The sequence below is a fragment of the Musca vetustissima genome, unplaced genomic scaffold, assembly GCF_032173495.1.
Source record: "Musca vetustissima isolate MV318-11 ecotype Yass unplaced genomic scaffold, APGP_CSIRO_Mvet_v1 utg10292, whole genome shotgun sequence".
NCBI lineage: Eukaryota > Metazoa > Arthropoda > Insecta > Diptera > Muscidae > Musca > Musca vetustissima.
Window position 1 is genome coordinate 107,850 of NW_026880106.1, and position 72,089 is coordinate 179,938.

The 72,089-nt window shown below is 33.8% G+C and overlaps 5 protein-coding genes across 5 annotated transcripts; 3 read left to right on the forward strand and 2 right to left on the reverse strand.

The window, feature by feature from the left end:
• Positions 1–9,947: 9,947 nt before the first annotated feature.
• On the forward strand, positions 9,948–13,606 carry LOC133325487 (ragulator complex protein LAMTOR2 homolog). The gene is made up of 3 exons (XM_061534230.1): positions 9,948–10,015; positions 13,138–13,336; positions 13,481–13,606. Exons 1-3 carry the CDS (start codon positions 9,948–9,950, stop codon positions 13,604–13,606), a joined length of 393 nt encoding a protein of 130 aa, XP_061390214.1.
• A 190-nt stretch (positions 13,607–13,796) lies between these two features.
• LOC133325488 (pre-mRNA-processing factor 19) lies at positions 13,797–28,874 on the reverse strand. Its single transcript, XM_061534231.1, has 4 exons — positions 28,856–28,874; positions 27,760–28,778; positions 27,357–27,697; positions 13,797–13,965 (listed from the first exon to the last, which is right to left on the reverse strand). The coding sequence occupies exons 1-4, from the start codon at positions 28,872–28,874 to the stop codon at positions 13,821–13,823; spliced, it is 1,524 nt and encodes a 507-aa protein (XP_061390215.1). The 3' UTR covers positions 13,797–13,820.
• On the forward strand, positions 15,255–25,674 carry LOC133325491 (uncharacterized). Its single transcript, XM_061534234.1, has 10 exons — positions 15,255–15,300; positions 22,603–22,679; positions 22,757–22,866; positions 22,987–23,119; positions 23,175–23,366; positions 23,432–23,644; positions 23,697–23,795; positions 23,870–24,003; positions 24,070–24,217; positions 25,498–25,674. The coding sequence occupies exons 1-10, from the start codon at positions 15,255–15,257 to the stop codon at positions 25,672–25,674; spliced, it is 1,329 nt and encodes a 442-aa protein (XP_061390218.1).
• A 9,519-nt stretch (positions 28,875–38,393) lies between the features above and the next one.
• Positions 38,394–39,845, forward strand: LOC133325489 (mitochondrial ribonuclease P protein 1 homolog). The gene is made up of 3 exons (XM_061534232.1): positions 38,394–38,959; positions 39,021–39,387; positions 39,450–39,845. Exons 1-3 carry the CDS (start codon positions 38,394–38,396, stop codon positions 39,843–39,845), a joined length of 1,329 nt encoding a protein of 442 aa, XP_061390216.1.
• Positions 39,846–40,200: 355 nt separating this feature from the next.
• On the reverse strand, positions 40,201–41,911 carry LOC133325493 (dynein axonemal assembly factor 3 homolog). Its single transcript, XM_061534235.1, has 2 exons — positions 41,228–41,911; positions 40,201–40,935 (listed from the first exon to the last, which is right to left on the reverse strand). The coding sequence occupies exons 1-2, from the start codon at positions 41,909–41,911 to the stop codon at positions 40,201–40,203; spliced, it is 1,419 nt and encodes a 472-aa protein (XP_061390219.1).
• Between the last annotated feature and the right edge of the window lie 30,178 nt (positions 41,912–72,089).

The window sequence follows — 72,089 nt, forward strand, 5'->3', positions numbered from 1 at the left end:
GTATGTGTGTTCTTGTTATTGTAAGTTTGTTTACTCAAGTTTGTTGTTGTTATTGTTCACTCAGTAAGTTTGTTGTTGTTATTGTTACTCAATGTGTTTGTTGCATTGGTAGATTGTTCGTGATCTAGGTGTTACCAGATCGTCTAGAAACTTCTGTAGCGACAGGCAGGGCTCATATAAATAGAGGGAATGGAAAGGCAGTGAGTCAGTTGTGAATCAGATCGCGAATTGAAACCGTCGTGTAAAGTAAAGTGCAAAGTAAAGTTGTGTGAATAAAGTCATTGTAATAATCGTAATCTGAACGAACCCGCGTTTTATTTGGTACGAACTGTATCGGGAAATAAAACAACGTCTACACGGGATTTAGTAAAAATCCAAGAACGTAACAATATTATTAATTATGGATTGTATTCCTAATATATGCTGATTATAAATATATATGCTGATTATAAAATTTACCCAATTCAATGGATATGCCGAGAAATTCTATATCAGTTAAATGATTTAATTGAATTACATTAGGGGAATATTTGGCGTCGACTGCTATAAGGACACCACAACCCCTTTTATTTATCCGATCTTTTCTAAAAATTTGATATTTTGAACTTAGAGTTTCACTATTAAGCACAGATGTTTTAAGCCAAGATTCAGAAAATACTATAATATTATAATCAAAACCATGGCTATCAGTATATAAACGAGTTAACTTTCTATGTAACTCTCTCACATTCTGGTAGCAAATATTAAGGAAATTATTTAGTTTTTTGAAGTCGTTTCTGGTTTACGAGGCAATCGAGCCAAATTTTCTGTCATTTCTAGAAATTATTTTACGAATGATCTAGCAGGCCAAAAATCTCCCGAGATCAATTTTGTAAATATATCTTCATGTATTAATATTTTAAATGAAGACCTACTCTCTGAATAAACTGATCGAAGCTTAAAGCATCGTAAAAAGTAACTTCCCTCAATTTTTGATTTAATATAATAATTTATATCATCAGCCGTAGTATCTGGTGCAAGCCTAGATACAAATACCATTTTCATGGCTGGAACCGTTACTAATGGTCTTTGGGAAGTTTGTGGGATTATACCAGTTGAAGCCACGGGATCAGCCACTAAAGACGCATCAGATAAAGGAAGTGATAACTCCTTTATTCCATGAGTAGTTGTCTCCAATCTGGGGATAGCAACACTCATGGTTTTAGGGGTTATTGTTCCTTCCGATGTATCCTTTCTTCTGTAGCTGCATCCGTCACAACACTAACATACGACTGGCCACGAACAGATTCAGTTGTATCTATGACACTTTCAGAAACTGTTCGTGATACAGTACTCCCAGCAGAAACCAAGGCTTTACGACTAGGCAAAGTTTTACCTGGTGCCTTTTTCGTAGATCTTTTGCGTTTTTGTCCAGAAACTGATGGCGATGACACAAACTCATCAAGATCTTGGTACTTCTCGAACATTGAAGAAAATTTTTCAAATCAAACTTTACTTTTTACTAATTAATGATGTTGGAAATAAAAAACATCTGGGATTTCTATTCCTTAAATTTTTTACAAAAGCCAAGTGTTGGCAACTCTGTAATGACAACTAAACAAAAAGAAAGAAGAGAAAAAAAAATTATGTTACAACAACTAAAAAAGTAATGTAACAAGAGGAACACACAGGCAATGAAACAAAAAAAAGATGACTATTATAATTAGACTGAAAAAATACAATTATTTTAGCACTACAATTATATTTATTTTAGCACTGACTATTATAATTAGACTGAAAAAATACAATTATTTTAGCACTAATCAAAAATGATTTAACACACCAATTAGTACAATATGCACAAAATTACACTTTCAAACACTTTTTAATACACAGACTCTTATTTTATCACAAAATATTAATATTTTTTTAAAAAGGTTACGGAGCACAATAAAATTGATCAACAATCACGACAGGGTTGCCAATTTTATTTTGCAGAGGTATGTCAAAACAGTTGGGCAGCAGTTTTACTTTTTTGCTTGGCTGTAAATTGTTATTTGAAATATATTTCTTTATAATTACAAATCACATACCAACTCCTTTCACGTAAAGGTGTTCATTTTTGTTACTTTGAAATTAATTGTTATGTCGCTTTTTGATGTATGTAGTAAAACACCATGAATCGTTTTCGGCGTTAAAAGTTCGCCATTAATAATTAGCCCTGTATCAAGATAGTGATTTGTATAAGTTTCAATAAGTGTTGTACGTCGTAGAATACAAAAAAGTGTTCGGTGGGATTTGCAGGATTTGAAAACCAAGGTTTTTCTATATTGAAATACAATAAAATGTATTTATGTTGTAGGATAATGCAATATCAGCCATATCAGATACAATACCAACTACGGGGTACTCTGCGTTATACAATTCCGTTATTATATAGGGAAGGATGGTTCGTCACCTGAAAATCAAATTTGTAAAACACAGATTGCTTCCATGATTTTTAATCATGTCATGTATAGCAAGGACGCATATTTTTTCATCTTCCGTCATTTCTATTGATTGTTTCATTAGATCAACGGACGCTTGTATAATTCCTTCCTTTAATTTGTTTGCTCCAGCGATATAAAGTAGTTTCGTGAGTAACTTTTGTAAATAAACTTTGTTATACAAATGCCTGTATCCTCGAGGTCCAGCTGCATGCAAGCATAAGCTACTTAAAATAACTTCCCATTTCCAGTTATATCTTCGAGGAAACAGTTTTTTATTTGATTTTTAGTAAATATCCATGGCATAATTATACAAGGTAGTTTCACGCAGTCGTATGTTTCCAACTTTTTCATAAATTTGCCTTTGACAGTATTTAGCTTTCAAAATTTAAATGAAAATATCTTCCTTCGAAATGTACACATATCATGTGTTCAGTGGCAACAAATTCTAAATAATTCATATTTAAAAATATTTTAAAGTTACCTGCCACTAAAACTTATAAATATAGGTTGTAACAACCATGGTTAAATATTGAGATCAATGTTCAGGTTTAGAAAATATATTTTCTTTAATTTATTGAAAATATGCCAATCGACATCCATAAAATGTAAGGAATTTTCCATATTATTTCAAAAAATGTTTTTCTTTAAATTTTGTGTTTCATAACAGTCTTACCTAAAATTCAACTAGCTCGTTCGACGTTTTTCACCACAAAAGTAGAAAACATGTATTTATATGAATGTTACCGAAATACGTCGACGTACGAATTTTTAAACTTGAAAAAATTCTATGACAGAACATAGTTTTGTTTTTTTTTTTTCTTTTGTTGAAAAAAGAAACAATATATAAGGAAATATAATTTTTTCAAAAATAGGTATATGAAATATTGGAACACATTTTATAATTTCTTAAATTTATTTCGCGATTTTGTGTAGTTCCCTAAGATAAATGGATTCGACGTATTTGGGTAATACGCCGTACAAAACATTTTGCCATAGTGGGGAAGTAGAATATTTTTGTACACTTCGATGAATTTTAGGTAACGTTGTATGAAATTCAAGGGATAGAAATTCCAGAAAGTTCATAAATTAAATTTAAAAATAATAATAATATTTAAAATGGTTTGTCCTTATGAATTATGTAACATTTCTGTAGATGATGAGTTGTGTGTTACTTGCTGGTTTTGCCTTAATCAATGGCACGTTAAATGTGCTCGAATTAATGCAAAAGTAGTAAACACAATTAGGGATAATGTTGGTGTCCGTTGGTGCTGTGTCCACTGTCGAAAACTCTCAGCCGATTTTTATAACATTGTAAAAGACTTGCAGTCGGAGCTTGGTTCGATAAAAATGGAATTCACATCGTTATCAAAACGTTTCGAGAATTATTCCAATTTGTTCGAAAAGTACCAAGAGCTTGATGAATTTGTATCATCACCGTCTGTGCCTAGAGAGCTGAAATATTGCCAAAAAGCTAAATATGTTTCTTAATGTTTGCTATCAGAATGTAAGAGGGCTAAACACAAAATTACCGATTATTCTGATAGCCTTGGTTTTAATTATGATGTTATAGTATTTTCTGAAACTTGGTTTAAAGCATCCGTGTTAAATAGTGAAATTTTGTGTTCTAAATATCAAATATTTAGAAAAGATAGAGTTGTTATAAAAAGGTGGTGGCGGTGGTGTTTTAATATCGAATTTATTTGCATATTGAATTAGAGAATTTTAAATTATTTGTGACCTGCTCATATAATAAAATGAACTTCCAAAAGCTAAATGCACTTATCTCAACCTAATTATTTACTTGTTAGAGTCATAGTGATCTAGAATTATCAGTAAATTCCTAAATAAATTATCAGTGAAATCCTAAATAAATTTATTCTAGAATGTGTTGCCACTGTTAGAGTTAGAATCTCGGAAAGATATCCATGGGTCACATCTGGGCTTTGAAGTATTAAAAATTATAAAAATAATATTTTTAAAAAATATAAAAAATTAAGTTACTCTATAGATTATGCTAAATATGATGTTGCAACGTCTAAATACACGACAGAGTCCCGAAAACTTTACAATCTTTATTTAAACAAGATTAAACATAACTTCAAATCCAATCCTAAATCTTTTTATGACTTTGTTAATATAAAAAGAATAGCTACGTCAAAGCCCACAATTTTGAAATTCAATAATCAGACATTTGAGAAAAACTCTGAAATTTCAGAGTGCTTTGCAAATTTTTTCGCTACAACATATTCATATTCAACTGTCCAAATAAAGACACAAATAGTTATAAATTATCGACGATAGATCAAATATCTATGCTAGGGTAAAGTAAATCGACTTTCGACTTTTTATATTGAAAAGTCTAAAAGTCGACATTTGATCTATGAGAAAATCGTAAAGTCGACTTTTCAAGATCGACTTTCGATTTTCTTCATAAATACTTTTTATCACAAAGCACAAATTGCCTAAAAATTTCACTTTCCGGAACTTTACTTTATTTGTTCACAATAATTCATATAAAAAATCAAATTTTTAGTCGATTTTGCAGAAGTCAGTAAAAGTCGAAAATCGATTTTGAGCAGTTTTGACAAAATCGAAAGATCGAAAAGTCGACTTTTTAGTCAAAGGCAAAAATCGAAAAGTCTAAAAGTCGACTTTTGCGCTCGACTACGCATCCCTAATCTATGCCTTTTTTACAAAGACAATATGTTTCTAAAAATCTACGTTCTCTAAGAATAATTAAAACTAGCATAATTATGAAGTACTGTTCAGATACATTAGCTATCCCTATTGTAACGCTATTGTATAATTATTCCCTGAAATATAGTCATTTTCCTACCTTCTGGAAGAAATCCTATATAGTTCCTTTACACAAATCTGGTAGCTTAACTAATGTCTCAAATTATAGAGGAATTGCTAAATTAAGTGCAATTCCAAAATTATTCGAAAAATTAATTACTGATGTCATTTCTCATAAAGTTCAGCCAATCTTAAGTCCATATCAACATAGTTTTCGTAGTGGCCTCTCAACCATTACCAATCTTATTCAATTTTCCTCAACCATCATTAAACCGATACAATTTACACTGACTGACTGAAATTTAGTTAAATTGATATCATCTTATTTGCAAAATAGATCACAGGTAGTTTTGTTTGATGATTGACTCTCCAAATCCATTAATGTTTCTTCCGCTGTTCCCCAAGGAAGTCATTTAGGCCCACTCCCTTTTCTTCAATTTATAAATGATTTTCCAAATGCAATAATCCATTCCAAGTTGCTAATGTATGCAGACGATGTCAAATTGTTTATCACCAATAACTCTATGAAGCAAGCTGATTTACTTCAAAATGATTTAAATAGACTTTTTCAATGGTGCGAATTAAACTGTATGGATTTAAACCTAAACAAATGTAAGCATATGTGTTTTTCCAGATTAACAAGGCAATACAATATTAATGGTACTGTTTTATCAACTGTAGATTCATTTGTTGATCTTGGTATTTTAATGGATCCAAAATTAAATTTTAATAATCATGTAATTTCTATGGTAAACAAAGCCCACGGTGTCTTAGGTTTTATAAAACGATGGGCTTTCTCTGATCCTTACATTTCAAAACAACTTTTTACATCTATTGTACGACCTGTTGTATGGGATCCCCAATATACAATATATTCCGATAAAATTGAATCAGTGCAGAAACAATTTTTACTTTTTGCACTGAGAGGTTTAAATTGGAATAGTGACTTTGTATTGCCTTCTTACACTAGCAGGTTAAAATTAATTCAATTGCCTACATTAAAAAGTAGACGTATTATGTTGAACACTATGATGGTAATTAAAATACTAAACGGTAATATACCCTCAGATTCCTAATTTCGTCCATTATAATAAATGTTCCTTTTCGATCCAGTAGATATTATCAACCATTATACGTAGATTTTCATCGCACAAATTATTCTATGGGAGATCCACTGAGTAAAATGTGTATTGACTTCAATTCTGTGTATTCTAAAGTAGACTTTTGCATGCGATCCCTACGAATGGGGAGGTCGCCCCCTCGGTCGGCAGGGGTGGGAACGTTCGATAAAAAAACTGTAGGCAGGTCCTCCTCCAGCTAGTTCGCAAGTTAAGCGAATGCTTAACAAAGCGCCATTTTGTATTTTTTAAGCCCGTAGGCGTGAATAACTCTTTAAATGCTCCTTTAAATTAATTAAAAAGGTTGCCATCATAAAATTCTCAAATGAGACTACCTTTTGTAATTATGCCATGGTAAATATCGGATGTAAAAATTTGATTATATTATTTAATTCTTTTTTTTTTTGTCAATCAGGCTTTCTTTATGTTTCTTATTTGCTAAGGTTCATAGTTGGTTATCGTTTCTCAAATTTTCAATTTCTATTTGCATGGTGCACAACAAAAGTATTGGCCTATAAGAAAGTATTATTACGTTCTTGGATTTTACTTAATCCCGTGTAGACTTTGTTTTATTTCCCAATACAGTTCGTACTAAATAAAACGCGGGTTCTTTCTGATTACGATTATTACAATGATTTTATTGACACAACTTTACTTTGCACTTTTCTTTACTTAACATTTTCAATTCGCGATCTGATTCACAACTGACCAACTGCCTTGCCATTTCCCCTATTTATATGAGCCTTGCCTCGCTACAGAAGTTTCTAGACGATCTGGTAACACCTAGATTACGAGCAATCTACCAATGCAACAAACACATACAAACTTACATTAAGTGAACAATAACAACAACACATATACAGGCGAGGGAGTAACAAAGAAAGAGGAATTAAGCGATCATCAATGATGACGTTTACCAAGAATTGTACGTCAATAACAAAATAGACAATGAAAGAGGAAATGGAAGGATGTAGAAAAATCTATACAGTGGTTGTTGTTGTGAAGTTATTTGAATAAACTGCGTAGTAGAAATTTACGTTACAATTCAAATTCTTAAATTAACGGAATTCATCTAAATTAATTTAAATCTAAAGTTATATTCGTAACAGTATAAAATGAGTTTTTAAAAATGTAGAAGATCGTATACAACCTAGTAAAGGCGAATGATTGACACATACATATACTCCGTTAGATTGACACATGCCTGTCTGGAAGGTCGAAAGAGTTACCGATATAATAGTACGTTTACATTGTACCAGATTTAGTTAACCCAGTGGGTTTTAATTGTCAATTCCTTTGCATATTTGTCAAATAAATCCTCACAAAGTAGGTTAACCCTGCAAAAAGTTCTAATGTAAATGCCGTTTAAGTCTAACTTTCCGAATAATCATTTTAAATCAAGTTGAAAAACATCGGATAAACAACATCGCACAAAAGTAATATTTTTCGAAATCCAGACCACATCGGAAGATGTACATGCACCTAAGAGTTTCCCCTCCCCCAGGTACCACCTCCTTGAATGTTGCTTATGGTGTTTTTACACGATATGTATTTTACATATGTGCTGTCACTTTTTTTACATATGGAAATCGAACTCGTCATGTGAAACATACGGAAATTTCAATGTGTCAAAACGATATGGAATTACATATGTATTTTTTTCGAATAGGACGCGCTCTATTTTCGTATGTGAAACATAAGGAAATCAGCTGTTTGAATGACACACATTTGGTCTGTTCCCGTACTGCAAGAATCTACTCGATTTTACTATTTTCTTCGATATCATAAAGGAAAAAAGTGTTATCGGAGTAAAAAATAGTAGATTCTTGCAGTACGGGAACAGACCAAATGTGTGTCATTCAAACAGCTGATTTCCTTATGTTTCACATACGAAAACAGAGCGCGTCATATTCGGAAAAAAATACATATGTAATTCCATATCGTTTTGACACATTGAAATTTCCATTGAAATTTAATTTAGACACACATAAGGAATTACATATGGATGAAAAAGTGACAGCACATATGTATTTTACATATGTGCTGTCACTTTTTTGCATATGGAAATCGAACTCGTCATGTGAAACATACGGAAATTTCAATGTGTCAAAACGATATGGAATTACATATGTATTTTTTTCAGTACGGGAACATACCAATTGTTGGAAGAAAATATTTCAATTGCAAGTCAAAGAAAATGATGAAAAGGCAACAATTACAAATTTTTATTTCGTTCGTAGGTGTTTAAAAAATATGTTGATTTAAGAAAAATAAAAGTGATTTTTTTGTAAATGTTTAAATGTTTTGACACACATAAGGAATTACATATGGATGAAATAAGTGACAGCACATATGTAAAATACATATCGTGTAAAAACACCATAAGATTTCAATATCTCATGATTGTCAATGTTGCCAACCATGAGAAATATAGAGATAAAATTTGACAGATGGTAGGATAAAAAACAAATGTTTTTGTTTTGATACAGAACCCTATTACTGCATCAAAGTGTTCAAATTTGACATTTTTCGGGCAAACAAAAGAATACAGAAATATTTGCCTAGTTTGACCTTAGTCCTGATTTATATTAGGCGAATTTACTTGCGGCAATTTTTATCGTTCTCTTTTGAACTTGCTTCATTCGTCTATACAAGACAATTCGATTTCAAAAATATTTTTTTTGAAAATGTTATGGATTGGTATTTTAAATTACTGACACTTCAAACAAAATTCACAAAACGAATTACCAGAAAATTACCGGTACGAGCAATTTTTTTCACTTTCTATTCCCCTTGCCCCTCTCTCCTTCAAACAAAAACTTGCCACAATTAAACTAGCCTAATATAAATTGGGGCTTAGCTTTAGTTATTCGAAAACAATTTTTATTATCGATATTGCTAAGTCTGCTTTTCCACAGGCAGATTTTTATTTGGCAAATTTTTTGTTTTCTCTTTTGAAATTTTCGCTTGCTTTTCCAATAGCAAATTTTTCTTTGCCAAATTTGCGAATCAAAATACAAAAGAAAGAAAATAAAAGTCAAAAGTGTTTGCATTTTTAAAGATTTTTTTTTAATATTTTATTTATTTTTTATATATTTTATTATATAAATTGCAAAAATTAAAAATTAAATTTCACAAATTAAAGCAACAGGTTTGTAAACAAAAGCCGGCTGTGTGTTAGTAAAGCGAATAGGTTCAAAAGGAAATGTCAACAAAATTGCCTCGCACCCCTCTCGCCTACAAACTCAGTATTTGCAAAATAAAAATTTGCCTGTGGAAAAGCAGACTAATGCTGCTATTATCGCCGACTTGCGGTATCCCTAATCGGCAATTGTCCATGCACCTTTCTCAACAATACGCTTCTTAAGCGGTGTCCGTTACATCTCATTCGTAAATTTATCATTTTTCACTTTGAGTTCCTTCTTTATTGGTATTTTTTTCTTCTCCCTCATTCAGGGCAGTTGGAACGTCTTTAATTTTTTTTATCAGTCGGTGAAAGAGAATCATCACGGGAGGTTTATTTTTTATTTTATTTCCGAGATCTCAGAATTTTGACCTTTCAAATATGCTAAAACCAAAAGCCCTGACACAAGTTCTGAGTCAAGCATGTTCGGGTGGTGTCCAGAATACCTTGTAAGTGCATTAATTATTAAAATGGGTCGCATTGCTTTTGCGTCTGTTTACTTATAAATTTTCTTTGTTGTTATTTCATTACGATAGAGGCAACACTCTACATTGCCGGAGTGTTTGAAGTATCTGACTTCCTGAATATGGGCGTATTATATTCAAAACTTTGGAATTCTAAGGTCAAAACAATATAGGATATGGTATAACACTTGTCGTCAGATATCAAGAAATCAAATCAAGATATGTCTGCTCCACAACACAGGAGAATGTAAATTGTTTACTACGATAACAATATTTCCTTTGGTCTGTTCCAGAACCTGCAGATATCGAAAAGAAAGTAAAAAACAGTAAATGCTTTCACTACGGGAACAGACCAATTACCGAACAAAAAATAGTTCTATCTGTTTACACCAAATACTTTTAAATGCGAACTTAAAGATGTCTACTAGATTTTTCTTATGGTAGTCTGAGCGATAACTTTCCTATACTCAGTAGATTCTACTTTTTTAATAAATTGTGTTTAGGGGCTGAATTTTTCTGAAATCACAGGTAGTTATGAGCATATGAATTCCGGGAAGTATGGATTTCTCCCATGAAAGTCATATATTTTCGTGATCAGGGAGACAAGATCTACCTGTGAAATCGGAGATGAGTCCCTAAACTCAACGTAAGCCAAATGTTGTATATGTATTACAGCCTTACCTAAAATTCAACTAGCTCGTTCGACGTTTTTAACCACAAAATTAGAACTAATGTATTTATATGAATGTTACCGACATACATACGTCGAACGTACAAAATTTCAAGTTGAACAATTTCAACTTTGACAACGTATTTTTCATTTTTTTTTTCATTTGTTGAAAATTCAGGAAATTTGAAATTTCGAATGAAAACTATAAATATTGGATTAATTTAATAAATTTTCAATTTTGTGTTGCGGTTTGTTTTATTTGCTTGAAGATATGGATTCGACGTATTTGGGTAATACGGCCGTACACAACATTTTGTCATAGTGGGGAAGTTGAATATTTTTGTACGCCCCGTCGGATTTTAGGTAACGTTGTTATTATAATAAAAATATGTATTGCTATGTTCACGAACCTGCAAGAATCTTGAAATAATCAAAATTGTTTTAGATTTTCCACTTTTTGAGTTCGGAAAGAGAAACCGACCAGTAGTATCAAGAAACTCAAAATCTACATGTTTTCAATTTAACAACCACGTAGTCATAAGTAGTCATAAAGTTGTCTATAAGGCTACGTTAAGACTACTAAATCCATTCGATCTCAAATGTCAATTCCATTGCATATACAGTATCGGACAAAACATATTGGAATAAATTTAAAATATCATTAAACTTCATAAACATATACAATTATTCAATTTTTTTAAAAAAAAAATGCATTGAAATTCAAAACATAACTTTAATACTTTAAAAACAAATAGGATTTATTCTACATTTTATAAAAATTCAACTTTGTAATGAATAAAACTAAAATATGTTAAAAATTCACGCGACAAAACATATTGAACCAAACAATGCAATCAAAATTTTGGAGAAATCCCTTGTTTTGAGGACGGCTGCACATCTTCTGGGCATGGAAGTAATAAGGTTGTCTATCGTTGTTTTGTCTATAGCAATCCAAGCATCTTGCAAGGCTCCAAAAAGTTTTTTCTTATCTCCTCCCACACCTTCTCTATATATCTTGTTTTTAACTATTTCCCATAAAATTTCAATCGGATTTAGGTCCGGAGATTGTGCTGGCCACTTCATTAGTTGAATATCTTCTTTTTCAACCCAATGTCTTGAGGTGTGTTTCGGATCATTGTCCTGCTGAAATTGCCATGCCAGTGGCATATTCCATTCTGCATGGGGAAGCATAACACTTTGCAAGATTTCTTCGTACATTAATCTATCCATAATCCCATTTATTTCGTGTATGAGTCCTAGTCCATTACCAGAAAAACAACCTCAGACCATCACAATAGCTCCCCCATGTTTTACTGTGCCTTGGTAATATCGTGGATCTAACCTCTTATTTATTGGTCTCCGTACTCTCTTCATTCCATCAGAACATTTTAATTTTGATTCATCCGAAAACAAAACTGAATTCCACTTCTGCATAGACCAACTGATGTGTTCTTCGGCAAATTATATTCGAGCTTTTCTATTTTTTCCGATATGAATGGCTTTTTGCAGTCCGATAACTTTTAAGTCCAGCAGCACGTGTTCTTTGTACAATTCGACTGCTTAAACTTAAGTTTAGAGTTTCTATCAAACTCGTAGCTGATTTATCCGGATATTTTTTTAATTCTCTAACTATTCTTGCTTCGTCTTTCGATGTTATGGTCCTTGGACGGCCACCGCAGTGAACAGTTTCGAGTATTCTGGCAAATATATTTTTGTGATAATCCGTTTCGAAAATCTTTAATTAATATTTCTTTGAACTGTATGTTGTATTTATTTCGCACCATTTTTACTTTATAAACGGCATGTACATTAGAACTTTTTACCGGGTACATACACTGGCGGCACACACGTAGAAACTAAGTAATTTTAATGCAGTTTTGTCGGAATTTTTTTAACATTGTAGTAAATACAATGCTAATAATAAAGATATCCAGCATTGTCTACAATGGCCATCAGCTAAATTTATTGACAATTCTTAATGATTTTATATTAAATATTAATTTTAAGATGACGTATATAGTTAAATATCATATTAATATTGACTTGTTGTGGTAGTTGAGGCGGGCTCTGTCGAACGCGTTGCAGTTTCTAAGATATGTTGAGCTGTATCCACATATAGGACACTTTTTGTCTAAACTTGTGTTAACCAGATATTGGTGTGTGGCAATAGTATGTGCAACTTATAAAAATCCGCTTTTCCATTCCGATAAAAAAAAATGTTCTATTTTTTTTTTTGTGCCGACACTGTATACGCATGCAATGGGATTGACAATTTAACCCCACTGGGCTAATGAAATCCAGTACAATGTAAATGTTCAATTTCATTTCTTCTATTTCACATTTTTGCATACATAATTAAGTAAATCATCCTAAACGATCTTTCTATGAATACATAATCAGAAATAATTGCAACATAATCGTACCCATTTCATATTTATTATAGGCTGCTTAGCCAGGAAGGTGCGCTACTTGCTTATTCCGGCTACGGAGATAAGGACAAAGATGCTCGAGTGACTGCAGCAATTGCGAGTAATATATGGGCTGCATATGAAAAACATGGACGTAATGCATTCCGAGAAGATCGACTACAGTTTGTTCTGCTTGATTGTGAATGTGGACATGTTGCAATCACCAAGGTAAGTTGTGTTTTTTCCTGTTATTATTTTGTAACACATAAATGTTTGTTCCCAGTTGTGTTTAAACAACATTTAAATTTTAAATGTTCTGGAACAGAAAATTTTTAAACGAGAATAATCACTATACAAATTGTGTTATTGCAGGTGGCTAGTATATTGTTATGTCTGTATGCAAAAGAACATGTTGGCCTAGGATTACTGAAGCAGAAAGCAATGGCACTGGCGTCTTACCTTGAAGGTCCCTTGAAGCAAATAGCTGCGGCATCATAAGAGCAACATATTAATGAGAGTTTACTTATTAGAAACGTGTATAGAATAAAATGTTTATTAAATTTGTATCTTTTTGTTTATTATGAATATATATGTAAGTTAATCTTATGTTTAGGTTTTACTTTTTGGGAAAAGTGTAGAATCCATTTGATAATCAAAACTAGAGGATGACATTTACTACTAAATATAAAAACACTTAATTGAAAATCAAAGTTTATTCTATGGCGTACAACTTCAATGTACGGTCCATACTCGTCGATGCAATGTATTGAGCATGTTTTCCAAATCGAACTCCTGTGGCAAGTGCTGTATGATCGTTAAATATTTTCAAGTCTTGCCATTGTTTACACAAGTATATTCTGAAAGGAAAAACATATAGATTTAGTACAATAATAATAACATTAAATTATATGTGATTTATATTTGAACTTCTCTCAATGTAATCTCAAACATCCTTATATGAACACGAACAATCGTAAAAAAGAAATTAAAAATACTCCCAGACTCACTTGGCCGACGATAATAATAATAAACATTAAATTAAATGTGACATATTTGAACTTCTCTCAATGTAATCTCGAAAATCCTTCTATGAACACAAACAATCGTAAAAAAAATTAAAAATACTCCAGACTCATTTGACCGATGATTGTCACCACCGTAGTGAATCGCGTTAAAATCTTTACACAATCAATTTTTGTATGCAACTTTGCTGAGTTTTTGGGAGAGGGGGGGGGTGAGGTAAGAAGTATGGAAACGGTTAAGAAATTTAAACGAGAATCGTAAGGAACAGCAGAAGAGTTGCGTAAAAAAGTGACATATGTAATAAAAATTTGTCTACGTTTTTCAACTCTCTGATCAACAAAGAAATTCGTCTCATTCTTAAAACATGAGAGAATTTATCGACAATTTAATTTTTACAGAAAGAAATAATTGATAAATTTTTAAATTGTTGATTGATTTATCGATTGAAATACTATTAAGGAGAATGGACGAGAAATATATTTGGCGAAACCAAGAGGTCCCAACATTCAGTTTTCTTTTATTTTATTTCGATTAAATCTTGATATAATCATATCTAGCGTCATCTAAAAGAAAATTTTTGCTAAACAAAAAGTGAAACAGGCTTTATTTCGAAAATGTTTTGATGTGAACAACCACATGGGAATTTGTTGTTGTAAGTTCTACTAGTGTCTACTCATTTGACAGAAAAATGTAAACAAACAAACAAATTATCATCAAATTATTTTTATTTTGAAAATGAAATATTTTCGAATCCTCAAAATAAAAATTGAAAAACATGAATGAAAATCTATCAAATTTATATATCTATCTATTCCACATCTTTCCTATAATTGTAAATTGAATACAGGAGCACATTTAATAAAGAACAATTTTAAATTGTATGCGTTCCCAATTTTCCTGTTGGGTTATTTTTAAAAACATAATTTGTCAAATTCATATTGACACTAGTATTACGTTGGAATCAAATCAGCTGGGATTTGCTGTTACCTTTTATAATTGTACCATGGTTACACATATAACTTTTACGCATAGCTACAAAAAGTTTATATTGCATCCATGGCAACCTTTTAACATCACTTAGTGTATACAATTCACTAGTTCAACTTTCATACTGTGAGTCAAAATGTTAAAATTTAAACGGAAAAATAAAATTTATTCAAAATATGAAGGTAATTCCACATATTCTTTTACATTCAACAATTGTGTGAAGTGAAGTCATATATATATATATATATATATATATGGGAAATTACAAAAATGTTTTAAATTCCTTGAAACTGAGGTTTGCAAGCTTATAACTCGCCAAATATGAATATATTGCATATAGTTTATATTCATTTCTATAAAATGAAGTGTTCTTCTCAGAATTATAAAATAATGGTAATAAATAACAAGTTGGGAGGAAGGAAAGGGTTGAAGCCAACGAGTTTTTTATGTTCGTTCCTGATTTGTGGCTAAACTACACAACGCACGTATATGTGATCAGTGACTAAGTTGCAGAATATCCCATTTATCGATATAATCACTGCATCCACCCAAAACGGATGCTGACATTTTGAAGCCGAATTTTCGGTGTTTTTTGAATTGTTCTTATAATTAGGACGCGCAACCAGATAATGGACTAAACTGATTATAGGATTGTAGAACTCGTGATTTTGCTTCGTTTAGTGTGCTCACCGTATCTTCTTTGCAATTAGATTCCAAAGACGAAAATTTGGTGCGTAAATTTTTATAAAAAACCTATTTTTTGAGTCTAAATTTAACAAGGTCTAATCAAATGCCATTGAACCCCGCGTGATTTTAGTTTTTTACGTGCCGAATCTAATAAGTTCAGCCATGTTCAATTCCGACCAATAAAACGGTGGATATAGATATCTTGAATGTAGGAAAAATTGCAAAAACTTATATTGTTCGAATTGATTTTACCTATATTCATGTTTGTATTATCATAATCGCGAATCTGTGTGAAAATAGGCCAAAAATACATCGATACGCGAATAATATGTGCATTTAATCCAAAATTGATTGTGGCGGCACATCCGCGGTTCTTAACCAATCTTTTTAAAATTGGTGTACCTGTGTATATTTTCATAGGAGATTACTGAAATCTGATGCGCATAAAAATCTAATGCACGTTGCGTCATTTTTAGCCATTTTGCATCGAGCGGCACACTTTGGCCGCTAAATGAAACATCGAAAAATTCATAATTATTGGAAGAGATTGATTCCGTTTATACGAAAACCGCATGCGCAACAACTGAATTCAACGAATCCGCGAATTGCATGCTTTTCAATATTGATCATTTTTATGTATTGTAAGTGCAATATATTAGTCATTTTTACATTCGAAACTGTTATTAGATGAATATACCGATATTTAACAATCATCTAAAAGAATTTGAAGAAGAAAGCGTCGTATATTTTAGAAGATCAAAGCAAAACCGTATCCCCTTAACCATACTAAAAATCGAAAAGACAAAAAACGTATTTATTTATTTTATTTTCAGATATCCTTATGCTTCTATTTGTTTTTCGCGACAATTTAACCGTAATTCAATGTGATTTAACAAGTATGCAAAGAAAACAAATGTGTTTAACCATTTGTGAAGAAATTCGCGAATTACAACAAATAGGAATTCATTGAATTTATATTTGAAATACAAGTTTAAAATCGCTATAACTTCTGGGTGCAGCATCCGAATTTGTGAACGCGAACAGATTTGGAATCAGCATATTTTTCTTAACCTATGTATCAAAAATCATAAATGTGATCACAAAAAATTTGTTTAAATTTTATTTCATAGAATTTTAAAAGAAATTTGTAATTTCCCATACTGTGAGTGTAATAAGTATTTTGTCTCAATACAAATTTGACAAAGTTCTAATATATACGTCTAAAGCCAGCATACCAAAGATGTAAAATGAATGATGTATGATAGGATATGTTTGTGGACATATTTAGATCTTATTTCTGCAAGAATCACTGCGAAAGACCTATTGGTCTCGAAGATATCGGCCAAAATCTATACCAACCCAAAAATGATTATCACAAAAAAGTATTTTGCTTTTCATCATTATTTTTGCAAAAATCATTATATAACACACGCTTTGCCTTTTTATAGTTACCATGGCGGTTAACCACATACTATAAGCGATTTGGCGACGATTTCAATAAACCACGACATTTTTTTCGCGAATGTTTTCTCACATTTGCGTTCATATCTTTGAACCTGACCTCCTTATTGCTATTTTCATCGCATATATTGGTTCCTAGATCAATATTAATGGACCTTAAAGTTTTCAAAGTCAGAAAAATGGGATTTCGCGATATTTTTTAAATAATTTGTTTATCGGATTTTGGTTTTAATAGTTTTTAAGGTCCTGTCCTCGCGAAATATTTTGCAAAATCTCCTTTTTATTATTCTAAACTTATTTGGGATGTTTTGAAGCCGCGACGACTATATTTAATACTCTCATTTTGAGATTCGCGAAAAAAATGCCGTGGTTTATTGGAATCGTCGCCAAATCGCTTATAGTATGTGGTTAACCGCCATGGTAACTATAAAAAGGCAAAGCGTGTGTTATAGAATATTTTTTTCAATAATAATAATAAAAAGCAAAATACTTTTTTGTGATAATCATTTTTGGGTTGGTATAGATTTTGGCCGATATCTTCGAGACCAATAGCACTTTCGCAGTGATTCTTGCAAAAATATGATCTAAATATGTCCACAAACACATGCTATCATACATAATTCATTTTACATCTTTAGTATGCTGGCTTTAGGCGTATATATTGGAATTTTGTCAAATTTGTATTGAGGCAAAATACTTATTACACACACTGTATATGCTTTCTCATATATGCATGTCATGGTATAATAATAAAAGGTAACAGCAAGTGTTGTTGTACAAAAAACGATACAACAACCACATGGAAATTTGTTGTTGTAAGTTCTACTAGTGTCAACTCATTTGACAGAAAAATGTAAACAAACAAACAAATTATCATCAAATTATTTTTATTTTGAAAATGAAATATTTTCGAATCCTCAAAATAAAAATTGAAAAACATGAATGAAAATCTATCAAATTTATATTTCTATCGCTTCCACATCTTTCCTTTAATTGAGCCATTGCCATATATATGTGTAACACATATGACAATGCTGGGAATAGCGAGTAATTCCTTCAAGAAAGATTTGCTTCCTCAAACTTTCCCAGCAGGCAGATTGAGTAAATTGAATACGGGAGCACATTAATAAAGAACAATTTCAAATTGTATGCGTTCCCAATTTTCCTGTTGGGTGATTTTTAAAAACATAATTTGTCAAATTCATATTGACACTAGTATTACGTTGGAATCAAATCAGCTGGGACTTGCTGTTACCTTTTATAATTGTACCATGTATGCATGTATACAAGGTGTATTTAATAAGGTGTAAGTGACAATCATATGGTTTCAAACTTTTTTCTTTATTGTTTGTAAACTAAAATGTCAAAAACATTTTCAATATTATATCGACGCCTCCGAAGAATAGTATACTAAGTCTGAAAAGTGAGTTTTTCAGGAGAAGCTCTCAAAGTTTACGGACGTTATCTCAGGAGTGGTGTGAGATAGAACATGGAGTGTTTTACTGATTTTAACGAAATTTAAATATAACATTGGAAGCACGTCTAAATTTAACATTTTTCAAGCAGATTATAGCTAAAAAGAAGCGAAATCAGATTAATAACATAATATAAAACTAAATATAAATAACTATTACCTTTTGACATATTTTGTGCCAATTTCAGCTTTTTCCGCGCAATCGAACTCATATTATTTGTAAAAATGTGAAAATTTTCTTTAATTAAATGTCGACTATTTTTTCCAAACTATCCCAGTTGTTCAAAAAATATCAATTATCCTCTATTACATAGTTATATAGCTAGTTACTTAGTGATCTAGTTACTTTATATCCAAAAATGGAACATAAAATATACAATTGACTTCATTTGTTGATTGAAAAAGCTATCTAATTCTGTAGTTACTGGTAATGTAAAAAGTAGTGAATCGACAAACAAGACAAAAAAAGGAATTGTCATTTTCTTCAGGTTTTTTTTTTATAATTTTCAGAATTCTGAAAGCAATTTTTTAAAAAAATATCTTTTTAAGCATGTCGTAAAAGGCATGTACATATATCCACGATATACAAGATGAAGTGCTGTTGAATTAAAAATCCGGGAAAAATACATAAGATAAATCTGGGGTAAGTTTTATTAATGCAACACAATAAATATATATATACATATGTACGTAATATTTCAACATTATTATCTAACAGATTTTCAATAGATGTCACTTCAGAAGCATCTAACAGATTGAGAAATCAACTTTAGTTTTTGAATAGGTAAATATTCTCCAAAATGACCCATACCTTTATTTGTATTTTGTAATTTTCTGTTTCAGATGCTTCAATATTTCGTAGAGAACGGGTGTTAAAACGGTCAAGACACAAAAAAAATGCAAATGTCAATATGACGGCGTTAAAATTCTGATAAAATGAAACATAAACTATGTGCAATATAAATTTTGAAATAAATAAAAAAATACACATTCCGTATAACATTTATATATTTAATTTTCCAAACTGTTATAATAGCCAATTTGCTACATATTTGTAACTAGGAATAATACTTAACAATGGTATCTACCCAAATGACTGGTTACTTGTAATGCAGGCAGGGGACAATTGACTTCCCCAATGACATACACATGTTAAATTCACCAGTCTAGGGTATGATGTGGTAACTAGTGGTAGTTACAGGTAATTAGTAAAATAACTAGTTCATACCCAGTTACTCGAACTACTGGGATAGTATGCTATGTATACTTACACACACAAACTACTTTTTGAAGTTCGGTGAAAATCATGCTAAGTGAACTTAGAAACACTAAAAATAAAATAACGACAATGCCAAGTATACATAGCGAACTCGTCATAAAAAAGTCCGTGCTGTAATATACTAAGTCTACTTAGCATTCGATATAATTCAAAAAGTTCTAAGCCGAAATATGCTAAGTGTACTTACCACATTATGGTATGGAAGTTTCTTAAATCTTACGTGCCATGCTAAGTACATTTTTGCTTATAACTTTGGTTTGGATTGGCCGATGATTACCAAAATTGCAGAGAATCTAAATTAAGGACCGTAGTATCTAAAAACGTAAAGAACTTTAAAACATGCTAAGTCGACTTATCGTAATGAATTAGGTCTAGAATGATGTGTGTTAAGTTTTGTGAAAATCGGTTCAGATTTAGATATAGCTTCCATATATATCTTCGTCCGATTTAAGGTAAATGGTGTACCAAAGTCCCTATATCTCTTTCGATTTGCACGAAATTTGCATATATATCTATATATCTTTCGATTTGAACAAAATTGGCATAGCGTAATGAATTATGTCTAGAATGATGTGTGTTAAGTTTCGTGAAAATCGGTTCAGATTTAGATATAGCTCCCATATATATTTTCGTCCGATTTAAGGTAAATGGCGTACCAAAGTCCCTATATATTTTTCGATTTGCACCAAATTTGGCACAGCATGCTGAATTAAGTCTAGAATGATGTTGTTAAGTTTCGTGAAAATCGGTTCAGATTTAGATATAGCTGCCATATTTCTTTTCTTCCGATTTAATGTAAATTGTGCACTAAAGACCCAAAGCTATGCCGATAGACAAAACGTACTAAAATTAATATAAATTAATCACTGCCAAGTTTCCTTGAAATCGGTTCAGATTTAAACAGTGAAGCATACCAAATAGCGTGTCTAAAGTTTGCTTTAAATCTATTTAAAAAATATGGAATAGGTTGCAGAATGGCATGTGTTGGAATTGAAGTTAGTCGGTTTAATTATAGATAAAGATCGCATATTTTAGTTCGTTCAATCATGTCAATGTTCCTTCGAAATGACAACATCTGTTAGGATACATATATGCAATATACCCGAAGTGGTGAAGGGTATCATATAGTCGGCCCAGTCCGACTTTACACTTTCCTTACTGGTTTATATTAAAATAGTTATATGATTTGTTCCGTGTTTGGGTTTGTTTCTAAGACTCTGTTGTAATCATTTCATCTGCGGAAGATACAAAAAAAAAAAAAAAAACTAAAACATAAGGTTCGATAGTTAACCTTATATATATATTCATATATATGAACTGTAACCCACATTTAGGCATAGCCCATGTGTGGGAGGTAACAGAAGGAGTGGACCTATATTCCCTATGTTCGAAATTGAACTAATTTTGGAAGAAATAATAAGATGGGCAAAGTCTGGATGAAATCAAAAAATTTTTGAAACAAATTTGGTCCAATATTTAGAACCATAATCGGTTTGTATAAAAGTCGGTATAGGTACACTTTTTGGTATATTCCCTATATTTTTATTTCAAGTACCTGTCAGTATATCTATGGTGGAGGGTATCCAAAGTTCGGCCCGGCCGAACTTAACGCTTTTTCACTTGTTAAATACTAAAAATTCAAGAAAACTACATCCAAAGAGTGGGACAGAAAGGAAACCTAGGCTCAGTTATAACCGTTCGCCGATTGGTCCACATATTTTATGTTATGTGTGGAAATCTGTCCAGAAATCTCAGCTACTCATAAAATCGAGGAGATTATGTTAGCCTATATTGAAATCGACCCCTTGGTGCTTGTCACAATTCACGGCGGAAGTTAAATACGCCTATGGAAAGATTTTATACGGTCAACACAATTTCCATCTATGTCGTTCAATTTTCTTTAAGAAGACAAGATTTGAAGCTAGCTACTCCATAGAAAAAATAGATTGTAATCCACAATATAAACAACGTCACAAAGAGCCATGGACTAATTGTGGGAAACTTTAAATTAATCGCGACCAGGTCTTAAACTTTATTTTTCACTGACCTAAAACCGTCAATAACACAAATTCATTATCCCTCAAAGAATAGTTCTTGACAAAATTAATTTATAATTGTTTTTGTTTATTTTTGTCAAAAACTTATTGTCAGCATGACAATTTTATTTCTATAACAACAATGTTGTTTTTGTAAAATATTTGTTGTTGTTGTTGTAGCAGCCCTATTGCTTTTACACAATGGGCTGAGGTGACAGACGTTGGCCGAGTAAGACTCGGGTCGTTTCGGATCGTAGACCCCTCTGTCGTGGAAACGTAAAATATTTGTTGTTGTATCTGATGCATACACCTTATTAAATACACCTTGCATGTATATTTATATGCAATTATGAAAAGAATTGTCCATCTTAAAAATACATACTTAAAATCTTTGGAGAGTGTACATTTTTAATTTTTTAAAAAATGCCAATTGACATGCATACAATTTTATGGAATTTATTTTTCAAACAATGAATTCCAAATTAAAAAGTGTTGCCATTATTAAGTAAAAAATATATTGCCTGTTAAAATCCTTTTATTTTCACAGATTTTTTTGCGGCTTCGGATTTGAAAGATCCTGACCAACCTCAAAGAATAAATTTGACCATTGAGGACTTTGATGCCGTAAGTATTCGTTACAATAAAGACATGAACATTCAATACGATGAGTCATATTCGAATTAAAATCTTTTGTCTTACAGAAAGGAAAAGTGGCAAATCCCCGAGCACCTTGCGTTGTAACTACAATAGATCCGAATTATACAAAGGACGCTGCATTACAAAGAATAACTAAAAAGTTTCGAATGAAAACGTAAGTAGTGCTTTTCCATTTGAATGCAGCACAATTTTCTCTTTTTTCATGTTGTTTGTTATTTATTCACTATTTTGAGTTCTTAATTCTCACAATAACAATAAGAAATGTTCTCACTAGAGATATATTAAGACTGCGAGAAATAACACGAAAGAAATTCGTTATCTATGCTACACAGCAAAAGTACTTAGAAAAGCAAAGGGAAAGGGCTTTCCAAGATAATGCATATCAACATATTACCGACTTTCAAGAGGTAAAATTTATACAAAAAGAATATACCGACAATTTCACATAATTATGTAAATCAGTTTGCTTTTAATGCCCTTCGCAAAATGGAATCAAGTGCCTTTAAGGAAATGCAACAAGTACAAAAACAGTGGCTGGATTTGCAAAAGTTAAAAATAAGTGAGGAACTAAGAAATATAGCCGCAGATCATCAGCGAATCCTAATGGAAGTGCAAGAAGTGTACGCCAGGTTTTTGTTTCTTTTGAAATTAATTGTAAGTAGTAAAAATGAATAAATATAAATATATTTGTGAATTTGACTATATGGTATTTCTTACAGAGCTATTTCGACGAAATAATATCACCTGAAGACATAGACAATGACCAAGTGAAGGGGAATCTCCCACTTCCAAAAAATGTTGTTGAATTGGAAATAAACGAAAAAAATCCAGTAGGCCAAAGTGAAGTTTCCAACATCATTATATATATGGATAAGGTCGTAAGACCATACCTAGTCAAGAGAAACCATCTTAACGCCGATATATGGATCAAGGTATTACGAATACTTGCAATAAATGTGTATTTAAAAGTATTTTTTGTTTCAGGGTTACGAACGCACAAGACAAAAAATTTTCAATTATAATCGACGATTTGCTCAGGTGGCTTTACTAAACCACCTGGTGTCTGTTGTTCATGACAAATCGGTAATAATTGATACATAGTTCTTCTCTTTTTTTGGAAAATAAGCTAAAAGCAATAAATTATTTTACTGAATTAGGAAAAAACATTTACAAGAAGAGTGACGCAGCCTATATTTTTAGTAGATACCGAATTTCTCCAAAACCGTATAAATTCTTTAATGAAGCACTCACTGGCAATTTTATGTGATTTTGAAAGGCGCCAAAAGAAAGAGTATATATTTCTTACTTTAGATGCCATAATTATTATTCATGCCCTGTTAATGTTGTGTTCTTTCAGTAAACTTCAATTGTTGATTAATTCAATTGTTCCAGTAATACTTCATCGCATTGAATACAAAATTTCAAAACCTAATGATTTTCCAAGAAGTGCAATAACAGCAAAATCTCAAAATACTTCTGCGGAGAAGAGTCAATCATCATCACCGGTAGGTGTACCACTTTCAACCACTGAACGAGATGTTGATACTTTAGAAAACATTGGAAAGCTCCATTGGTACTTACAGGTAATTAAATATGAACAAACACATATAATACTTGAAATTTGGCCGACGGAATGTAAATATACAAACAATTTCTGTTAATACAGAATATTATCTAGAGGATCGACAGTACATTTTTATTTGAAATAAATCGATTATACACGATTGAGCAAAATAATAATAATAACACTGTGCGACACGAAAATTTTTCAGGGGTTCTAATGTACCAAATATATTTAGTTGGAGTCTCTGGACCACGAAAATACCTTTGGTTTTTCTGGGCCACTTCGAAAATTTATTTTATAACGGTAAATATAGAGACAAACGTGGTTTCATGGATTTTCAATTTGAAACATAAATAACTTATTTACTTTATAACGGATTTATATTATTCTTCTTTTCTTTCGAAGAGTACAATTATTGATTCTATGCATATTCTCTAAAGGAACTATGGGTCTATCTCGTTTCCTTTTGCCTGTTGCAAACATAACGGTTTGTAACATGAAAAGATACAGACCCATATTTCCTTTAGAGAATATGCATAGAATCAATACAAAAATGTGTATAAGTCATCCATTTTTTAACCGATTTTTTAGATTTTTACATTTTCGAAAGCTAATTTAATTTTCTTCCCCGTAATATAATAAAACTTATATGGCTTGATGTCATAATTTCATTGTACAGCCCGAAGAAAAGTAAATTTTGTCATTTTATACGTATTTTTTCACATTTCAACCGCTGTAACTCAGTCAATCCTCAACCGATTTACCAAATATATATCTTGTTTGAAAGGAAAAATTGTACTCTTCGAAAGAAAAAAGAATAATATAAATCTGTTAAAAAGTAAATAAGTTATTCGAGTTTTAAATTGAAAATCCATGAAACCACGTTTTTCTCTATATTTACCGTTATATAATAAATTTTCGAAGTGACCCAGAAAAACCAAAGGTATTTTCGTGGTCCAGAGACTCCAACTAAACAGAATTGGTACATTAGAACCCCTGAAAAAAAATTTTTTGTTATTTTGTAGCACAGTGTAATTAATAATAATTTGAAACTCATATTATAAGCTAAATTACTATGATTGTTTTTACCATTTAAACATTATTTTTCATATACATTTATTTTGAGAACTTACATCTCGTAAAAATAGCTCATTTAAATTCTGTTCGTGCAAAATAACCTGTTGCTGTGATTTAAATTTTTGATTTCGTTTTTAATTGCAGAATCTTTTACATGATTTGGAAAGATATACTCCAGATAAATGCAAACAAGTTGAAATGGGTGTAAGAAAACGTTTAGAAATGCAGAAGGACTTTTCACGGCGTGCACTGATAAAACAAAATCGTCTACACAATTGGATGAAGCATTATAAAAAACACGATATTTTACGAGAAAAATGATTCTGCGAATTTCAACAAATAAATAATTTTAAAAACAATACTTTGCTAGTAGTCTACCTCCTTTTCTTTATCAAGTTTCCTAAACTTATTGTATTTTTTCGAATAAATAAACTAATTGCTGTTTTGTGAATTTCTATTACCAATTGACAACTATTTTTTATTGAACAGTTAATTGTATGCAAATCATAATTTCAATTTCACTTCAAGGTACACAAAACTTTATTTGTGTCTTATTACATCTGTGGCCCTATTCTGCGACTTTTAACAAATATATAATTTTAAAAACAATACTTTACTAGTAGTCTACCTCCTTTTCATTATCAAGTTTCCTAAACGTATTGTATTTTTTAGAATAACTAAATCGATCTTTAAATTAAATTAACATACAGCTCATTTTCTGCAAGAGAGGCATAACTCATAAAAACGTGATTTTCGAGTTAATGATGCACGACTGTTTGCTGTAATAGACCTCATGTTGTGTAAAACACACTGTCCCATATAAAGTGTGAGCAAATTGAAAACTTAAAACGCATTTTCTGAAAATCGCTTTTTTAAGTTATGCCTGCCTTGCAGCAAATGAGCGATATATTAAAAATAAGCACTTTTATATTTTTTCCTAAATATTTTTAATTGAATATATAAGATTATTTTTCTGGGAGAAGAACAAAGAAACTAGACAGTAAGGAAAATAAAGTCAAACGGCAATAAGATATTACCAAAGATATGTCGACCAAGATGCCACAAAATCTTTGACAATGAATGAATTCTGATTAGGGAACACCAAAAGGTAGAGGAGAAGTACACACATGGCTAACCTAAAAAAGTTAGTAGTGAACTCCTCGTTTCCACGACAGAGGGGTCTATGATCTGAAACGACCCGAGTCTCACTCGGCCAACGTGTGCCACCTCAGCTCATTTGTAAAAGCAGTAGGGCTGCTACAACAACAAATAAAGAACTTCTAAATCGCGTAGATGTTTAGTAGGCATAATTCTTTCCAATATATACTATTGGTCATGTACCAAAAAATATTACTCTGTATTTAAAAACGGCAGCAAACGAACTTGTTGTAGCAGGTGTACTGTACTACCGTATAGATTATATTAGACATAATCTTTAATTGTATTCATCGTATGTGCAAAAATATTATCTTTGATGCATGGACTACATTGAATAAGAAGAAATTAATTATTAGAGAAATCGCTTATAACGAGGATCAAGGGACCGGCGAATTTACAATTAATAAAATGTGGGTGATATACAGTGGTATTCACATAATTAAATCATGAACTATGGTAAAATTTGAACAGCCCTTGGTTCGTAAATTATGCACTGATAAAATCATTTACAGAAAAAAAATCTGTAAAATTTATAAAAATTGGCAACAATATGTACAGTACACATAACATGGGGAAATCACCATTCGTTACAAGCGACATTCTTTTGTGTGTGCTATAAAGGGCATAAATTCGACAGTATGGAGTATGGATTGAGGGAGTTTGCGAATTGTACTTTTATTACAAATACATTGAGAACAGCCGAACACTGCCTATTTTGTTTATTCGTGTTAGGAACAAAACATGTATTGTAACATTAAATGGTTTGGCTAAGAAACCGCATTTCATTTACTGTTTGCGATTATTTTTTCTCTAGTTTTCCAAATATTTTATTTTCGATTACTTACCTAACATCGGAACCTGCTATGGCCAAGTAAGTACCACTCTGATCGAAGCATAAATCTTTGACAGTGTAAAAGTCGTCTAGTTGAATTGTTTTAAAATTTTTTAATTTTCGCAAATCCCACAATTTTACACAAGCGTCATCAGCAGCCGTTGCCAAGTAGTAGCCGTTTTCTGAAAAAGATATAGCGGAAATGGGTCCAGTGTGACCTGGGAAATTTGCCACGTTGCTTTGTTCTTTTAGATCCCAAATTTTGACTTGGGAATCATCAGTGCCAGTTCCAAAAATTAAACCATCAGGATGGAATTGGGCAGTCGTTAGACCAACTTCGGCTGTATCTATAACCTATTCAAAGTAATAAAATTTGTATGAGTTTCCTAAAAATATGAGTAAAAAATGGGGCAAACCTTCGTCAGTAAACGTCCTGTTCTTATATCAGAGAAAGCCCAATGTTTGTCGGATGACGTAGATAGTACATAGTCTCCAGTGGGATGTAGAGATAAACCAGTAACTGGTCCATCGTGGCATCTTAACAGCAACTGCGTTTGGGACGATGGTACATTCCAAATGCGTATAGTCATGTCAGGAGAACCAGTAATAACAGTGTCCTCATCAGGGTGATATATTACTTTAGTAATTTTCTTTGTGTGTCCCTTTAAAATTGCGACAACTTGTTCTGTGTCTTTGTTAAAAACTGTTGCATTTTTGTCGTTTCCTCCTGTTAATATTTTGCTGTGGTCCGCTGAATTAATGTCCAGTGCTAAGATACCAGGAATAGAGGCAGAGTGTAAGCCCGGGTGAGAAGCAGTTGTTAAAAATGTTTTAATCTGCTCTTGAGTAACCAGCTCCTCTGGAACTGTGCGACCACGCTTCTTTCTTTCTTGTGTCAAAATTGTGGCTTTATCTTGCAACTTTTGAATTACGTCGGCGCTCATACCCGCCTGTTCAATCGGTTGTGTGGCAACTCCTGCAGCTTCGGAAGCAATTGCAGGTTGTGGGATAGAAGTAGGAGCAGCAGAAGATCCTATTCCAGCCTGGGGCTTTAGAGTGGCTAAGGCTTCTCGTGCCGCGGCTACTTCTTTGTTGAGACGAGCAATTACACGACATGCTGCGTCGTGCTGATATAAAGCGTGTGACAACTCCTGACGTGTAGTCTGCAACTGTTGTCTTTGGGTAAATGAATGCAACATTAAGGCGTCCCATTCGTCCTGAAGGGTTTTCAACGTGGCCGGTATACTTGTGGCGCTCGGCGGCTTGGGTTTCACAATTGGTGGCGTCTTAATTTCGATAAGTTCTTCGGCTTTCATCTCCTGTCCAGTGATGGGATCGCATCCATTTTCCAATAGATATTTCTCTATTATACGCTTTTCGAAGATGGCTCCAGAATGAGGAGAAATCACTGGGGTGTCTGGAACTTCATTTGTAACTAAAAGTGATAAATAGGGTAAGCATAAACGTTTACCGGTAAAAACATTGGTCTTTAATCAAAAAACCATTACATACTTGCACAAATTAACGACATTTTGCCCGATTCTGCTTTACAAAATAATGCTAATGTCTTCACAATGCAACTATTTTATTTTTTATTATTTTAATTATTTTAGGAGTTTTAATACAAACGCTACAAACGCTCCGCGCTACCTCGTTATTTCGAGTAGGGATAAGTAAATCGACTTTCGACTAATCGTTTAATCGATTTTCTGTATTGAAGAGTCCAGGCTCCAATAAACAGGTCGTGTCAGAAGCATTCATTATCGACAATTTGGGATTAAATCCCCAATCTGCAAATATTTTGTTTACGTTTTCACACAACTAATTCAAAATTGAAAGCATTTTGACAGCTCGAGTGAAATCATCGGACGAACTTTTTATTGGAGCCTAAGGGGCTAATCAGAATGCTCGCGTTGAACCATCCGTCGCGTTATGTGTTATCGAAAATACAACAACCACAAAGAAACGATAACACAAACGCTCGAAGTTGATGTGCGCTGCGCTTCGGAGTTAAATATATTTTAACTTTTTGCGTGCGTTAAAATAACGCACGTTAACGCGATAACAAAAAACGCTCAACGCGAACATTCTGTTTGGCCCTTAAAGGGCTAAGCAGAGCCATCCGTCGCGTTATGTGTTATCGAAAATACAGCAACCTCATGGCCTATAAATAAGGTCACCAAGGGAGACCAGCTGATTATCGATACCTCTCAAGTATGCTGTCAAAATGCATTATTGTGAATTGACTTCCATTATGAAAACGTAAACAAAGTCGAAATTTTTGACATTAGACTTGAGAAAAAACAGCTGTTTTCCGATTTCGATTGCTATCTTGGTGACCTTATTAATAGATCTTGAGCAACCTCAAGGAAACGATAACATTAACGATTGAAGTTGATGTGCGTTGCACTACGTAGTGATCTACATATCCCTTTTGGATTGGACGTAATTTTTTTGAGCGGAAAAATAATTAAATTTTTATTTTAAATTTTACTGGAAGATTCAAATTGGTAGGCATCAGAAGTGCATCAGCTTGCATTAATGATGCCTGCATCTTTGCCAGATATGGATTTTGACGTTGCGGAAGTAGTAGCTACAACTGCAAACAAAAATGATTGTGTAGATTCTTTATACAAGACATCATCAAAAACTAACAATGCAAATGAACGCAAGAGGCTGCGCATTGATAGTGCAATCTCACCATTAAACATCGACATTTCCGAGCTAAAAGAAAAACTAGCTAATCATGATCCTCAGGATAACAACAGATTTGGAATTCTCAGCGTTCTAGCTGACGTTAATATTCAATGTCCAAAAGCTGCGATTGAATCACAAACACTGAAAAAGAACAAAAAGGAACAATCGAAACCAAAAACAAAATGGTGCCCCCCCATTTTTGTGTTCAACGTTAACATCAAGGCACTTGTTGACACTCTCAGAGAATCTATTCCAGACTTTGGGTTCAAAATTAAAAATGTTAGCAAGAACAAAAGCAAATTGTACTTTGCAGACCCCAAGGTGCATACATCTATGATGGCCATTTTGAGAGCGAAAGGCATTCACTCGTATTCATTTACTCCAAAAGAAATGAAACAGGTTGGACTAGTTTTAAGAGGCCTGCATTCATACAATGATGCTGACGAAATTAAAACTGAGCTAGATCATATAGTGCCAGACACAGTCGCATCGGTGACAAAATTCAATACGCCTATGTCACTAAAAAACGGACTTAGCACAGGATTGTTTCTGGTTTCTTTGCTACCGGGCAAGAGCCTAGGGGATGTCTCCCATATCCGTAATATATGGTATCAAGACGTCAGTTGAGAAAAACCCAAGAAAAAAGAAGGCGAAATTCAATGCCATAGATGCCAGAGGTGGGGCCACATTTCCCGAAATTGCAACTCGGCTCATAAATGCGTAAAATGTGATAAATCTCACGAACCGGGACAATGTCAGAGAGTGCGTACTGATACATCAGAACCCTTCTGTATAAACTGCGGAAAGTTTGGGCACCCTGCTAATTTCAAAGGCTGTCCTGCCTATAAGAAATACGTTGCAACCAAAAGCAACAAAAACAAAAAAATGCAAGAAGAAAAAGCCACCGCTATCAGAAATGTAAACAATGCAGTGAGCATGTCTTTTATTACACCACAAAAGACATATGCGAGCCATTTCAAAAAAAATAACCAGAAACCGTCAATAGTGGAGGATTTCTTAAAACAAGACGTCAGTTGGGAAAAACCCAAGAAAAAAGAAGGCGAAATTCAATGCCATAGATGCCAGAGGTGGGGCCACATTTCCCGAAATTGCAACTCGGTTCATAAATGCGTAAAATGTGATAAATCTCACGAACCGGGACAATGTCAGAGAGTGCATACTGATACATCAGAACCCTTCTGTATAAACTGCGGAAAGTTTGGGCACCCTGCTAATTTCAAAGGCTGTCCTGCCTATAAGAAATACGTTGCAACCAAAAGCAACAAAAACAAAAAATTGCAAGAAGAAAAAGCCACCGCTATCAGAAATGTAAACAATGCAGTGAGCATGTCTTTTATTACACAACAAAAGACATATGCGAGCCACTTCAAAAAAAATAACCAGAAACCGTCAATAGTGGAGGATTTCTTAAAACTGGCCAACTTTTTCCTGGAACCCGAGGAAATGACATTGGAACAAGAAATATCTATATTCTTGAACGAATTTGAAAATATGGAAAATTCAAAAGCCAAAGAAGAGTTTCTGCGAATTCTTAAAAAAGTTAAGCAGCAATATGATCCATAGAATGTTTAATTTATTAACATTCAATGTGCGGTCTCTTTTTGATAAAAGTAGACAAATAGATCTCCAAAAAACGCTTCTTAACAATAACATCGATGTAGGATTTGTCCAAGAATGTCACCTACGATGAAACAGAAAGATTAGAGTCGACGGATACAACGCTATTATTGACAACTCACCTATTGGAGTCGCCATTCTTATCAAAAAATCCATACAATACACGAAAATAGATATCAGGGATGTTAGTATAAACGTATGTATACTACAAATCGAAGCTTTACAAAATTAAGTCCGAAGGAAATTTGCCCTTGGATCCCTATACGTTCCGGGAAATTGTCCTGCTCAACACTTAGAAGCTGATCTTGATAAAATCCTGCAAATATGTGCACAATTTGATGGATTTATACTGGGCGGAGATTTAAATTCCAGAAATCCAGAATGGAATGATTCTGCTGAGTACTCCAATGGCAAAATTTTGAAGTCTTGGCTGCAATCCAATTCTTTAGATGTGGTTCGTGTCTGCGATGTGTCACCATCTTTTCCAAACGGGCCATCTTATCTAGATCATTTTCTGATCAGCTCCAAATTAACAGATATTACACCGATTTTTTCAATTTCATCATTACCCACGTTTTCCGATCATTTCCCGCTGAAGCTATCAATCAAGTTGAATTGTTCTGATCTAATTTTAAATGTTCTCCAATCGTATACTTCCTACAAAGACACAAACTGGGAAAATTTTCGAAGAGATTTTGATAATGCATCTCAATTAATTTTACCTCTGCCAGTAACGAATCTCAATAACGACGAAATCGATGGATTAATTGATGACTTCAACAGCTGTTTCAACTCCATTCACGATGCCCACACACAAAGTGTCACAATAAGAAATGGCCTGTTTCCGCTTTCGGATAGATCCAAAAAGCTATACAAGGTGAAATTCCAATGGCAAAAAGAATTAAAAAAGATATTTCACCGAACTGGAAATAGATTGAGCAGTGAGTATCGCATAATATCAAAACAAATTCAGCTACTAAAAATTATTATAAAAGAGTCAATTAGAATTGAACAAGCAAATATATTTAACAATCATCTACAAAATATCAAACCGTCCGTCCGTCCGCTTTTAAGGAAATCTATAAGTTTAGCAGTAGAAGGAAATCCCCCTTTTGTCAGCAATTGCGTGTTGACAATAGCACTGTGTCCAACTCATCCGAAATAGCAAATCAATTCCATCAATATTATTCGTCTTGCTTCCGTGAAACTGTTCCAGAATTCCGGGATGAGGTTCTTCAATCTACAATTTCGTCATATCTCACATCCACAGTTCCACGAATCTATACATTTGACAACCAATTTAACGCAATTTTAAATGACGATGATTATCATTTCACCAAACCTGAAAAAATAAAGGAAATTATTCTAAGAATTAGTAATAAAAAATCAAGTGGTGTTGATGGAATTTCGAATTTTGTTATACGCAAATTTCCCGATGGAACTTTACGAATTTTAACATGTATTATGGTCCAGTAAACAGTGGAGTTCCTCAAGGAAGTGTTCTGGCTCCGTTCCTCTTCAATTTATTCCTTAATGATTTTCCTCACACCACGCTGAACTCGAAAGCAATTCTGTATGCGGACGACTGTTTAATATATGCGCACAACCGTTCCCCAGAACAAGCATTACATCAAGCGGAAGAACATTTGCACGTAATAAATCAATATTATAAAACGTGGGGAATACGTATTAATGCTTTAAAATCCCAAGCTATTTGCATACGAAATGCATCGGGAAAGTGCGCAAAACATGTGGTGCCACAGAGTAAGGCATAAAATATCTCGGAATTACTTTTGATAAGCTGCTGAAATTTAACACACATGTGAGATCTACAATAAACAGAGCGAAGAAATTAGTTGGTTCTTTATCGCATCTATTTAATAGCAAGTACTTACCACAAAAAACCAAAATCCTCCTCTACAATGTTGCCATTCGGTCAGCTATTATATACGGATTTCCAATTTGGTTTTCCATCAAACCATCGGTCATGAAAGAATTGGAGATTTTCGAACGGAAAATATTGAGAAAATGTATAAATAAGAAATATGAAAATCAAACGAAAATGTTTTCCAATACATACATTTACGACACCTCTGGAGTTGAACCATTGCGTTTTTATGCCCTTCACCTCCAAAAACGCTTCGTCGAGAAGCTCCCATCTCACGATAACATATTGATGAATGAAATTTATGACAGAGACATCATCTTCATACCTCTCCACAATTGGCATTTTAAATGAAATATTGGATCCGGTTCCAGACAGTACCACAGCACAGTTTTATATTAAAACAAGCCCAGGAACACATAGAGGCTAACAAAATATGATATTATTATTTAAACCTGTGCAATCGAATCAACTGTGATATTTTATAAGTTCTTTTAATTCATTTACACTAGTTTTGTTATCCCGAACAATTCGTATTTTCTGTGATATATATATTTTAAGTTTCAATTTTTATATTTATATATGTTCACTTTGTCTTAATTGACCACTCATTGTTAAATTCTTTTTCACACACTCTTTTGTTTACATTTGTAAACGCTCTGTTTATCATGTTGAAGCAGACACAACATTGTTTTTGTTATGTAGTTTTTAAGATTATTTATTTTGGCAGACGTCAAATGCTCTGCCAGTAACCGTTTTGGCCGAGAGCAAGCCTTCTCACTTTTACGTTTATGTTTTCACATATATACCTTCATTATAATAGTTGCAAGTAGCAACTATGACAGTGCGTAGTTTTGTTGTTTTCCTTTGTTGAAAAGAAAAAAAGAAACAAAATATATTTTAATAAAAATGTGAAATATTTGAACACATTTTACAATTTTTAATTTTGTTTTGCGATTTGATTAGTTAGTGGGGAAGTTGAACATTTTAGAATTCAGGTAACGTTGTAAAATAATGCCATGTTCTGACGGGTATTCGAACAACGTAGTTCGCTCTCAGAATTACATACAAGAATTAACCCGTTCATACAACACTATTCTTAATTCATGTCATCAGAGTTTATTTATTTCAAACTTTTTTTACGGCGTTTACATTTTATCGGATTTCGTTAACCCAGTGGATTCAAATTATCAATTTCATTGTATATATGTCAAATAAATCTTCATAGTGTAGGTTAACCCGGTAAATAGTTCTAATATAAACGTCGTATTTGTTTCTTGTTTCATACCAAAATTCTTACATATTTGCGTGAATCATATATGGATCTAAATAGAAAAAATAATTTTCTTTATCCTGACTATAGTATGAACCGATATCTATTTACCTTTAACAACATTACCTAAAATTCAACGAAGCGTACAAAAATATTCAACTTCCCCACTATGGCAAAATGTTTTGTACGGCCGTATTACCCAAATACGTCGGACCCATTTCTCTTAGCGAACTGAATAAAATCGCGAAATAAAATTAAGAAATTAAAAAAGGTGTTCAAATATTTTATATTCTTATTGAAAAAAATATATGTTTTGAAGTTTTGTTTATTTTTTCAACAAAAAAAAAAAAAACAAAACTACGTTCTGTCATAGTTGAATTTTTTCAACTTTGAAAATTCGTACGACGACGTATTTCGGTAACATTCATATAAATATGTACATGTGTTCTACTTTTGTGGTGAAAAACGTCGGACGAGCTAGTTGAATTTTTGGGTAAGGCTGAAAGGCAGAACATTTTGTATGGGAACTAAGTAATTACTTCATAATTAAGGGTCGAACAACGAATGAGAGAGCGACGCTCGTCTGTACATGCCATAAAACATATTATGGTGTTTTTACACGATATGTATTTTGCATACAGTGAGCAGCAAAAGTCATGGTACCCCATACAAGTCAAAAAATATTCAGTAATTCCTCAAAAAGTAATTCAAAAAATTTCAAATATATATTTTTATTCCATGTATTCAATCCTATACTACAACAAATTAAAGTAATATTTCATTTTTTTATTAAAACAAAATATAAAACCAAATCGACCATATTTTTGCACAGCATAAGTCTTGGTACCCCTAGAGAAAAATAATGAATTATTTAATATTACATAATTTTTACAATTAAATTGACTTAATTAATATTTGGTAGGATATCCCTTGAGTTTTAAAACTTCATTCAATCGTTCGGACATTGAGTATACAAGTTTTTTAGTGTAGTCCGACGATATTTTACCCCATTCTGTCAAAAGTATTTCTTTGAGTTGGGCCTTATTAGAAATTGTATGATTTCAATTTTTCGTTCTTCTCTGATGATGAGCTTCCTGGGACGGCCTGATCGCGGTTTATTTTCAATTATATTTTCTTTTTTGTATCGATTAACCACTTTTTGGACTGCTGTTTGGGTTCCGTTTATCATTTTACCTATTTCGGAATAGGATTTTCCCATTTCATGGTTACTAATTATTATTTTTCGTTCTTCAATAGTTAGTTCCTTTCAAGGCATTTTAAAAAATACTTGCTTTCACTTGTTGCACTAAGCAAATGCTTTTGGAAATATGGAAAGTACCGTTATTGTTTTGAAAGAGAATTTGGCAAAACTCTAAATAGTTGTCACCTATTTTACTAAACGATTTTATACCATAAATGATGTGGAATATCAGCTCTGACCAGGGGTACCATGACTTATGCTGTGCAAAATTTTGGAGTTGACACGATCTCGATTTTTTTATGGTTTGTTGGAACAAATAAATGAAATATTACTTTCCATTGTTATAGTATAGGAGTGAATACATAAAATAAAAATAATTGTTTTAAATTTTGAAAATTATTTTTTGCGTAATAACTCAATATTTTTTTATTTGTATGAGGTGTGTCAAAAGGACGCACTCTATTTTCGTATGTGAAACATAGGAAATCCGCTGTTTGAATGAAACACATTGTTGAAAGAAAATATTTCAATTGCAAGTCAAAGAAAAGGATGAAAAGGCAACAATTACAAATTATTATTTCATTTGTAGGTGTTAAATAAAAAATGATGTTGATCTAAGAAAAAATAAAAGTGTTTTTTTTTATAGGTTATGTCATATGTAAAATACATATGCCGATTTGAACACAAAAAATAAAAGTTTTGTGTACGTTGCTAATTTTGACACACATAAAGAATTACATATGGATGAAATAAGTGACAGCACATATGTAAAATACATATCGTGTAAAAACACCATTACCGCTGCCGTTGTTGTCGTGATAACATTTTACGGTGCGTCAAGGGCTAAACAGAATGTTGGCGTTGAGCGTTTTTTGTTATCGCTTTAACGCACACAAAAAGTTAAAATATATTTAACTCCGAAGCGCAGCGCACATCAACTTCGAGCGTTTGTATTATCGTTTCCTTGTGATTGTTGTATTTTCGATAACATATAACGCGACGGATAACTCAACGCGAGCATTCTGCTTAGCCGTTAACGATTGAAGTTGATGTGCGATGCGCTGCGGAGTTAAATATATTTTAACTTTTTGAAGGGTTAAGCAGAATGCTCGCGTTGAGATGTCAAGTAAAATTGGGGCTATTATATCTATTATATGGAAATCATTCAGAACCTATACAAATCATCGATTTTAAAACAGCGTAAATTAAAATTAAAGAAGGTGCACGAACCTGATAAGCGCAATCAATTTAATTAATTAAATTTATATTATAAATTTAATATATTAAATATATCTATGCGTGTGATTTTATGTAATGTAATTATGTTCCGGAAATTTGGCAAAATTTTCCAATTATACTTCGTTTATTACTTATTATACTATTTAATTAAATCCTTTTAGTTAAATCCAGTACGATGTAAACGAGAAGGTAAATTCTCTTATTTTATAGCCCATATGACAATGTGTTATCATGTTATAGTAAATAACCATGGTATAATAATAAAAGGTAACAGCAAGTGTTGTTGTACAACAAACGATACAACAACCACATGGAAATTTGTTTTTGTAAGTTATACTAGTGTCAACGTTATTTGACAGAAAAATGTAAACAAACAAATAAATTATATTTATTTTGAAAATGAAATATTTTTGAATCCCCAAAATAAAATTTGAAAAACATGAATGAAAATCTATCAAATTTATATTTCTATCGCTTCCACATCTTTCCTATAATTGAGCCATTGCCACTTATATGTGTAACACATATGAAAATGCAGGGAATTGCGAGTTATTCAATGAAGAAAGATTTGCTTCCTCAAACTTTCCCAGCAGGCAGATTGAGTAAATTGAATACGGGAGCACATTTAATCAAGAACAATTTCAAATTGTATGCGTTCCCAATTTTCCTGTTGGGTGGTTTTTAAAAACATAAATTGTCAAATCCATATTGACACTAGTATTACGTTGGAATCAAATCAGCTGGGATTTGCTGTTACCTTTTATAATTGTACCATGGTAAATAACAAAACGAAGTGTCATTCAATGAACTAGTTCGTTCCGGAACTACAAACAGCTGATCAAGTGTTCAAATCGTGATCAGCTTTTGGTTGGTCCTCGTCTCGTTTGCTTTGACCTCATTCGTAAACACGACGTTTGTCCTCGGCTCGTTTGCTTTCACCTCAGGTTTACAGGGTTGTAATTAGCAAACTCTGAATGTGAGCTACCCTTGCTGGCTGGACGGCTCTTTTTAGTGAATCATTCATTTGAACTCTACTCTACGAAACAAATTTATATAAACACACTGATCTGATCTGAATGGTCTTCTGTGGAAATAATTTGAATAATTATCAAAGAAAATGTTAAAGGTTTTGTCAAGGTTTTGCGAAAGAGGGTCTACGGTACGACCAAGAGTCGGAAACGCCTTGTATAGCTTTCGCAACTTATCATCCAACAAAGATAACGGGATAGTAAAGGAGCAACCGGTGACACGAGAATATACAAATCCATTTGCACAAAATAAGCCTTTGGCAGCGGAAAACAACCGGATAGTTAGTGCCTCCCCAGTAAATTTGGATGAAAGGGAGCGTCGTTTAAAAGTCCTTCAACTGGAGGTGGACATTGCTAATCAAGAGGGGCGTAGAGTACCATCTTTAGACTTCTTCAATGATGAGCACTGGGAGCATGTGCTAACCCTGCCTACCAAATCTGCCCGCATGAAGTATTATGGATTTTTGTGGCAAGTTGAAATGAAGAAGCAAGCCAAACAACGTAAAAAGGAAGAAAAGGCAATAGCTACCCAAGAACGTCTGGACAAACTTCGCGAAGAAAGGGAAAGCAATGACCACATAATATATGGTTTGGGTCACGTTTCTATGTTTTTGCGAATTTACGATTCTACAATTAATAATTGGATGAATCACAGGTACAGAATAGTTTTACAATATTTAACTATACTACTACAGTTTTTCTTCCCCATGTAACAGACTTATAAGGGCAATGCAATTTTCCCCGAAGCTCGTTTTAGATTGTTCGTATGATGAGTATATGACAAAGAGGGAAGCTGAAAACGCAGCAAAACAGTTGATGCTTTGCTTCGCCGATAATCGGTCTCATGACGATCCATTTGATTTGCACTATTGTAATGTAAACCTGAAAACGCCTTGTATGCAGAAACTGCAACGTTATATACCCACAATGCTGAATACTGATTTCCCAATGAACGTGCATCAAAAATGCTTCACTGAAATTTTTCCCAAAGAGAATATAGTTTACTTGACCCCACATTGTCGCACTGACTTGGTCGAATATAATCATGATGATGTGTACGTGGTGGGGGCTATGGTTGACACGGTAAATTTACACTAGAACTGTGCAATAAACTATCATTAACTTGATTTTGATTTTTAATTTAGGTCAATAATGAGCCATTGTCATTGGCGAAAGCCAAGCGACTAGGATTGCGTATGGCTCGGCTGCCCTTGGACAAATACTTGCAATGGGGAGCTGGTTCTGGAAAATCCCTCACACTTAATCAAATGATCAAAATATTATTAGATTTAAAGCAGACAGGAGATTGGATGACGTCGTTGCGACATGTGCCCCGTCGAAAATTATTAGATACCCAGATGGAGTATGACCGAACTAAAAAAGACCTAAAGAAACGAGCCAATCAGTTTTCTGTACGCCTTGATAGTATCATGAAGGATGACGGAGCTGCTAGCAAACCAAATCTGCGCTCGCATAAATCCAATATTGAATTTAATTTATCAACGTGGGGTTCCAAAAGAAAACACAACCAACGATCATAGCAATAGTATAGTCTTAAATAAATAAATTGTTGTTGTTGACAAAATACTTTCTTTTGTGTGGATATCAAATTACTTTTATATTGTCTAAAAATTACAATTCCAATACTATCTGTTATAGAATCTATATGAATGAACAATGTTGACTAAAAATATGAGGCACATTAATGTATTTCCCTTTTTCGGGTTTAGCCGAACGTTGGAAGGGCCGACTATATGTAGGTAGACGGCTTAAGTGTTCTAGCACTTTGTAAACCTAGTGTTTACCTTTCCCCAATTAGACACTGTCCTGTCCAAAATTATCAAAATTATACACTGTCATGGATTACATTTTTTAAACTTTAGTTAAAACAGTTTGTTACAGTTTTTGAAATTTCAAATGCGTCCACTTAGCATTTAGGGATTCATAATTTATAACAGATTTCAGATTTGTTCTTTTCGCAAAACTAAATAAATTATCATTAAAATTATTCACAGCATCCTTTCTTTCAGTACTCATTGCTTTAGTTTCCATAATTAATATAGATCCCCGGTGCATAATATTAACGAATGACTCTTTCAAAAATGAAAAATAGTTATGTGATACGAATACAATATCAAATAATTCAGCCCATCTTGAGTTATTGTCTTGCATTGCTAAAATATTGTCCGTAGATAGAAAATTAATAGTAATTCCGTTGATGTTTATCCAGGGCTTGTCACAATCTAACAACATCGGTATATCGTCATTTGTAGTATTCATGAGACTTTTGCACATTTGAAGACGTACACATCCATATTTACGCGAATGAACGAGATCGTGAACGTATGGTGTTCCAGAGACTAGTTCGTGAAATAACTCCAATATATTACGCTCAGTTATATCTGTTGAACGATAATCGTTTTCTCCGTGTACACTTTTCAACATTCGTTGATCAGAAGTAGATAGGCCGAAATTCGCAAACGGTCCAGTTTGGATGTCGCCAACATAACCACGATGCAAATACTTTTCGCCATTGCGTACCAATCCAGCTGCTAATGTTTTATTTGGCATATTATATTCGAATTCTGGGAACGTAAATGCGATACCAGTTTCACGCCAATGCCTATATTCCTGAAAGGAAATAAATGATCTATTGTAATATGCAATAACGTAAGCGAATTTTAGATGTAGGGCTGAGAAAAAAGTTATTTGTTGTTAATAATTTTAAGATGATATTTAGAGCTACACAATTTTGAAATTATTTAATAAGTATTAATAAATAATAATAAATGCAATGATAATAAGAAATGTTATAGTACTGCCTACAAATGTTAGTAGTATTTATTTTTTGTCGTTTGAATAAAAAGTTAGTGGTAAAATCTTCAATCAATTATCCGTTTATACATGAATGTAAGTGAATTACCTGAGAACAGATTTGAGATCCACCTCTGTCCTTTAGCACCATATTAAGGTCCCAATCGAATTGCCCTTCACGATAGTCGTAACGTGTCCCCAAAGATTTTCTGACCCGTTCACACCAATATAGTTTGATATTGAAAACATTTCCTGGCCTTGGCAACCAGAAATTGAGAATATTCTGCAGATCGTCACGCTCACGATATTTCAATCCATCAATGTTCATGAAGGGCGCCAAAATTTGTAGATATTCGTTGTCTGTTATCATTTTTAGAAGCGACTTCGTTTTAGCCACAAGGTATTGATGCGTGTAGGCACGGAACAGAGAATTGCCATAGACATCCATAAATATATGCGTCTTACTTCGGAGATTTATAATTTTGGGATTTTCCAATGCAATTCCGAGTAATGCCATGTTTCGTGCAACAATTTCCATACATCCATCGACAATATAAACATTTATGAGTGGATTAAAACCTTTTGCTCGGTGGGCATAGAGTTTAGCCATTGTCTTAATCACGTGCCTTGGATCATTAGAACCAAATAATAAAATATTTATGTTTCTTCCATCGTTTATATCACAATGAGGGGTACCACTCTCATTTGAAATTCCTTCCTGTACATCATTGCAATTTAAAATACGAATGTATTCTTCTATGAAATCTATTGCTTCGCTAACGCCCCAGAACATTTTTATAGCTGAATATGATTTATTACAATATTTTTAATTTAATTTTATTTCAATACAATGTCAAGCTGAAACTATACCGTGCATAAGCACTTACATTGAAATGTTTATTTTTTGTGTGTATGGAATGTTTGGAGCTACTGTAGTCATAGTTGCAGTTTGTTTGTTGTTCTTGGATGAACTTACGTTAACAACGATACAGTTGGTATACTCTGTTGCAACAAAAACATGCGTTGGACATTTTCTGAAATTTTGGATTCATACGGAAATGAATCTAAATCAGGGTGGTGTTGACATTGCTCGGAAGATGTAGGGCTCAGCCCTTGACACATCTTATATTTTATATATTCTATATGAAAATGAAAATATAAAATGAAAACCAATATTTATGAGACTGGATTTTTAACAACAATAATTATAATCAACACTTAAAACTGTAATGTATTATTTTAAAACCATTGCAAGATAATACTACATGCTAATACTATTTATAGTAAAATAATTTTACAATTTATTTAATAATTTGAAGTACAGTGTTTGCTCCCGACACTTGAAATTATTTGTATAGTCGTATCTACAAAATTTAAAAAAATAAAACTTATAAATAACTTAAAAACTAATATGAACTTAAACTAAAATAAAAAACTATCCTCTATGCGAGCTAGGAGTAGAACATTTATAAAAGTTAAAATTTGGGCTATATATTTGCTCTTGTAAAATACCAATCGCTGAACGATAATTTGTATTTGTCCAACTATTTTTTTTCGTTTTATCCTTATATGTTTTTTCGTTTTATCCTTATATGTAAATTGTAATAATTTTGTGTTTTTTAATAGATCCCTGAAGATGATTGTCGATGACAAATCACATTGAAATCCGGCATAATAGTCACTAAAATAAATACATTTTTTAATTAAGACAAAACGTTTATTTGAATTTTATGCCCTTCACCACACTGTGGTACAGGGTATTATGTCTTTGTGCATATGTTTGTAACAGGCAAAAGGAATCGAGATAGACCCATGGTTCCTTTTGAGAATATGTATAGAATCACTTTCTGAGTCGATTTACGCATGTCCGTCCGACCATCCGTCCGTCCATGTATTTTTGTGAACAAAGTACAGGTCGCATTTATGATCAAATTTGAATGAAATTTGCCACATGTCACTTATTTGGCACAAGGACGAACCCTATTGAAATTGGAAAAAATTCAGATTTAGATAAAGCTCCCATATATAGTTTCGTCCGATTTTAGGTAAATGACGGATTGAGATAAAATTTTGCACAATTAGGTCTTTATTAATACATGCCAAGTTTTGTTGAAATCAGTTAAGATTTATATATAGTTTCGTCCGATTTTAGGTAAATGGTGCACCAAACTCCCAATATTGGTCCGATTGAGACAACATTTTGCACAGAGTATTTAATTAGGTTCAGATTTAGATATAGCTCCCATATATAGTTTTCTCCGATTTTATGTAAATGGTGCACCATACTATAGATGTTTGTCCGATTGAGACTAAATTTTGCACAGGGTACTGATGATGCAAGTTTTGTATTGGATTTTGTGTCTAGATACATTTTGGATGGAGCACTGTGTCCATTTATATATAGATCTTTTATATATTTTGATCGAAGATTGACATTAAATTTTTCATAAATTTCAGATTGGTACCCAAGGTGGTGAACTTTCCTTACTGGTTTTAGTATGGTTAAGGAAATACGGGTTTGTCTTAGTCTTCTAAAATATACGACACTTTCTTCTGCAAAAATTAAAAAGCATGCAATTCGCGTATGCGGTTTTCGTATAAACCGAATCAATCTCTTCCAATAATTATGAATTTTTTGATGTTTCATTTAGCGGCCAAAGTGTGCCGCTCTATGCACTTTACTATGCAAAAACCCTAAAAATACACTAAAGTACATATATTTGAAAAGAATTGGTTAAGAACCGAGGATGTGCTACCACAATCAATTTTGAATAAAATAGGCATATTATTCGCGTATCTATGTATTTTTGACCTATTTTCACACAGATTCGCGAATATGATAATACCAACATGAATGTAGGTAGAATCAATTCGAAGATTGATTATATACGCGAAATAGTCAAAATAAGTTTGTTCAGTTTTTCCTACATTCAAGATACCTATATCCGCCGTTTTATTGGGCGGAATTGAACAGGGCTGGGCTCATTAAATTCGGCACGTAAAAAAACTAAAATTACGCGGGGTTCAACGGCATTTGAGTGGACCTTCTTAAATGTAGACTAAAAAAATAGGTTTCTCATAAAAATTTACTCACCAAATTTTCGTCTTTGGAATCCAATTGCAAAGAAGCTACGGTGGGCACATTCAGGAGATATACACTAAACGAAGCAAAATGACGAGTTCTACAATCCTATAATCAGTTTAGCCCATTATCTGTTGCGCGTTCTGATTCTAAGGAAAAAAAACTGAAAATCCGGCTTCAAAATGTCAGCATCCTTTTTGAGTGGATGCAGTGATTATATCATACATACAAAAATCATAGAGAACCATATTGTCCATGGGATATTCTGCAACTTAGTCACTGATCACATGTGCGCGCGTTGTGCAGTTTAGCCACAAATCAGGAAGGTAAACAAAAAACTCGTTGTCTTCAATACATTTTCACACATTTTTTTACATTACCACCATCACAGCTTCCACCCAACTTATTATTTATCACCAATATTTATAGATTTTGACAAGAACACTTCATTTTATAGAAATTTATTTAAATTATATGCAATATGTTCATATTTCGCGAGTTATAAGCTTGCAAACCTCAGTTTCAAGGAATTTAAAACATATATGCAGAAATGCAGAAAAGTTTAAAAATATTTACAATCATCATTTTCATACATGGGTTTGACAAATTGTCCCATTAACGAACTAATTGTCCGACCCCATTGAATTCGTTATAACCATGATGGACTGTATAAAAATTGTAAAATGCAGAAAGCATCCTAGATTTTTAGCTAGATTTGTTTTAATTCCAGAGTCAGAAATATATATTTACGGAAAATGTTCTTTCATTCATATAACTAAATATTTGATCCACTCTTCAAAACTATCGCTTACTTCTCTAACTACGTTCGAACTTTGTAACTATTTAGGAATATTTGTCGATTTTTGTCTCGATTTTTCTTTCCTGAAACGTCCGATGTTTTCTGAACAATCTATATGAGAGATTTATATGTTGACCACGAAGGTGATATTGTTCTGCGTCCTAAAAGTGTTTTTAATTTGAGATTGCACTTTATCTTGATTGAATTTTGTCCTTAAAGAAAATGGAGTAAGTTATCATTTTTATTGTTCTGATTCAAAATGTTGGTCATGTGGCTATTTGTAATATAAATTATGTTTACCGATTTATACGTGAGTTGTTTAATTCGTATTTATATTCTCCATATAGATCTCCCGCTCTTGATCTATTATTTATGTTCATAATAACGTCATAATATGGTTTATTTTTATACCCTCCACCATGGAGGGTATATTAATTTTTTCATTCCGTTTGTAACTCGAAATATTCATTTCCGACCCTAAAAAGTATATATATTCTTGATCAGGGTAAAATTCTAAGACGATCCGACGCTATCTTCTATAGATAGTGTGCTGAAATTTTGCATAGGGTTGTCTTTTGTCTGCAGGCAGGTCAAGTTTGAAGATGGGATATATCGGTCCACGTTTAGGCATAGCCCCCATATAAGGGTACCGGCCAAATTTCGGTATTTTGGGGTTCTTGAGCGCGTTTTTCAGCTGAATTCCCTGAAATTTGCTACATTCGGTTCTTATTGGGTACTAAATGTCTCCACAAAAAATGATAAGTATAAGTCCACTTTTTCTGGTAGCCCCCATATAACAGTACCTCCTAAGTATTTTGAGGGTTTTGGTCGTATTTTTCCACCGAATTGGCTGTAATTTAGTATTTTGAGTTCTTAATAGGTACCAAATCTCTCCACAAAAAATTATAATTATTGGCCAATTTTTTCGGGTAGCCCCCATATAAGGGTACCCCCAATTTTGGATATTTTGGGGTTCTTGAGCGCGTTTTTCAACCGAATTCGCTGCAATTTGGTATTTTGTAGTCGTATATGGTAACAAATCTCCCTACTAAAAATTATTAATATTCGCACCCTTTTTGGCGTAGTCCCCATATAACCTCCTTTTTAAATTAAAATAGTTATCTGATTTGTTCTGCGTTTTGGGTTTGGTTCTAAGACACTGTTGTAATCATTTCACCTGCGGAGGATAGATCGTAAGGTCCGATAGTGTACTATATATGAACTATAGCCCTGATTTAGGCCTAGGCGTAGCCCCTGTGTGGGACGTACCAGAAGGAGTGGATCGATATTTCCCATCTTCGAAGTTGAACAAAGTTTGGAATAAATAATAATATAGGCAAAGTTTGGATGAAATCAAAATTTTCTGAAATGGATTTGGTCAAAAAAAAAAAAAAAAAAAAAAAAAAAAAAAAAAAAACGTGGGGTCTAGAACCAATATTTCGACGAGGCACATTTTCACTGTATCAAAGTGTATACACCCTCATTAGCCATTGCTGAAATTATGGTTTACATAATCAGTTTGTAGAAAGGTCACTTTTTGGTATGTTCCCTTTATTTTCATTTCAAGTACCTGACAGTATATCTATGGTGTAGGGTATCGGCCGGGCCGAACTTAACGCTTTTTCACTTGTTTATGTTTTAAATTTCCAAATAACAACAATGCTGAAATTGAATGGATCAAAAACGGTTTTTTATTGAATTTTTATTTTTATTCAGCACAAATAAATTAGTATTAAGATTTAGTGGTATCATACACGCAAAGCTTTTCAAATATACATACATATGTATAAAGGAAACAATAGTAAACAATTAAACAAAATAAACCATATAAGTTTTTTTTTCTATTTGTTGATCAATTTTAGTTATCATTACATGTTATTTCATCAGCAGAGCGAAATATTGGCTGCTATAATCTATCCCAAATTGTATCTCACATTCGTAATATTTATTATGTGAAAGGTTGCAAGGTGAAATCTATATTCGCGCCAAAAGAGTCTACGCTCTAGAAGTTTAGCAACTAGAGGCATGAACCGTATTCGTACATTTTATTGCAATAGCAAAGATTTTAATATTCAATTAATAAAAATGTAGCCATGGGCTAAAAGTACATAAATATGAAGTCATAATTCTCTTTCAATTTCGTATAAGACAGGCAGCACTTTGCCTGAATTGACAGGAGGCTTGGATTAACAAGAGGCAGGCAGCAATGCTTGTTTCTGTTCATGTTTTGGGTACCATCGTTTTCAATTGACAGTCAACACCTTGTTACCACAATCAATATTGTGGTCCATATACGCATATGTATGTATAGTATATGGGCAAGACTCATCCATTCGTTCGGTTAAGATGTTAACACAGAGTGCATAATCTGCATTGGAGAGATATACATATATTGACCACATTCAAATTCAATAACAGTATTTTTGAAATCGCATATTACATTAAACCTGTAGAATTCGGATATAATAAAAAACGGTTATATGAAACTACACATATAAAGGACAATGTTATTTCTTCCCACGAGGAGAGTAGATTTTTAAAGGTATTATTATAAAGTTTCATGTTTTTGTTAATTGCAATTTGAGGCCTATGATACCCTTCACCACTTTGGCTACATACAGAGATGTTCCTACGTACAATATCCTATCCATAGAAGAGACATAACACCTTGGGAGAACTATTGACATATGCATGCCATTCTGAAATCGATGCAAAATTCCATGACAACCCATTTTATATCGATGTTCAAATCGCACAGACATTGCTAGTACTCCTAGGATGTTTGGTATTGCAAATGGGATATATCGGTCCACGTTTTGGTGTCTCCTTGAGAATTTGGAATAGTTTAAATTTCGTTTCGCTTTTTTTATTTTTTGAAACTGGATACGACACATTGTATTGTAGGAACAATTTTTCATTGTTCATCTGAAAATTCACTTGATATAACAATAAATATCGGAAGCACAGACATAGAAAATTGTTCACATATCCTGTTAGCAATCAAATGCCAACAGTGCCATCTAGCTTTTAATTCACGAAACAGAATGCAACATTTTTTGTCGTTTTTGTTTTTCATATACAAAATAAATTTGATATGTTTTTGGATTTTTACATTACATAACATGAATTATTAATGATTAAATAATGATAAATCATACATCAAGAATTTAAATCATTTGTTCATTTAGACATTTTTAAATAATACTAAGGGCAGCTAATGTGGTATGGGTGAAGAAAGATGAGAAAATCAAATGACATTTTTTTTTTAACTTTAAAGGTATTTAATATCCCGCAGATGCGAAAAAAACATTGATTTCCTCTTGTCAACTACGTTTGACCGTCCTCCTACTAAAAAACTACATAGCTGAAGCATGCACCATTTAAATATTTACATGAAATTGAGTCAATATATTATTTTTTTACTAAAAAGAAAAAAGGTATGCCGCATTGCCCGAAGTTACCTATGAAAGTTGAAATCATGTTGCTTTTCGCTATAATTACGATAAAGCTTCAAGTTTTTGTATATGCGTCACTAATAGAGGAGACTGGGGCACCTTCGGCACTTTTTGTTTAGAGCTCTATATCTTAGTACTTAATCAACAGATATTAAAACTTTATGGCCGATTATTGTCCTCTGATACTTCATTATAAAAACTAGTACCAAAAACATACGATAAATTAGTATTAGTTAAACATGATGGGACACATTCGGCACCATAGCCATAGCCTCGGAATTATCACCGCTATCAGTCTGGTTAAAATTCAGATCCTCTAAAAGTTCCACTTTGTTTTAATATGCGAATTAAAGTTTGCGAATTGGTAATGCTAATATGTACCAAACAAGCTGAGGATCTATAGTGAATTCAGAAAAAGGTAATGATTTCTTGGCGATTGTATTTCTTCAAAAAAAGTTTTATAAAATTAAACCATATTTGTTCGGATTTATATATTAGTCAATATGAAGAGAAACATCTTTAAACTACCAACATTTAACATTGAGCAGAGCGTGCAGAGCTTTATCTGTTACCATATTACGATATCCATTGCACAGAACAATTAGGCCTGGCAGTTTACACCCCCTTCCGAATTGTCATTTACGGCCTACTTACATACATTTGTGGGTATGTACAAACATTGGAACCGTATAGAAATGATTTGGAATGATAGATAAAATGTTGGATGGGGACGTGTAACACCAGCTCGAAAGGGAAAATGTATGTTCGAATGTTATTGGTATTGCAGACAAAGGGTATTGTTTGCAATTGTCACTTCATTTGTGAGAACTTTTAAGGATTCATAATAATTTAATATCCTTTTCCGACTCCTTGTTTTGTCATTGCCTCTTCGACAAGTGGTGCCACACATGATTGAACGCCAAACCGAAAGTAATGTCATTAACTAGAAATGTTTCCCTGTCTCTATGTCCTCTAGTAAGACATATTATCAACTTGGCGGTACACACACACCTTAATTTTTTTCTGCCAACAAAGACATTTACTGGAAAGGGATTGTGGTCGGATTACGGTCGAATTATTTGTTATATATGTAACTGGAATTGAATGGCGGCCCTCAAAACTTGTGGCGATAGTCTATTGTGGTAAATCTGATTAAGAGGTGCTTCATATACTTGTGGTTCGCAGTGGATTGCCCTTCCATCGACTATACAACACATACATATGTCGCAATTGTGAACATATATTGCAAATCCGTATATGTGTTAGAATGTACACTTTGTTTGGAAATTGATTTTGTTGTTATTAAAATTGATTAATGTTAAAAGCATTTTCATAGCATCGGTATCAAATCAGATTTAATACTTTGCCATATGTGCACAGATGTGGGTGCAATTAATTGTCAAAAATGTTGTTGTAATTGAAAAGAAAAAAATTAAAAAGGGAATTATTATTGAAAAAAGGGATATCTTCCTACCAAATACATATGATCAATATTGGTCCACTTTTTAGCAAAGCGCCCATAACCCCTAAATATTCGGTTTTTTTTTTGAAAATTTTAACGCGTTTTTTAACCGAATGGGTAACCCATCTTCCTCTCAAAAATTATTAATATTGGTCCACTTTTAGGGCTGATATATTTTTGTGAGTTTGGACTCGTTTTTTATCCGAATTTGGTATTTTGAAATTCAGGATTTATAAATATTGCTTCCAAATTTGCTTTGTTTGTTGTTTGTTCTCTTTTTATTTGCTCAAATGCACAATTGTTCGAATGTTCGAATAGATTTGTAAATTTATTAAGTTCAATTAAAGGATTCGCGAATAAATGTTAGTTTCTAATACCAGGAAATAGACTGCATAACGGCTTCCTTTCATAGACTTCGCAATATAGTATTCTAGAGTAATCAGAAGTTCTGGTCTCAGTCCATGTGATGATTTCATAACGTCGAACGAGCTAGTCGAAATTTAGATAGACCTGCAAAACGGAAAAAGTACAAATTCTTAAACATCCACGAAAAGAAACAAAACTTATGAAAATCGATGACATTTTACGTTTTTATTTACATTCAGTGTTGGTATCTTATTTTGATGCAATTGCATTTCATTATATGGGGCGCTAAAACGTTTTATGATTTTCACAATTGAAGACATTTCGTGGGTTACAAACGGTTATGTCATTTATCGTGGATCTGAAGTTTGTGGTTTTTTCAATAGCCTACATCCGAAACAAATTTCAAAATGATATTTTGATTCATCCAGTAGTTTTTATACCCTCCACCATAGTATGGAGGGTATATTAATTTTGTCATTCCGTTTGTAACTCATCGAAATATTCATTTCCGACCCTATAAAGTACATATATTCTTAATCAGGGTAAAATTCTAAGACGATCTAGCCATGTCCGTCCGTCCGTCTGTTGTAATTGAGATAGGGTGCAGAAATTTCGCATAGGCATAGCTCCCATATAACAGTACCCCCCACTTTTCGGTATTCGGGGTTCTTGAGCGCGTTTTTCAACCGAATACGCTGAAATTTGGTACATTGGGTTCTGATTATAAATATAGGTTCACATTTTAGGGGTTTTGATCGTACTTTCCACCGAATTGGCTGTAATTTAGTATTGTGAGTTCTTAATAGGTACCAAATCAAAATCAAATAAATATAAGTCCATTTTTTTCGAATAGCCCTCATATAAGGGTACACCCAATTTTTGGTATTTTGGGGTTCTTGAGCGCGTTTTACAACCGAATTCACTGCAATTTGGTACTTTGTAGTCGTATATGGTAACAAATCTCCCTACCAAAAATGTTTAATATTCGTCCCCTTTTTGGGGTCGCCCCATATAACCTCTTTTTGTATTAAAACAGTTATATGATTTGTTCCGTGTTTGGGTTTGGTTCTAAGACTCTGCTGTAATCATTTCATCTGTGGAAGATACGAAAAAAAAACTAGAACATAATGTTTGATAATTTACCCTATATATATTCATATATATGAACTGTAAACCCTAGCCCCTTTGTGGAAGGTACCAGAAGGAGTGGACCGATATTCCCCATGTTCGAACTTTGGAAGAAATAATAAGATGGGCAAAGTTTGGATGAAATCAAACATTTTTGAAACAAATTTGGTCCAAAGAAACATGGGGTCTAGGACCAATATTTAGAACCATAATCGGTTTGTAGGAATGTCGGTATAGGTACACATTTTGGTATATTTCCTATATTTTCATTTAAAGTACCTGTCAGTATATCTATGGTGGAGGGTATCCAAAGTCCGGTCCGGCCGAACTTGTTAGCTTTAAGTTCGAAAATCTACGAGGTTTTAATTTACATCTAAATATACACATCAATATCCCTACCAACTATAGCCGCATAAATAAATTTATATCTTCAACATTTTACGGTCTAGTACTACACCTTTTTAGATGTTATTAAAAAAAATCCAATTGCAATTTAAGAATTCCATTTGAAAATAAACTATGTTCATTTGGAGTTTAAACTATTACAATTAAAATTCAAATTATTACATATAATATTCAAATGGTTGAAATTAATTCTTAATTTTCAATTCTTAACATTTCAATTTCTAATAAGTTCTCAACATTCCACTTGTAATTCAAAAAAAATTAATGGAAGAGTTACAAGTAAAAAATCGTTAAGTTCGGCCACGTTGAACTTTTTATACCCTCTACCATGAAGGTAAAATCTATCCATTCAAATCTACAGACACTCATATTGGGCTAGGACCTTGAACATGCCTAGACAGATATATTTGTGGCCGATTTGATATACATTAGGCATGTTCAAATTATTATTGGATGTTGCTCGTTTACACAAAATTCCAGTAAAATAGAGGAACCTGAGAGAGAAAATTTAACAGTTGCGTTACTGAGTATTTGCAGAATTTTATTTCGATTTTTATAATTAAACATTAAAATGACGCAAGTACAAATAAAAATAAATGATACAAATAACAAATTTCAGACTTGCTATTAATTGCTGTAATAGTTATAAGCTGTAACGATACAACTTTTACGGGATGTTGTTCGATGTGCAAAAATTCTTTTTTTTTTAATTTTTCACTCTCAGGCATGGTAGAATATACAATCCTAAAACTTCTGTTAGATTACATACTGTAGGAATTAGCGAATATTTGGGTTATTATAGTTATATGAGGGTCATGTCTAATTAATGTCTAATTAATGACCGAATTTTAGAATTTCATAATTTGTAGGGTAAAACTGACTATTTCGAGTAAAGACTACCCCCTATACTATGGTAGAATATGCCTATATGGGGACAACTCCTACACCCGGAACTATTTTAATACAAGTTAACTATTTTAATACAAGAAGGGGGTTATATGGGAACCACCTCTAAAAGGTGGCGAATATTAATAATATTTGGTAGGAAGATTTGTTACCATATGCGACTACAAACTACCAAATTACAGCGAATTCGCTTGAAAACGCGCTCAAGAACCCCAAAATACCGAAAATTGAGGGCCTATTTTTATAATTTGTGAAGAAATTTTGTTTGGGGGGTACCGTTAGGTGAACCGATATTTATAATTTGTACCCAAAAAAACCAATGTACCAAATTTCAGCGAATTCAGTTTAAAAACGCACTTAAAACCACTCAAAATACCGTAAATTGGGGGGTACAAGAAAAAGTGGACCGATATGTATAATTTGTAGTGGAGACATTTGGTACCCAAAAAGAACCTAATGTACCAAATCACGCTCAAAAATTCCAAAATACCGAAAATTGAGGGCGCCCTTATATGGGGGCTACCCGAAAAATTGACCTATATATCCCATCTTCGAACTTGACCTGCCTGCAGACAAAAGACGACTCTATGCAAAATTTTGGTTGTAGGAATGTAGGTTTCGAGTGAAGGTGGATACCAGTGAGGATAGTACATACATAGGGACATAGTAACTTTAATACAGTGGACATAGTTTTTGTCCATTGCAGTCAATTGTTAAAACAAGTAAAATTATTTTTAATGGCAGTCCGTTCGACACTCTTATTAAGTGTGTGTGTGTATAAAGTGTATCAAACATAGAATTTCAGAACATGTCCATATAATTCTGATTTTATGAAATATACTTTGTGTTTTTTTCTCGTTACAAATAATCGTGGCAGCAAAGCTAATTTGTAGGATAATTTAATTGAAAATCTCCTTTAAACTCTTGAAATAGTCCAAATGTGCTTCACCACGACGATAACAGTTAGGGTGAATCATCATCATCATCATATTATGTTGTGATTTCAGCGATTTGTCAGGATTGCACGGCGTATTCAAATGACAAATGTATTTGGGCGGCTAATCAGTAATCAGCTGTTCTTGAAAGAGCGCCTATTTATTAATCCCCGGATGAGGTGTTTATGGCGTACTTATCGCCTCGTGTTTTGCCAAGCATAAAATCAATAAAACGAATTTAATGATGAAATGTCAAAACATGAAAACAAATCTAAACTGCAACTTAACAGCAAACTTTAAAAATGTTATATTTTTAAATCAACAACGTGTAATAGGGTGGAACTAAAATTATAGCGACAGAAATTACAATTATGTACACCATCATACAGGCAGTTGTTTTGCAACACTTTATTTTAAACAAAAAGCGAACAACTTCATTGTTGTGGAGTTAGTTAATAGGACGTTGTCGTTGGGTGGCACACAGTCCGTCGAAAAGATTAATGTGTGGCAACAACAAAAACGTATGCACATGTGTTCTACATGTAGTGGCACTTAAGAAACATGAAACCGAACACAAATTCACTAATAAAAAAAAAACACACACACACATCCATCCATACAAACAACGTTCGAAAACATTCGATCAATTAAAATTAGGTTTTTGTTTATTTCGAGAAATCAATCAACTGAGATCATTTGTATGTTTCAAACCAAAACGATTTTATGATCGTAATATTTTTTCTTCGTTGCTAATGATCATAAAATTCGGTTTAATATAAAGTGAAATAATTTGGACCGATTTGATTCTGTTCAAATTATTGTACATACAAACGATACATACATATATGCAGCCGACCGTTCATCCATTTAATTTGTTAAATTTTAATGATTTTCGAAAGTCTTTTTGCGTTTCGAATAGCGCATAAAATGTTCATTCATTCCGCCTCTGGGAAATAAATCAAATGCATTGATCGACATGATGATTGAAAACATTTGAGAACGGAGCAGTGGTAAGAATAACGTAGAACTAAGGAAAGCACACAATTTTAACATTTATTAATCTAAAGCAACATCCACAAGTAAGCATTCGTGAAAGGATCAAAGAGCTGACTTTATGATACTCTACACCCCTTGGATATTTCGCATTGGCGTTTTAGACTATGGTCCCTTATTACACGCATTCTGTGAAGTATGCGTTTGGTAAAGTAATCTTAAATGAATGTAAGGAACCAGGTCACCTTCTAAAGAATGATCATCTCGACATATAAAGGATCAGTGTGATTTGTGGAAAGTTCCACAGACAATATTAAAAAACATGAATTCGAACCAGAAAAGCCTACTTGTTTAACTTAACCTTGCAAGATCGTTGCATATGCAAATAATGAGATGGAATTTATGTGCAACTAAATTAATGCCTAAAGTCTGTATATTCGTGGCCAGAGACATGAAAAATATAAAGATAGGATATTGCAAGCATGGTAGGTTAATGGTACAGTAAAATTTATTATTAAACCAGTGAGCGGAGCAGTATAGTCGGACGGGGCCGACCATACGATACCCTACACAACTACCACGAACTCTAACTTTCTGAGGATGTTTATTCTGAGTCTGAGTAGTATTTCGTGATATTTGCCCCCTGTTGTCCGATTAGAGGTCAACAACACCTCTTTCTTAATTTTTTCGAATATTCAGTACAGTCCTTCTAATTACTTGTCCAGATTACCTTCACGGTGGGTTGTGTTGTGATTTTCGGATTATACTCTACTCGAAAACACACAAAAAGATATGTTTTCCGTCCATTTCATCCCAAAATTGTATCCTGATCATCACCGAAAATTGTAGACGTTGTTCTTGACTATAACTGGAACTTCATGAAAAATTTCAAAGCCATCAGCGCGATATTTCTCCCTCTAATGTGGTAATGGGTTACTAAATAATATCTGAATACGTACACCTGTAAATATTTGACTGTAACTCCCACATCTGAGTAGATACATCACTATATTTGGTATCAATTTAAAGGCGAACCACTCCTCTTGGATATGCTATCAACTCCTGGGGTCTACATCCTCCAGGAGTAAATATATATGCCATAGAATACAAATTTTGCCATTTTTCACACAAAAGTCAGTGTCCATTTGACCCGCTAAATATTGACCGATCTTTATCAAAACATACATGCTTATTCTCTGGCCCGATCCCCTTCTCCATGCAAAATTTCGCGGTGTTTGGGCCATAATTGCGGCCTCTGGAGCGACCAGAAAAACCGACAAAAATTTAGTATTTGGTCCATTTCATCCCCTAAATATTAACCGATCTTTTCCAAAAACAATAGGGGTCTTCATTGGCCAGAACCCATCCTACATGCAAAATTTCGTGAAGATTGGTCCATAACTGTGGCCTGTATCGTGTTTACAAATTATAATGGACAGACGGACGGAAGGACGGATGTCTAGATCGACTCAGCTAGTCGAGATATGACGATCGGTATACTTAAAGGTGGGTCTAGGACCAATATTTCGCGGCGTTACAAACATTTGGGGCTGCACAAAGCTATAATACCCTGACAACATAGTTGTGTAGGGTATAAAAATACAGAAATATTGAAATTGAAAAATACAAATATTTTCAAACTTCAGTTGCAACTAAAATGCAACATTACCGTATTCTAGAGAAAAATCTTTCAGAGTTTAGGGAACTAATATGATTGTAATCAAATTTTCAACCCCATACTGCGAAAAAAAACTTGATATTCCATTTATTTTTCGCGATATTTTCCTCGCTTAATAATTTTTTTTTTTACATTTTATTTAGACTACAGTTACATTAGACTACAGTTTTTACTAATTTCGTTAAGCAATTCAACCTTTCTTATTGCGTTATGCTTTTACCTATTGTCACATCGATTTGCACACTTGGCTGAAAATCAGAATGTCAGTAAAGGGATCCCTGATCAATGTTGAGGTCCTACTTAAATATTTAAATGCCATTTAGGAAAATAATTCAAAAATATCTATATGACCTAAACACCACGCTAAATCAAACGACTTCAAAATCTCACAAATCTGTACAGTGGTTTGTAAATTACAGCGATAACAACAAAATAAGTTACAAATTTTCGCGAAATATGAGAAAAGTAATAAAAATATATGAGGTTACATTATTATTTTATTTATATTAAAACATATATCCACCTAAAAATTAATTTAAAAATATCAACATAATCTAAACACCACGAATAATAAAATGATATCAAAATTACACAAGTATGTGTAGCGGCTTGTAAATTACAGCGACAACAATACAATCTATTGAGGAAAATTATTTGTTTTTAGTTTGAAGATATAATGTCATCATATTTTTTTAATTTTATACAAGAAATTTCAGAAAAATATATTGGAGTTACTGTTCTATTTTAGCTGAATTTCACCGAAAATTTTACATACATAAAAATAATCACTTCTTGTGTACATGTGTACACCTTGTGGATTACAATAAGGCTTTTCAAATAAATCCTGTGTTTCTATAAATATGAGATTATCTTCAACTATAAACATATTGTGAACCAGTGAGCGGAGCAGTATAGTCGGACGGGGCCGACCATACGATACCCTACACAACTACCACGAACTCTAACTTTCTGAGGATGTTTATTCTGAGTCTGAGTAGTATTTCGTGATATTTGCCCCCTGTTGTCCGATTAGAGGTCAACAACACCTCTTTCTTAATTTTTTCGAATATTCAGTACAGTCCTTCTAATTACTTGTCCAGATTACCTTCACGGTGGGTTGTGTTGTGATTTTCGGATTATACTCTACTCGAAAACACACAAAAAGATATGTTTTCCGTCCATTTCATCCCAAAATTGTATCCTGATCATCACCGAAAATTGTAGACGTTGTTCTTGACTATAACTGGAACTTCATGAAAAATTTCAAAGCCATCAGCGCGATATTTCTCCCTCTAATGTGGTAATGGGTTACTAAATAATATCTGAATACGTAAGCACCTGTAAATATTTGACTGTAACTCCCACATCTGAGTAGATACATCACTATATTTGGTATCAATTTAAAGGCGAACCACTCCTCTTGGATATGCTATCAACTCCTGGGGTCTACATCCTCCAGGAGTAAATATATATGCCATAGAATACAAATTTTGCCATTTTTCACACAAAAGTCAGTGTCCATTTGACCCGCTAAATATTGACCGATCTTTATCAAAACATACATGCTTATTCTCTGGCCCGATCCCCTTCTCCATGCAAAATTTCGCGGTGTTTGGGCCATAATTGCGGCCTCTGGAGCGACCAGAAAAACCGACAAAAATTTAGTATTTGGTCCATTTCATCCCCTAAATATTAACCGATCTTTTCCAAAAACAATAGGGGTCTTCATTGGCCAGAACCCATCCTACATGCAAAATTTCGTGAAGATTGGTCCATAACTGTGGCCTGTATCGTGTTTACAAATTATAATGGACAGACGGACGGACGGACGGACGGACGGACGGACACACATGTCTAGATCGACTCAGCTAGTCGAGATATGACGATCGGTATACTTAAAGGTGGGTCTAGGACCAATATTTCGCGGCGTTACAAACATTTGGGGCTGCACAAAGCTATAATACCCTGACAACATAGTTGTGTAGGGTATAAAAATACATTATAAAACTAGAAAAGTACATTATAAAAACCAGTGAGCGGAGCAGTATAGTCGGACGGGGCCGACCATATGATACCCTACACAACTAACACGGAACTCTAACTTATTGCAGATCTATATTCCAAGAATGGGCAATATTTCGCGATATTTGCACCCCCTTAACCGAGGTCAATAGCTCCTACTTCTTGCCATGACATCTATTTCGAATTATGATTTACATCATAATATCCATTTTTTTTTTTCATTTTACACAGATTGGTCTTGGTTGACTTGACCCGCTGAATAGTGACATATCATTACATCTAATTAGTTGACCAGATTCATTCTCCAGTGTAATATTCTGCTTATAATTGTGGCATATAGATCGACTTGAAAAAAACACAATAAAAATAAGTTTCGGTCCACTTCATCCCAAAATTATTATATGATCATCACTGCAAATTATAGGCGTTGTCCTTGACCATAACTGGAACCTCATGGATATATTAAAAGCGATCAGCGCTATATTTCCGCCCTACAGTGTGGTAATGGGTTATTAAATAATATCTGAATACGTAAGCACCTGTAAATATTTAAGTGTAACTCTCATATCCGAGCAAATACGACAATATAGTTGGATATACTATCAATTTCTCGTGTCTATGTCCTTCAGGAGTAAATATATATGCTATAGATTACAAATTTTTCATTTTTCACATTTCGCAAAATTTCGTGAAGATTGGTCCATAACTATGGCCTGTATTTTCCATTTCATCCCCTAAATATTAACTGATTTTTTCCAAAAACAATAGGGGTCTTCATTGGCCAGAACCCATTCTACATGCAAAATTTCGTGCAGATTGGTTCATAACTATGGCCTGTATCGTGTTTACAAATTATAATGGACAGACGGACGGGCACATGTCTAGATCGACTCAGCTAATCGAGATATGGCGATCGGTATACTTAAAGGTGGGTCTAGGACCAATATTTCACTGCGTTACAAACTTTTGGAGCTGCACAAAGCTATAATACCCTGACAACATAGTTGTGTAGGGTATAATGACGGTATGCCTTTAACGCGCATCCGATTTCGGTGTACAACCTATCAGGACATTTATTGAAACAGAAAATGCAATTAAATCTGCAATATAGCCAAAAACATTTTTTGCTAAATTTCGTATTTTTTGGCAGTCCAAAATAGCCCACCTTCGAACTTGACCCGCCTGCAGATAAAATACAATGCTACGCAAAATGTCTATCCTATCTCATTTCCTTCAAAGGATAGCGTGATTGCAACAGACGGACGGACATTTCTAGATCGTCTTAGAATTTTACGCTGATCAAGAATATACATGTTTTATAGGGACGGAAATGAATATATCGATGATTTGAAACGGAATGACAAAATTAATATACCTTACTGATATATTGTGGATCCAATAAAGGTAAATTTTCCACGCCTTTATCTGACATCCACCCCATAAAATAAATCAATCGACACAATGTTAAACCGTTGGAAAAAAAATTATTTAATTAGCACAGTTCAAGTCTTTCACCAAAGTTTTTCTTCAATGTCGAAAAATAAGGCCTTTTGCCAGAATATTGGGGCCTTTTTATATACTCATTAAAGAAGTCCATCCTTTTCTGCCAATTGATGTCAGATATATAGGCTTTCTATAGGCTATGATAATTGTTTTTTTTTATATTTTGTGTACGGTATCTTCATGAATGAGTTTGCTGAATGATTCTCGTAAGTTTTCACTGATTTTTCTTTTACAGAAAGTAAAATACACCTAAGTCTGTTTTTACACGGTAGATTGGTTCCAGAAGAAGCCGTGTAAAAAACCGTGTAAAAAAGACATTGATCTTATACAAAAATGGGTGATTTGTTCCTAATCTCTAAAACCTATTAAAATTAGTGAAAAACAAGAATTTTTAAGAACACAAAATATTAACACGTTTCAATTAGGAAATTCCCCTAAATTAGTGCTTTGCCTTGACCAGTAAAAATTGTTTGTACGCGCTAAAGGGGAATTCACTTAAATCTTTAAGCTAGTGTTCGCAAACTATCGATACTATTAATGGTTTCAGACTTTTTTCTTTCATAAATACTTTTTTGTGATATGAACATACTTCGCAAAAATTAAATTTGATAATAAAATTTAAGTACATAAAATTTCAAATCGTGCTAAATGGTGTAGTTCACTTTTCCCGTTGATTTAGGCCTGTACGGCGTTTGGACAAAATAGAACATGTGGGTTGGAAGTTTTTAATGAAACAATTTTACGAAAAGATTATGCTTAATTGGGTAATTTTAGGAAATTCCACGCTCATCAACATAACTTTGTATTGTTTTGGAATCCATCTCCAAAGATTGTCAAAAGTATTTTTTCGCAAAAAATAAATAAAAAATGTGTGAAAACAAAAAGCGTAGGAAACATGTCGAAAATAAATTAAACTATCCTAAAGCTATTTGTTGTTTTTAGCAAAATTTTAAATTTTATATAGTAGAGAATTTGGTTATTGTCGATGTATGCCAAAGGAAATCCAAGGTAGTTACTGACTTCCACGAGTCGACCTAATCGTTCAATATTGTCTAAGGCTACAAAAAATTTCAGAGCGGTTGGGAAACACCTAAATAAGATCCCTATAAAAATAATTAAAAACCTGAATCCATTCGAAAGCTATAAGGAAATTACTATAGTTGTTTCAGATAGATTATCATTTAAACATTGATTTTAATATACAGTATTTTTCGGTTAATTGACCCTACGGTTAATTGGTTTCCACGCTTAATTGAACCACATGATGGGGCAAAAAATATTTCATAGGAAAATACATGTAAATTTTCTCGGATAATTAAACCCTGTTAATTGATTTTCCCGCTTAATTGGTTCAAAATTCATGTCATCTAAAAAATAAATTTCCTTTTACTTTTCACCGGTTAATTGCATAATAATAATTTACAAATAATCTGTAATTTTTTACATAGATATTTGACACAATTTAATTCAAAACATATGTTTATTGCTAAGGAAAAACTGCGAGAAAGCGTAATTTGTATTTGACATTGGATTTTTTAAATCATTAGTAGTTCCAATTATAGGCGATTAATGTAATTTAACAAACTATTCAATTAAGCGAGTTCCGATAATTGGTTCCTCGGTTAATTGAACAAAAATTTGTGCAAATTTTGATGTGCAATTAACCGAAAAATACTGTATATATACACTTAAAGCATATATATATATATATATATATATGCTTTAAAAGTGTATATAATTTTGAGTTCCTACATCAGATCCGTATAGACAAATTGAATTTTTCTTACATTCGGAAGGGTACAAATGTACCACCGTTATTGATCTACGTATCCTTTTTTGGTTATTGACCGTAGGGTTAAATAATGATAGTTTGAATATATTACAGATATGTCTTATTGACCTGAACTGGCAAAATTTGACAGTCTTTTCCACCATTTTCAAAACATAGAAAAAATACTCCAATTTTGGTGACGATTCTCTAAAGAGAAAATGTATTATTACTAATAACAGAACAATTATCCATATCTTCGATAGTAATTGAAAATTTTCTTATGTGGACTATGAAAGCTTACACACTAATAGCGCTACTGAAATAATTTTTGAAATCAAAAAAATCAAATTTAATTCTATGTAATGAGACCATTTGGCCCAACAGACTTCTGGTTAATGGTTTTGAATACCAAAATTGGGAAACATGCCTTTTATAAATTTTACATATTACCTCTCAATTTGCAATACATTTTTGGCTCATAGTTTGTGCAATGCATCAATAAATGGGTTTATTTTGCAATAATTATCTGAAGAATGCAAAGGTATGTTATATATATATATATATATATATTACTAATCTATATATCGACGCCTCCGAAGAATAGTATGCTAAGTCTGAATAGTGAGTTTTTCAGGAGAAGCTCTCAAAGTTTACGGGCGATATATCGGGAACGGTGTGAGGTAGAACATTAAGTGTTTTACTGATTTTAACGAAATTTAAATATAATTTTGGTAGCACGTCTAAATTTAACATTTTTCTAGCAGATTATAGCTAAAAACGACTTAGAATACTTTAGCATGGACAAACATTTCATAATAAGTCGGCTAAGTCGACTTAGCATGTTTTGTTAGGGACCTTTCTACTCCGATTAGTCGTCTAAGTATACATAGCATGTTCTGGTTTGGAACACTTAGGAATACTTAGACGAACTAAGATTATAATATACACTACTTGTCACAACTATAGACGCACCTTAAATTCAATTGACAAATAAAATGGACCCATCAGCGTTTCACGGTTTGCAGTCAGGGTGCCGACTGTATTAGAACGGAGCCTTGTTGATACCTGGGCGCCTCAACAAGTATTTCAGGCTTAGTTGCCAAGTCCTTGCCATGGTAAGAGGCTATGCCATGGTCGACCTCAAACCCTCACACACAGCACTTACTATGGAGCCGTCTTTTAATAACCCCCCCAAAAAACAAAAACAACGCATGCGATTTTTCGACTGATGCTGGTGCCGCTGCCTTGGCACCCTCAGTCTCGAATTCTACAAGGTCACATATCAATGAATCCCCCCAAGTGTTGTCGACCCAAGCAACACCCCTGGACCTCTCTTTAGCCAATTGTCTTTCTCTCGACGACGTTAATGCAAGCCTGGAGAGGCAGTCGGATCTTCTCTTCAATCTTCTAGAGGAAACCGGCTCCTTCCGCCTTAGTCAGGAGAGCATCCCGAATCAGCTCTGGGATGACTCGCCCTTGTCGGACGAGGATGACATCATGGAAACTACGGTGATAAACACAGTAGCAACCATGGTGTCTCCTCTGAAGCAAGGAGGGTCCTCCCAGTTGCTGACTAGGGAAGTAAACCCTGGCGAGGTTGAGGATCTCGACTCAATCTCCACGGCCTGCAGTGATGTCGCGAGACTACTCAGGCAGTTGGCTGTCGAAACAGATGCTGGCACCGATGAGAATCCCATCGTTAAGATGGATGACTCATCAGTGCCATTATCTGCTAGACAAGCCGACGCTAAGGAGATCGCTGCCAAGAAAATGTATCGGAGAGCAGTAAATTACTGTAAACGATACATTGGGCGGGACAGCGACTCCATCACTGGGAAGGAGTTCCTGTTAATCAAGAGGAACCTCAAACTCATTAGGAAGTTCTCTTGGAACTATAGATGATGATATTGAGAGGGACATCTTGATTGACAGGATCCCCCGACCCAGTACTAGGACCACAGTGGTAGTCCCTTCTAAGAAGGAGAAACCTGTTGATGGCCCTGGTACATCCAGGAAGCAGGTGCCTGCGTCTGCTGGGCATACCTCTGCAGTAGTTGCTACCCCGGGTGCCAAATCTCGGCCACAGCCCACGGCTGTCAAGAGAATGAGGTCCTCGGAGGAGCATCAACCTGCTGCAAAGAGGCCCACGCAGTCGTCGGCCGTACAGAGCTCTGCTTCGTTTGCGTCGGTGGTAGCGTCGAAGGAGAAACCTGCCAAGAGCAGCGATTGTGGGGTGAAAGCCAAACAGGCTGTCTCGAAGCAGATAACCCAGACACCTACAACTGCGCAAAGCGACTCTGCTGATTCGAAAGAGGTTCCGGAAGATCTGCGGGTTGCGATCATCGACCGAGCTGACTCCGATGGGTTCATCAGTGAGGATAGATGGGAGCTGGTCGACAGTTATCTGAAGGACCTCTTCCTATACGACGAGGTTGATCGAGAGAGCGGTTTGGCCTGACCTCCTCTTACAAAGGGGTAAAGGTTGTTGATTGTTGCACTAAGGAGACGTCCCCCTTTGGGAGGGTGGTCGTCTGGCAGCCGTAGCGGTCCGAGAGATACCGAGCGGTATAGTGACCTCGGTGTTTATCCCAAAACCGTTCAAGGGGCTGGACACTGAGGTTATTGGAGAAGCAGAACGACGGCCTTCAGATGAGGAGAATCCTCGCCTCATTTGAAAGGAACGGCGGTGTAGTCGCGAAGTTCGCTACCGATTCTGCGGGAGAGGAGTACTTGAGGAAGAACAAGGGGGAGCTTGTTTATGGAATGGGGAAACTTTGTTTCCGCCTCCCAACTCCAAAACAATAAGCAGGCAGCAGCAAGCGCTTAACGTGATTCAGATCAATCTACATCACTGTAGAGCAGCAGCTGCTGAACTGCTACTCACCCTCTCTTCCTCAAGCATCGACGTGGCCCTCATTCAGGAGCCTTACCTATACAAAGGCAAGGTGACTGGACTGAGCGACATAAAATACACGATTTTTTCTGCCTCCAATGGAGAGAAGATGAGAACGTGTATTCTTGCTAAAAAAGAGCTAAATTTAATGCTTCTTTCTAAATTCAGCAATGGATATATGACGACAGCAAGACTAGACAGAGGTACCTCGAAGCCACTGATAGTCTCTGCCGTATATCTTCCCTATGAGGCTCCTGACCCGCCCGGTACTGTGGTATGCCGCCTATTGGAGGAGATGGGCAGAGTTGGTGATATCATCATCGGATGGGACGCCAACGCACATCACTTCCATTGGGGAAGCAGCAACACAAATACAAGAGGTGAGTCCATTTTCGAGTTTATACTTAGCTATAATCTTAGAATTTGTACATACATACACCAACTTTTGTAAATAGGATGAGAGGTGAAGTCATCGACATAACCCTCACAAATATGGACGACTCTGGGGTCATAAACTGGGAGATGTCTGAGAAATGCTCCTTCTCGGATCATAGACTCATATCCTTCCAGATTCCTACCTCTGGAGTTAAACAGAAACCTTATAGGAATCCTCGGAAGACGAACTGGGACAAATTCAAAGCTAAAACAGCAGTCTCTATCCGGGATCGTAATGATCTCAAAACGACTGAGGATGTTGAATTAGCTGTGAAAAATGTCACGGCCACTCTTCTGAAGAGCTATGAGGCCTTTTGTCCCCTAACATACCCTGAGAAGAAATCTCAGCCGGTATGGTGGTCAAAAGACCTTTCAACCTTGCGGAAGGGTACAAGGAAAGCTTATAATAGAGCTAGTAAGACAAAGCTCAGTACAGATTGGGATGCTTATAAAAGACAATTCAATAGGTACAAGGGCGAAATCAAGAAAGCTAAACGTGAGTCTTGGGTCTGCTATAGTGAGTCGATCGAAGGAGTCAACGAAACGGCCAGATTCCGCAGAGTACTATCTAAGGATCCAAAATCCATAGGAAGTATTAAGCGAAGTGATGGTACGTGGACAAACTCTGGTAGTGAGACTCTTGATCTTAAATCATCAACCCACTTTCCTGGTTGCAAGGACTATAGGGAAGATGCGCAGTGTGTGCATCAGCCTACAGTTCGGACGAGGGAAGAGGAGAAGATGATAGAAGATACTATAAGATACCCAAAACTGGTATGGGCGATAAACAGTTTTCAACCCTATAAATCTCCTGGTCCAGATGGTATAATACCGGCCATGCTGCAACACGCAGATGAACGTATTATATCATTTCTGCAGGACATTTTTAGAGCTTGTTTACTTCTGTCGTACATACCAAGTCTACGGAAGGAGGTTACCGTGACCTTCATCCCGAAAGCCGGGAAGCCGAGTCATACGTTACCTAAAGACTATAGACCGATTAGCCTTTCTTCCTTTCTACTAAAAACTTTAGAAAGGTTACTAGACTCAGAAATGCCATTGACCGTAGTAAAATTAGTAAATCCCGGCATGCCTACATCAAAGGAAAATCAGTGGATACAGCTCTGCATGAGGTGGTTGGATGTATCGAGAAGAATATGGAGTCCTCTGGCTACACGTTGGCAGCATTCTTCGATATCGAAGGAACTTTCAACAATGTGAAGCTAGAGGCAATCCATTCTGCTCTCGTAGGCATAGGTATCCCCTCACTGCTTACGGAATGGATTGATAGAATGCTGGAAAGCAGAATTATCAACTCATCCTTAGGAGAGTGTACTTTCCCCCATTTTGTGGCTTCTGGTGATAAATGAGATAATTATGAAATTCAATCATCTCAGGATAACGGTTGTAGCCTATGCCGATGATGTAGTCTTGCTTGTTGGGGTAAGTTTATAACGACAATATCAGACATCCTGGAGGGTGCCCTTTCAACCCTGTCAAATTGGGCTTGCACCAAGGGTCTTGGTGTAAACCCCACTAAGACCGAACTGGTGCTCTTCACTAGGAAACACAAAATTCCTAGTTTCCGCTTGCCATCACTTGGTGGAGTGACTTTAACCCTTTCTGATGAAGCTAAATATCTTGGCACTATCCTAGACCGCAAGTTACTGTGGAATAGGAATGTTGAGGAACGCTCCAAGAAGGGATTGCTGGCACTCTATTCATGCAAGAACTCCATAGGCAAGAGTTGGGGATTGAGACCCGGAATTATACACTGGCTGTTTACGACGATTGTCTTACCCAGGTGTGCCCTGAGACTCCGGGAAACAGATGCCTTGAAATCGCTGAACTATGGTCATGCCAGCATCCTAAACATAACGCCAGGTTATGACCTTTTTAGGGTCATATTCCCACCCATAGGGACTTTAATGACATCAAAGTTGAATTTCCTAGTAGGGAATCCTGGACTAGTGGCTTCCTACCTCTGCCAGGTCTGTCAATCTTCACAGACGGGTTCAAGATGGAGGAAGGCACTGGTGCAGGCGTCTACCGTAGGGAATTTGGTATACAGAACTCATATAAACTCAACAATGACTGTAGCGTTTTTCAAGCAGAGATTCTTGCAATCACGAAAGCGGCCGAGATAGTAAAAGCACTTAATGCCGACATTACGTGACCGGTGACTATTTATGTAGATAGTCAGGCGGCCCTGAAAGCGGTGAAGGCGCATACTATAAACTCGAATGCAGTTCATGATTGTAAGACCGCTCTGAATGATATACGACAAATAGTTGGGCTATGCTGGGTTCCAGGACATAACGATATTGAAGGGAATGAGATAGCCGACGAGCTTGCTCGAGGGGGTCACAGTCGTCCAGTCTTCTGATTGAGAGATCTGTGAAACCCCCCATCAGCTATTTCATTGGCAGAATCCGTGCGTTCCATTGCGAGGTAGTCGGCAACAGATGGTTAAGCGAACCTGCTTGCAGAATCTCTAAATCTATCTGGCCAGAATTCTCTCGCAAAAGAACGTTTTCGCTGCCGGATCACAGCAAGGGGGAGATCAAAATCGTTGTGGGAATTATTACTGGTCATTGCAAAGTTAGATCTCACACTTCTAAGTGGGACTCCAGTGGAGAGGATTACTGTCGTCTATGTGAGGACGAAGAAGAACTGGAGACAATTGAGCAGATCCTCTGCAAATGTCCATCGCTGATCAGCAAAAGACCTAAACAGTTTGGATGTCATGAAATTGATAATCTAGTCTTCTTCCCTAAAATAGACCCTAACCAAATTCTAGGCTTTGTCAAAAAATTGACTTGGCTAAAATAATCTCTCTTCCGCCCCCCCCCCCCCTCCTTTTTTTCTCACTATTCTTCTCTATACTCTTCCACTATCTTTTTTCTTCTTTTCTTTATAGGTATACCTACACTGATAGAAAAATGGCATTTCAAATTTACACTCAGTTTTTACTAAAATCGTACCTAAAAAATTAAAAAAAAAATCGTACTTAGTTATTCTTAAAGTAAGTACAAATTTGGATAGTTTTATAAATTCAAGTACGAAATTATTGGAATAAGTACTAATTTCTTGACTTACGTAAAAAATTCTCATATTATGTTAAGGTTTGTATTTAATTCAAGAAAAAATTTCTAATAATGAAAAGTAAGTCATATATAACTTGAATTAAAAAGGAAATTCTTAAAACAAGCTTTGAGAGAAAAACAATGAGCACATAACAAATTTACTCTCTCAGATACTAATGAAAAGTAAGCGGAATATCACTTGAAATAAGAAGAACATTCCTATAACAAGCCTTGAGAGAGGAAAATGATGGAATACAAAAACTCTCTCGGCTGCATTTTTTTCTTAGTTGCGTTTGTTCATTTCTAGCTTTGATACAGAACATTGTGGAAAAGCAGTATTAGTTCGATTTGCGCGTGCCAGTAGACGGTTGGTAGAATTGATTGTTTTTCTGTGTGCCAAAAAATGAGTGAAAGTGTTTTATCAACTGTGAAAGAGACGCCTCCTGTGGACGACGACTCCCGTCTGCGCAAATTACTCCAGGAGTTTCAATTGGAATCAGTCTTTGATTATTTGAAAGGTGAGTATAACAAAGATGGCGAAAAAAATAAAATATATATTCCGAATATTTTGAAGTGTTTATAAAAGTGTGCGCGTGTGTTTTTTTATATATATGTAATATTTTACTCCAAATATATTGACTATTTCTACATACACATTTTAATAACGGTATATTTCCGAAAAATTCTTATGAAAATGTACATAAAGCTCAACAACGCCTGGTTGCTTTCGCAAACTGTTTGTATAAAATATATATGTGTATACACACAAACACCTACTTGGTATACACATATTACCATGCAACAAAAGCGCGATCTTCAAAACGATAAGATATGCGCAAAATTTCTTAGATCAAGAATATACTTCTTGCATTTCTAACGCGCATATATTTTAAGTATTACAAATTCTTAACGTAAGTGCAACACACATAATCTAAGTAGAGAGAGCGAGTTGAAAGCAAACCAAAATGTCTCTGTAATTGTCTGTTGCATTCAGTGCTGCCAGTTAAATTTCATGAAAAATCGTCAATTTTTCAGAAAAAAATCGGCATAATCGGCATTTGTATTTTTAAAAATATTTGTATTATTAAAAAAAAGTAAATTCATATTTTTTTGGTTTATAACAAATCAATATTGTTTATTACATTAAAAAAAAGATAACAAATTCAATTCTGTATAAAAAATAACATAAAAGATTCATTTTTCTACAAAAAATGTAGATTTTTCTAAAATGTAGTAATTATTATGTACACTAGTGAGATCTTTCAGATCATAAAAATAACTTACAAACTAGTACATATTTTTATTGCACAATTTTAGTAATTCATTACCAATTTTGAAATTAAAACAATATGAATTATTTAGTTTGAGGTAATATTTAGAATGAATCATTCTCAAGTGAGCTTCTAATTTTAGTTTTGTTAAGGTTTACCTGACTAAAAATTCGTTCCACATTTGCTGTGCAGTGTGGAAGAACCATAATTCTTTGTACAAATTTAGACAAAACTGGAAAAGCTAATTTGGAGTCCCCACATTTAATTTCGGAAATTTTTTTCCAAAAACTTTTTTAATTATATTCTGCATTTTCAAAAATTTCTTCAAAATTCAGAACTCGGAGTCTAAAGATTTGCCTTATTCGATGTAAAATATAAACTAGACAGAGTACAATGCTGACAAAAAATGCAGATATCTAAGCCATTGAAAACGGCTGCGGCGAGTCGCCGATAGTTATAATGATTTAAAGCTGCCAATTTTATATGTTTGTATGGTAACGCCGTATTAAATTAAAAAGTTAGACAATTTGTGTCGATTGTTGAAATATCGGCAATTCTGAGGCAAAAATCGGAAAATCGACATTTTCCATTTTTAGAGTGAAAAATCGTCAAAATGCCGATAAATCGGCAAATATGGCAGCCCTGGTTGCATTGTGTATTTTTTTGGAAGGAGAGAGAGAGAGTGTTGAAACAAATCCAAATTTTATGCTCTATTCCGTTCTCATTGAATTTATTCGTATTCCTGGTCGTCGCTTACTATGTTTTTCAGTTTTGAGTTGTGAAATACCGTTAGTCATGTAGAGTTTTTTTGTGTATTCATTATTTTTGTGTTATGTAGCAAAATGGATTGATAGTTCTAAAGAATTTTGTTGATATCGTTATTTGTCGTTGCGCTTTACATTAGTTGTGTTTTATATTATTCTTCAATTACAATATTTCCATATTATCTTTATGGTTTAACAATAACTTTATATCCTTATTTATTTAGCTGCTCAAGTGCGGTATAGAAGTTTGCAATACATGCAAACAGAAGATATAAAAGAAGCAATACCTCCTCTTGGTCTTCGAATAGAATTTCGAGAAAAAAATTTTCAATAGCAGGTAATAAAATTTAATGAATATACGATTTGGCGAATTAAATTGATTTTTCAATATTATTTTATAGTTTGGTATCGATGACGAAACAATTTCTGTGCAATTAAAAGTCGACAATTGGTTGACAGGAAAATAGTTCCATGGGAAACTGCTGATTTGGTAAGCATTAACTTAAATAATTATTTGCCAAAAATTAACACTTATTTAACATAGTCTTCATTCCAGTCTCATTTGATAAATTTACCACCATAGATTTTATATTTCGTATTATCTTTTCAGATCCAAATTGATTTCGAACTTTTGTATCCAGGCAAGAGTCATATGTTGTTTTCCAAGTGGCAAAATTTCAAAGGAAAAATTCTGCCATATCACGAAAGAAACGTCACCAAGTGAAGGACACACAACAACTAGGTAAACATGAGGAGTTTTTTGTATTATATAGTTTTAAAAATGATTTTTATTTATTTTTGGTATTACTTTATAATTTCTCTTAAAAATCAAATAAACTATATTTTACGTAAATCAACCATTGTTTTATTTCATATCAAACACGGAAAATAGCTTAAATTCAGCTCGAAAAACTCAATTTAAATGACTTTGGGATCATTTCAATCACTGGCATTTCTTAAATCAATTTTATTTTTGAATTAGAACAAGCGAGGGTTTGGCTTAAATCAAGTTTGGAAATATATTTTTTTATCATTTCAATCTGTGGTACTCTCAATTTAATCTTTTAATCAGGAAAAAAATTCTTGAAACAAGAATATTGTGAGATAATTCTGATTTATAGAATGCTCAAATCAAGGCCACGTTGCGCTTGAATCAAGTTTTATTAAGCATTAAATCAATCCTAGCGATCTTTTACCAAGTATATTTCGTACTTAGATCGAAACAAAAATTAACTTAAATCAATTCCAGTTTTCTTAAATCAAGACTCTTCTAAGCTTAAAGCAAACACAATCCGGCACAAATGGTGCTAAAATTAAGAAATCCGCACTAGAAAAAACCGTACTTAAATCAAGTTTTTTCATGTTGGTATAAGAAAAACCGCACTTACCGTACTTTTGACACCGCTCCGGAATACTCAATTTTTTTATCAGTGTATATATAAAGGATGATCACATTGGACATAGTTTCCGAGTGGACGGTTGTTAAAACCATCGTACATCCCCAACCTAACCTAAATGCCAAATCAAGCATTCCGTCGCTATAAATTTCTCCCAAGACCATTCAGGAACCGGCACCGAAATTTCATTTTGATGGACGGACGTACATGCATAAATCGACTCAGAAAGTGATTCTATGCATATTCTCAAAAGGAACTATGGGTCTATCTCGTTTTCTTTTGCCTGTTACAAACATATGCACAAAGATATAATATTTTATAAACGCGAGAACTAATGCCATCTTAAATTGCTTACCTTTATTTTCCTCTTTGTTACTTAGCATGGTCTCTGTAGTTATTACTTCTCCTTTTTAGAAGCGAAATCAGATTAATAACATAATATAAAACTATATATAAATAACTATTACCTTTTGACATATTTTGTGCCAATTTCAGCTTTTTCCGCGCAATCGAACTCATATCATTTGTAAAAAGTTGAAAATGTTCGTTCTTTATAAGTCGACTATTTTTTCTATGTAAACTTACACACACAAACTACTTTTTGAAGTTCGGGGAAAATC

What these genes read in the sequence shown, in the direction of transcription:
- LOC133325487 (XM_061534230.1), top strand. Translation starts at nt 9,948, where the DNA reads ATGCTAAAACCAAAAGCCCTGACACAAGTTCTGAGTCAAGCATGTTCG. An exon ending in GGTGGTGTCCAGAATACCTT is followed by an intron (nt 10,016 to 13,137) that starts GTAAGTGCATTA and finishes ATTTCATATTTA; the next exon opens with TTATAGGCTGCTTAGCCAGG. An exon ending in GACATGTTGCAATCACCAAG is followed by an intron (nt 13,337 to 13,480) that starts GTAAGTTGTGTT and finishes GTGTTATTGCAG; the next exon opens with GTGGCTAGTATATTGTTATG.
- LOC133325491 (XM_061534234.1), top strand. Translation starts at nt 15,255, where the DNA reads ATGTTAAAATTTAAACGGAAAAATAAAATTTATTCAAAATATGAAG. An exon ending in CCATTGAGGACTTTGATGCC is followed by an intron (nt 22,680 to 22,756) that starts GTAAGTATTCGT and finishes TTTGTCTTACAG; the next exon opens with AAAGGAAAAGTGGCAAATCC. An exon ending in AAAAAGTTTCGAATGAAAAC is followed by an intron (nt 22,867 to 22,986) that starts GTAAGTAGTGCT and finishes TGTTCTCACTAG; the next exon opens with AGATATATTAAGACTGCGAG.
- LOC133325488 (XM_061534231.1), bottom strand. An exon ending in CAGGACGTTTACTGACGAAG is followed by an intron (nt 27,698 to 27,759) that starts GTTTGCCCCATT and finishes TACTTTGAATAG; the next exon opens with GTTATAGATACAGCCGAAGT. An exon ending in ATAGCAGGTTCCGATGTTAG is followed by an intron (nt 13,966 to 27,356) that starts GTAAGTAATCGA and finishes TTTTCCTTTCAG; the next exon opens with AATATACTTGTGTAAACAAT.
- LOC133325489 (XM_061534232.1), top strand. Translation starts at nt 38,394, where the DNA reads ATGTTAAAGGTTTTGTCAAGGTTTTGCGAAAGAGGGTCTACGGTACGA. An exon ending in AATAATTGGATGAATCACAG is followed by an intron (nt 38,960 to 39,020) that starts GTACAGAATAGT and finishes CCCATGTAACAG; the next exon opens with ACTTATAAGGGCAATGCAAT. An exon ending in TGGGGGCTATGGTTGACACG is followed by an intron (nt 39,388 to 39,449) that starts GTAAATTTACAC and finishes TTTTTAATTTAG; the next exon opens with GTCAATAATGAGCCATTGTC.
- LOC133325493 (XM_061534235.1), bottom strand. Translation starts at nt 41,911, where the DNA reads ATGTTCTGGGGCGTTAGCGAAGCAATAGATTTCATAGAAGAATACATT. An exon ending in GATCTCAAATCTGTTCTCAG is followed by an intron (nt 40,936 to 41,227) that starts GTAATTCACTTA and finishes ATTTCCTTTCAG; the next exon opens with GAATATAGGCATTGGCGTGA.